The sequence below is a fragment of the Peromyscus leucopus genome, chromosome 20 (assembly GCF_004664715.2).
Source record: "Peromyscus leucopus breed LL Stock chromosome 20, UCI_PerLeu_2.1, whole genome shotgun sequence".
Taxonomy (NCBI): domain Eukaryota; kingdom Metazoa; phylum Chordata; class Mammalia; order Rodentia; family Cricetidae; genus Peromyscus; species Peromyscus leucopus.
In genome coordinates, this window is record NC_051080.1 from 35,403,140 (window position 1) to 35,473,824 (window position 70,685).

Sequence of the window (70,685 nt, forward strand, 5' to 3'; positions counted from 1 at the left end):
CTGGCAGAGCCCGGTCTTCCAGCCTCCAGAAACACAAGCTGAGTTTCTATTGTTTGTAAGTCATTCAGTCTGCAGCACTTTGTCATAGTGACCAAAAAAGACAGATTGAGGACGGAATGGCTCTTTGGCTGACAGGTTGTTTGATTGGTTGATGACTGACTGATTGATTAGTATAGTATAGTGTAGTGTAATCTTATTGTATCGCATCGTATCGTATACTGGTATAGTGCTCAGGCTTACTTTAACGTACACAGTTACTGTAAGGTATGATCAAATAAGAATTATATACACTTACCCAGCCTGTTGGGGTATATGTATGCATTGTGACATGATGAAATCAAACTGATGAACATGCCCATCACCCACATGGTGTTTTATTTTGTTTTGTTTGCAGGGGTGAGAACACTTCGGCTCTTGGCACATTCCAAATACACAGTGCATGCTGTAGAGCACACTCTTCCGCTTCGAAGGCCTCACCCCGCTCACCCTGAGCATCTGTTCCCAGCTCTCAGCTCTGTCTTGGCTGTAGTGAACGGTGCCGTGGCGCCTGGTTCCTGACTGCGGATCTGCGACCAGCTGTCTTTGTGTCCCTTGCGAGCCTATGAAGAAGTGAATATTGCTGGATCACACGGTTCCATTTTTAAGTTTTGAGGAAGCCCCGGGCTGTTTTCCACGATGGCTGCTCATTTGCATTCTCACCAGTGCTTCAGGGCAACCTTCCTCTCATCTTCCGCCACAGATCTTCCTCGGGCTGCCTTCCCAGTCTGATGGTGGGGGCTGCCTTCCCAGTCTGATGGTGGAGTCTCCTTGCAGCTCTCATTTGGATTTCCCTGGTGACTTATGGAAATGAGCTTTGTGTTCACGTGTCTGGGACCACTCTTGTTTTGCTGTGAGACGTGTCTGCTCAAGCCTTTGCCAGCTTTACGATTAGATTCTCCTCCTGCTATTGAGTTGGGTTTGCTCTTTATATATTCTGGATAGCAGCCATCTGACAGATGTGTGCCTTGCGAATCTATCTGGCTGCATGCACTCTCTCCGTTTGGTTGATTGCTGGCTCTGGCACCTTCCAATCTGATGCGTCCTGTATGTCTTTCTTGCCATTGTTTTGCTGTCTCTTTAGGACCACATTTTAAAAAGATCACTGTACAAGGCAATGCCAAGAACTCTCTCTGCTTTTCTCCTATGACATTTACAGTCCCACATTCATGACTTTTATCCATTTTGAGTCCATGATGAGATGTTGTGTGAAATATGGGTTCATTTATATGCTCTTTATTATTATTTTATGTGCACTGGTGTTTCGCACCTGTATCTGTGTCTGTGTGAGGGTGGAACATCGCCTGGAATTGGAATTTAATTACAGACAGTTGTGAGCCACCACGTGGGTGCTGGGAATTGAACCCGGGTCCTCTGGAAGAACAGCCAGTGCTCTTAGCCTCTGAGCCATCTCTCCGGCCCCTACTCTACACATGTGAACATCTAGCATTCCCAGGACTATGTAGTCAAGAGACTGCCCCGACCTCCTCACATGTTCCTGAAAGCTGATTGGCTATAGATGTGTGTACGCTGATTTCTGAGCTCGCTGCTGGGTCCTGTTGGTCTGTACGGCTGCTTTTAAGCCAGCACCATGCTGTTTTGACTACAATAGCTTTGTAGTATATTTTGAAATCAGGTTATTGTGATGTCTCCAGTTCTTGCTGCTCAAGATTGCAGCATGAGGTGCAGGCCTGTAATCCTAACACTGGGGGGCTGAAGCAGGAGGATCACAAATAGAGGGCCATTCTGAGCTACATAGTGGAAATGAAACTCAGTCGTGTGTGTGAGAGAGAGAAGTTGCTTAGATATTCCGCTCTTCAGGCTGTTTCATGATTCTATACATATTTTAACAATTTTCATTCCTGTGAAAGATAACACATAAATTCTGACAGGATCACAACCAATTCTATAGAGTACTTTGGTTAGCGGGGGCACCTTTGTTTGATTGATTTTGAGACAGGGGTCTCACGTAGCCTAGACTGACCTCAAATTCCCTATATAGTCAATGAACTTGACCTTCTGCCTTCCTCGCCAAGTGCTGGGATTGCAGCTATGTGCCACCATGACCGGTTTATGGGTGGTAGGGATGGAACCTAGGTCCTTGAGCATATCCAGAGAATCACTCCAGCAGCTGAGCCACATCCCCAGGTCAGCATGGGCATTTTAACAGCAGGGAAACTGAGTCACAAACTCAGCGGTGATCACAGGCTAGCTCTCTACTTACTGTGTCTTCTTTCCTGACTCCAGAGACTAAGATCTGCAGAGCTCCCAGGTGGCTCCACCTCTTAAAGGTCCCTCATGTGGGCATAGGAAGAATCAAGCTTCCAACACACCTCACACATCTTACAGAGAATCAGCTGAGGCCTCATTTCCAGGTCACTGGCTGGAAGTAGGGGCAGAGGCCAGTAGGGTTGGCCCTGACCCAACTTGACTAGTGTCTTATGAAAGGAGATAGGAACACAGACAAGCACAGAGAGAAAAGTCATGAGATTTGGCCATGGTGGCTCATACCTGTTGTTGCTAGCACTCAGGAGATAGAGGCAGAGGATCCAGAGTTCAAGGCCAGCCTTAGCTAGGTACATGAGACTTGTCTGGGGGGGGGGGTGTAGAGAGACAGAGAGACCAAGTTGTAAGCATGTGAAGATCCAGGGGGAAAAGCTGCCGTGAGCCACAGAGATGCCTGAAACAATCCAGGGCTGGTGAAATGACTTAGCTGGTTAGGAGACTGCCACCAAGCCTGATGACCTGAATTCCATCTCCGGGAACCACGTGGTAGAAGAAGAAAACAGACTTCCATATGTGCACTGTGACACACCTGCACACACACACAAACACACACACACACACACACACACACACACACACACACACACACAATCTGCTTAGGGGAATGCTCCGGGGCAGCCCTCCAGGAAAGCTTCCGGAAAACCATAGGATGGACCAAGGGAACTACTGCCAAGACATAACCAGGAAAGGAAGGAACCAGGGTCAAGCCGTCACTGCAGCTGCCACCAGAGGTTAGACACCTGCCACCACCACTGTTTCTGTCACTCATCCCTCAGAAAGCATGTGCCCAGTGCTGCCACCTACAGACCCCCTGGCCAGCAGCTGCCACCAAGAGCAGCCGGAGCACCCCTGTGTATGGCACATCCTACTGAGAGGATAGCTGCAAGGGATCCAGGACACAGCATTGTGACTGCCTATCAAGGCCTTGGCTACACAAGCCAGGGTGCTCCCCCCACCCCCACCCCCGCCATCACTCTCTGGCTGTTGATTCAGGGAGACTCACAGAACCTCTTTCAGGCTCAGCCCCACTCACAGGCTGGACGGGGTTCCTTCAGGGTCTCAAAGGACTTTGGAGACAAAGGTGTGAAAGCCTTCACCCCAATGAGGATCTGGCCTGTGAGAGGTTTCTCCACAAGGCAGGTCCTTCTTTGTCTGTCAGGGGAAACAAGAGGTGTAGATGGGTCCTAGTGCCTGGCCTCTCAGCCCACTTCCTTTTGAGACTCACCCCCCCCCCCCGCCCCTGAGGCCACAGGCACACACTGACCTACATGCACGTGTACACTGAGGTCACAGCTTCACCACGTGGCTTGCACAGGTTGTTCCCACCCACTCTTCCCCCTTCCCAAAAGGCCCGCAGACCCCCTCCAGCCCACAGCCCCTTCCTAGGTTCTCCCCAGGGAATTGTCCATGTTGTCTCCTGATACTGTCCCATGTGGTAGTGGATTAGCCCAAGGACTGTCTGCTCCCAGGGTGGGGTGGACCTCACTGCACCCCAGGTGAGGTGGGAACACTGTCTCTCATGTGACTCAGATCAGCCTCACTCCCGCAGAACCTGAACACAAAGTTTTGTTCTCTGGTAACAAAGAGAGTCTCTGGCTACAGACATTTGTGAGGACCGGAGAGGAGGAGCGAGCGGGCGGGCTGATGGTTGTCCGTCATGTCCAGGAGCACAGGGACACTGCACAAGTGACTTGTACCCCCATGGGGCATGTTCTCACAGGTGAAGTAAGGGGCAGTTGGCCACAGAGGACAAGCCTAGAGCCACTGTGGCCTGTGGACAGACGGACAGAGAGGCAATGATGGAGGGTTGGGGGGATGGTCAGAGGTGAGGGAGGGAGGGATGAGAGAAGATAGAGGGATGAACAAAGGTGGATCGAAGGAGGGAAAAGGATGGAAGGGAGGAGAGGGAGGAGCTAGGGTGAGCAGATGAGCACACTGGAGGACCATCCCGGGACTCCCTGTGAGAGCTTTGCATGTTGACTATACCCACCATTCCTACCTCCCTCTATGGGGCATGGGGGGCTGGTGAGTGACCCCAAGGGGAAGCTAAAAGTTCACAGTGATAAACAGTGCCATATCATTAACTATCAGAAGTAATGGGGGGCGGGCGGGGGAATGTCAAGATGCATAAAATTCTGAGTAGAGAGAGATAGGATCTGACCCAGAACATCAAAGGCCTACATCATCAGCTCTAGTCAGACCCAGCCTCCACCCCTGCAGCTCCTGACTCCACACAGCCCTGGGGCCCCAAGGCCCTGGCACCCTTCACTCTGAGACCAGCGATGGAGATTCAGGAGGATGCATGGAGAAAGCAAGACAGAGGTGGAGCCCAACCCCAGGGTCCCTTGGGTGAAGGGTGAAGGACCCACGAGGTTAGCTTGAACCTGGAATCCAGCAGTATTTCTGTGTGTGGTCCCCACTTCAGCCACACGAGGGCGCCAGCATGCCAGTGTGCTCAGAGTAGATTGGCTCTGCCTCCCTGGCTTCCTTCCCTGTGGCCTAGCCTCATAGGTGCCCACAGAGCCCAGGCCTAACCCTCCCACTGCAGCTGGCCGTGTTGGCTAGCTGCTAACTCTATTCCATGGACATTGTTCGTAAGATCCTCCGAATGCCCCTTGTTCAAATAATCACCTCCCCTTGGGGGGCTGCTGTCAATCATTACTCTCATCCTCACAGAACAGGAAGGTGAGGAACCTGTCCTCGGAAGCTGGAGGAAGCAAGGGAAGAGCTAGCAAAGGAAAAGGACCCCAGTTCTCAGTTTCCATAGCACCCCCATCCCCACCCCAAGACCACAGAGGACCCTGAACCTGTATAGGGGATAAATGAGTGATTGTTTCCACATTTCAACAGCTCCATTTTTTTTTCCTTTTTTTGGAGGCAGGGTCTCATGTAACCCAGGCTAGCCTCAGACTCACTAGGTAGCCAAGCATGACCTCCGATGATCTTCCTGCTTCCACTTCCCAAATGCTGGGATTACAGGGTGCACCACCACACCCCAGTTTCTGGGGTGCTGGGGATGAAACAAGGGCTTTGTTCATTCAAGATAATCACTCTACCTTGGAGCCATGTCTGCGGCCTGCAGGACCTCCACTTTGTGCAACAAGAATAACAAGCTCGGCTTTCACCTTGTTGCTAAGGAAGAGCCCTGGTCAAGGCCTGGGATGTCTGACCCCAGTCCCCAGGCCTCATGTTCCTATCTGGAGTCCTTGTCCCATACCTGTGAGGCCCATAGTCTCCTGAGGGCCAAGTAAGGATGGCTTCTGTCCACAGATAGGTCCCCCTTGATGCTGAGTGGGCAAGATGTCCCCCATGTCTGTGCCAAGGCTGTGGTGGATCCTGTTAGCCCAGGGAAGTGTTTCTCAACCTGACCCCTTTGGAGGTCACATATTAGATATTTAACATCATGATTCATCACAGCAGCAAAAATGCAGTTATGAAGTAGCAATGAAATAGTTTTATGGTTGGGGGTCACCACAATTCGAGAAACGGTATTAAAGAGTCACAGCGTTAGGAAGGTCGGGAACCACTGGCCTAGGGTGACACTGAACAGCTGGGTAACTGTGGTCCTCGGCGTTCTGACGGTCTGGCAGGCCCAGAGTCAAATGAGTAAAAAAAAAAAAACCTCGAAGTGGTGCAGAACCCGGGGCCACGGAGGAGGACATGAAACTGGCCAGGGCTGGCAGTGCTGGGCCAAGCCCCCACCTCGCTTCCTCTTCTGTAATTATAGAGGAGACACTTGGGCAGCTGGCAGGGCTCCTCCTGTGGGCTGCCCTGCCTTTAGAGGATTACAAACTCATTGCCTGCACACGGCCTTAGTTATTTTCCGGCTGCCGTAATAAAATACAAAAGCAACTAGATCACAGTTTGAGGGCGCAGTCCACGGTCCTGGAGGATCAAAGAGACCAGAGCTTGGTGTATCTGTTCACCCCGAGTGCACAGCTGAGAAGCAGAGAGCAAGGAACGCTTGCACCCTGTTCGTTTTCTCCTTTTTGTACGGTCCAGGATCCCAAGCCAGGGAATGGTGCCACCCACAGTGGGCAGGCCTTCTCCTCACTTTAATTTACCTCATCAAGGCAATCTCCCACAGGCACACCCAGTGGCCATCTCCCCTATGATTCTAGGTCTCATCGAGTTGAACGTAGATATCAACCTTCACAAGCTACCTTCTCGCCACCGCTGAGTGGGACTCCCTCCACCCAGCCCTGGCAAAGGCAGGCTTCTCAGCAAGCAAGAGCTGTGGAACTAGCGTCCTCGGAGTGAGGGCACAGAACCCCACCTCACACCAGGAAGTACGAAACCAGTGGCTTAGCCCAGGGCCTTGTGGGGAGGGAGCGTCACCACCCCCAAGTGGGTAGGGAAGAGATCCCCACCTTTTGAAGTCACTTCTTGCCTTTGGCTGGGGTGGACTGTGGCAGCTGTGGGCTGTGGGAAACCAAGGGCCAAACGGCCTCAGAGCCATGGGCTCATTCAATAGACATTGCACATCCCACAGGCAATGAGCTAGCTAGTAGGTACCGAAGCCTACAGCGAGGAGTGTGGAGAGGGCTGAGAGTCTTGTAGGGGGTGTGGGAGCCACTGAAGGGATTTTGTTCTGTTCCCTTCCAGGAGGCTTGTTGGAGTTTTGTTTGTTTAGGGCCAGCAGGAGGGCTCAGCAGGTAAGGGTGCCTGCTGCCAACCCAGATGGCCTGAGTTCAATCCTCAGGACCCACATGGGAGAAGAAGAGAATTAACTCTTTTTTTTTTTTTTTTTTTTGGTTTTTCGAGACAGCGTTTCTCTACGTAGCTTTGTGCCTTTCCTTGAGCTCACTTGGTAGCCCAGGCTGGCCTCGAACTCACAGAGATCCGCCTGGCTCTGCCTCCCGAGTGCTGGGATTAAAGGCATGTGCCACCACCGCCCGGCGAGAATTAACTCTTACAGTTGTCCTCCGATCACCGCACACACGGCCAGGCATCCACATGTTCCTCAACACACATGCACACAAATAATTTAAAATGTAATAGAGTTGTGTTTGTTTAAATTGTAGTAAAATAGGCATACAGTTTGCCCCCTTTACCAGTTTGAAACGTGTACTTCCTCATCAGGAGCGTTCACACCGGCAACCACCATTTCCAGCCCTCTCTAGAACGTCCTTGTCTTTCAGAACTGGAATTGCATTCATTAAATAGCAACTCCAACCCCTCCCCCGAGACAACCATGGATTCCCGGTCTCTGGATCTGATGCCATAGGGACGTCCCGTAGTGGAACCCTGTCGTTCTGTCCTCTGCACCTGCCTTGCTTCCCCAGCTTGGTGTCCGCATGACTGACTTGTACCATAACCCATGACAGGATGCCTTCCTTTTGAGGGGTGAATAATATTCCACCGAATATGTGCATACCACCTACCACAGTCCATACATGCAACTCATTTACCCATGGACACTTGACTCCACCTTCTAGCTACTGTTACCATCTATGGCCAGATGGCCGTTGGAGTCCTACTCTGGTTTCAAGTCTAAATCATCAGATTTGAGTTTTAGACAAACACTTCAGACACTATTCAAGTGGGTGTGTGTGGGGTGAGGTAGGATTGGAGGGGGCAAGGCTAGGAACCAAAGGGCTGCCACAGCTGGGAAGGTGGCAGTGGCCCCCAGAGGTGGGGTGGCAGAGATGGCAATCAAATTGTGTCCGAGGCCACTCAGCTTTATTTTTGTTTAAGGTTCATGTTTATTTATGTGTGTGTTTGTGCAAATATGGAAATGTGTGTGTGGTGCCTGCAGAGGCCAGAAGGGGGGCATCGCGTCCCCCAAAGCTGGAGTGTCAGAGGGTTGTTAGCTGCCAAGTGGGTTTGGGAATCAAACTCGGGTCCTCTGAGTGCTCTTGAGCACTGAGCCGCTGCTCGGGCTGCGTGGCCAATGCATTCTGCGTACACTGCCCTTGCGTGGTGAATCTTCGTCTTCTCATTTTTCTCTCTGCCCTGTGTCGTCAATTCTGAGGAGAAATGATCTGAACAGCCAAGACGCTAAGCGCTGGGGCTGCTGATTCCAGGGTCAGCAGCCAGTGAGCTCTGCCCCGAGCCTCCCTGCCGGCCATCTGTCCCTGTCGCCTCTCGCAGCCCGGTTCATCCGATGGTCTCCAGAGGACATTGAAGTGTGGCCCAAGGGCTCCCTAATCTTGTTCTTTAATTAAGAGTAGACGGCGCTCATTGCAGAGCGATGGTGTGTGGGTCTGCAGAGTTCTAGGGGATTGGCCTAGGAGCTGAGAGTCGACTGCATCTCAAGGACACTCCAGCTTAAGGACAAAAATGACACCGGCCCTGAATAATAATGACCCGCTCAGACTTGCTGCCCAAGGTCTCCGGCACCCCCTTCTCCCCAAGAGAACCTTCTGCAGACCCAGGCCCTCTTAGATGCTCTTTGTTTCTGGGGCCAGCCTCTTTTGTTCCCATTTTCTGGGGCCATTGAGTAAATGGGATTTCCCCCACACACACCCCGACTTCATAGATATGTGTTGGGTGATCACAGGGCCCAAGAATACACAGTGTGTCGATGCCTAGAATTTAGGTCTGGCTTCCTTTGCCGTCACCGCCATACTTCATCTAGCCAGTTTTTCTTCCTCTTTCCTTCCTTTTGAAAGCGAGAATCTGCCTCCCTAGAACCGCCCTTCCCACATCCACAGAAACCAGCGGCAGGAAACTTGGAGGGAGCCACGCCACACTGTGGGGGGGTGCTGCAGCTGACCTTCAGATTTGCCTGAGCTTCCTGGCAGCTGAGGCAAAAAGGGAAACAGAGCAAGGGCCTCAGTTCTCCTCACTGCAAAAGGAGAAGCACACGCCGGAGCCTTGGTGAAGCCCATCTCCCAGACAGCCTGCTACTCCAAAGAGAGCCCTGGTGTGTGCGGTTCCGGGTGATGTCATACCTCTAACACAGCACAGACAGGGCTCCCTCCTGTCTTCCAGTAAATTCCATTGCTGAAGGCTACAGTCCAGAGTGTGTGTTGGCACCCTCCGCAGGGACAGGAGGACATTTTGTCGCTTGAGTCTCAAGTATCCCAGCATATGGGTGAAGGGGCCCCAGACCACCTCACAGGGTCCCCCATGGGATCCGGCTGCAGCTGTGGAGAGCCCTCTGCCCTGACCAACTTTCCTAAATCCCAGCAAAGGCAAGCAAGACCCTACCCACACCCAGGCTGGAGCAGCCTGGGAGCCCAAGGAGGGTACAGTGGCGGCAAGGAGGCAGCATCGTGTTATCACCACTCTCCCACCCCCAAGCCTCAATGAGATACTGCTGTGTCCCATTTTAGAGAGAGGTATGCTGGGCCTGGAGGCAGTCACCATGGCTGGGAAACAGGGACACTGAGGCTGGAGCATGGAAAAGTCCTCAGGGTCCCATGAGCTGCAGCTGACCTCATAATTGTCCCTCCCGACCAGCCACCACATTCTCGACCCTCCACAGACAAGCTGAGCTTTTGTTCCTCCCAAAAGCAAGTGTTGAGCACCGACTGTATGCAGATCTGTCCTACTGTCGGGGGCATGGTAAACCCATCGAAGTCACCATGTTGCCTGAGGCATCTTCGTCCTGTCTTATGGATGCACAGAAGACACTTGTGTATATAGCGCTGTGCTCCAAGCGGTACGGCCGCCATCTTCTTCGGATCAGCTGCTCCTGAGGACCAAAGACCATGGCCGCTGAGCTTGTTGACTGGCACTCTGTCATGGAAGGAGGCGTGAGGAGGGTCACTCTACCCTCACCTGAGGTTCCAGCCACGCCCCCCAACCACTTGTGGATAATCCCGACTGCACACGGCCCTGGAGTCTAGGCAGGTGCTAGAGTATTCAGAAGGGAGGAGGTAGAGAGGGCTCCTGGTCCAGAGCAGCCATCATCCATGCTGGATGAAGATGTTCAGAGACTTCAGAGGCTTTGGGTCACCTCCACCCCTCAGGCAGCCCCTCCCCCAGGCTCGGTAAGTCAGCCCCAGAGACTCACTGGTTCTCCAGGATGAACGTCAGCCATATTTTGGATTGTCTTTGGGACCGCAGGAGAAGGGGGTAAATGTTTCTGTCTCCCTGGCAGGGTCTCTGGCATTGTTCTCATGTGCAGTGGGACACCCCGGAGCCCGTCGCCTGCCTGGCATTCCTCTGCTCTGCCCGCCCAGGGCGGAGCCCGACAGGGGTCCCTGTGCCATAGCCCAGGCCCAGGATGTCTCCCCACTGGGGCCCTCTGCCCCAGAGCCCTCCCTTACATGGCCTTGGGGGCCCTCCTCTTGGGAACTATGTGACGCTTCATCTTCTTTCTTAAAACAATTCTATGTGTTATTCTGTTTGTGGTGGGGAGGGAGGGATGTGTCCTCACATGTGAAGGTCAGAGGACCACTCTGTGGAGTCGGTTCTTCTCCACTTTTCTGTGGAATCCTGGGGGTTAGTTCTGATCATCCAGCTTGCACGGAGCCATTTGGTGAGCCCCTATTTATTTGATTTTAATATGGTGTGTGTGTGTGTGTGTGTGTGCGTGTGTGTGTGTGTGTGTGTGTGCTCATGTAAGTGAAGGCCAGAGGTGTTTTCCTCAGTCTCTCTCCACCTTATTTTTTTGAGGCAGGATCTCTCTCTCTCTCTCTCTCCCTCCCTCCCCCCCCTCCCTCCCACACACACTCACTGATTCAGCCAGGCTGGCTCATGAGTTCTGTCTCCACTGCCCAGCGCTGGGGTCACAGATGTGCACCACCACATCTAGCTTTCACATGGTGCGATGGATTGGCAAGAACGACCCCCATGGACCCATAGGTTTGAGTATTCGGTCTCCAGTGGAAAACCGGTACTGGTACCATTCCCAGTCTCTCTGTCTCTGTCTCTCTGTCTTGCTCTCTCTTTTTCTCTCTCATCTTGATACTTGGGGATCAAGATGTGAGCTCCCTGCCGCTCCAAAGCCACCCCTGCCTGCCTGCCGCCATATTCTCCACCACGATGGTGATGAACTCGAACCCTATGCCCAATAGATACTTTCTAAGTTACCTTAGTCTTTTCTCCCAGCAATAAAGAAGTAACACAAACACATGGGCTTGAACTTGGGTCCTTTATGCTTGTGTCAAAAGCTCTGTACTGACTGACATGTCTCCTCACATACCTAGTTGTTCACAGGCCATGGTTCCTTCATCTCTGGGCCCAACATGTCTGAAGGAAAGGAAAGTCCTGGGCACATCCTAACCCGACACTGTCCTCAAAGCCTCCAGACCCAGTTGTGTGTGCAGGTGATTTTGAAGCAGAGGTCTTAGAAGCCCAACCCTGCCCTGAGGCAGGGTGGTGGCCCAAAGCAAGGCCCTGAACCCAGGATGGGCGGGTAGGCAGCCCTGGCTTTCCCAAGATTCGGGGGTACAGCAGACACTGAAGCGTGAATCCACGAAGGCTGTGGGCGCAGCGGGGGCGGGCACAGGTGTGAGAACCACTACTTCTGAAGGTTCTACCATAGGGTTTCCCACTGCGGCCCGAGACTCGAGCTGGCAGGTGTCACTGACCAGACCCCACATCTGGACAGGTGGCTCCACGGAGAACAGCAGTTGGAGGGTGGATGTCAACAAGAAGGTCCCTAAACCTCACTCTCTGGGTCCGTGAAATGGGAGCTTCAGGACCTCAGCTCCCAACATTCTGGTCCCATGGTGGTCCTCTGTCTGCCCATCAAAGCCGCCACCTCCTCCAAATCCTGTCTGTGAGAAATGCCCTGGGGACCTGAAATAGCAATGGGATAGCTGTGGCTTCTTTCTAACCACTCCCTCCTTTTTTTTTTTTTTTTCCGAGACAGGACAGCCCAGGCTGCCCTCAAACTCACCGGTATAGGCAAGAATGACTTTGAACTCCTAATCCTCCTGCTTCTACCTCCTAAGTGTTAGGATTCCAGGTGTGGGCCTCACTGCTCCACTCTTCATCTCTGGTACCTGTAGTCCCCTGTCCAAACCCAGCCCTGACCCTCTAGGATTGAGCCAATCCGTTCCCCCTTGAGGCCGGGTTGTGTTTAGTATCAGGGGCGGGAGATGCCCGAGTTGTAGTTCACCACCGTCAATGTCTTAGATGCTGTCCTAGGGTTGGTTTGTCTTCCTGTCGCTGTGACAAAGCACTCTGACCAAAGCAGCTCCAGAGAAAGGGTCCGTTCAGCTCACAGCTCCATGGTCCAGTCCGCCATGACAGGGAAATCGAGGCAGCAGGAGTTTGAAACAGCCAGTCACATCCCACCCACAACCAGGGAGCCGAGGAAGATGAACACATGTGGTCGCTCATCTCCCTTTCTCTGTTTATACACAGTCCAGGATCCCAGCCAGGGAGTGGTGCCACCCACAGTGGGCGGGTCTTCCCACCTCAATGAACAAAATCAAGGTGACTCCCCGCAGGTATAGTCCGGAGGCCTGTCTCCCAGGTAGCTCTGGACTCTGTCAAGTTGACAGTTAACACTAAGCATCCTGATATCACCCTAGGCACAGTCCCTTTAATGTCGGGCACTGACTCCTGCTACACAATGTAATTGATCTGCATCGTCCTGACGACAAACCTTCTGATGTGTCCCACATTAGCTAATGGCCAGTGACGCTGGGAGGAGTCTCGGGGGCAGGGGCAATTTCTAAGAGTTAACTTAGACACAGCAGTGGGACCTTTGACCCCTGACCTCTGCTCCTCCTGCAGCTCCTGAGTCACCCCACCCCCCAGCTCTCAGCTCCCAGCTTCCTATCAACAGTCCTAATCCCGCAAAGTCCTGTGGCCAAATGGGAAGTGGCAGGGGTGGGAGACACGGGGCATCTGGGAAACCGGAGTGCTGCAGAGTCCAGGCTGCCTGCCCTACTCCACAGGCCAGTTGAGTCCAGGCCCCCAGGGCGCCCCCTGTTGTTGATCCACGGGACTGTACCATCCCCGCCACTAGGTTCTGTGGGTTAAGAGCTCAGACTCCAGAAGAGCAGACTCTACCTCCCTACCTCCTTTCATTTCATTTCATTTCATTTATTTGTTTATTTATTTATTTATTTATTTATTTATTTATTTATTTATTTATTGTTTAGTGCAGGGCCTTGGATATGCTAAACAAACTCACTACCCATGAGCTATGTCCCCAACACTCTTTTTGCTTCTCCTTTCAAGATAGGTTTTCCCTAGACATCAAAATACTGAACAGTCCAATTAAAAAATGGGCTAAAGAGCTAAACAGAGAATTCACAAAACAAGAATCACAAATGGCTGAAAGACACTTAAAGAAATGCTCAACATCCTTAATCATCAGAGAAATGCAAATCAAAACGACTCTGAGATACCACCTTACACCTGTCAGAATGGCTACGATCAAAAACACCAATGACAACCAATGTTGGAGAGGATGTGGAGCAAAGGGAACACTCCTCCACTGTTGGTGGGAATGTAAACTTGTACAACCACTGTGGAAATCAGTATGGCGGTTTCTCAGAAAATTAGGAATCGAACTACCTCAAGACCCAGCCATCCCACTCTTGGGCATATACCCAAGGAATGCTGATTCATACCATAAAGATACATGCTCAGCTATGTTCATAGCAGCACTATTTGTAATATCCAGAACCTGGAAACAACCTAGATGCCCGTCAACGGAAGAATGGATGAAAAAAATGTGGTACATATACACAAAGGAGTACTACTCAGCAGAGAAAAACAATGAAAGCATGAAATTTGCAGGCAAATGGATGGAACTAGAAAAAGTCATCCTGAGTGAAGTAACCCAAACCCAGAAAGACAGTCATGGTATGTACTCACTCATAAATGGATTCTAGATATAAAATAAAGAACAATCAGACCACAACCCATAGAACCATGGAGGCTATATATAGAGCATGGAGGTCCCTAGGACGACTGTGGCTTATAATAAATTTCGGTTTTACTCAGTTATTGAAAAAAAAATAGCCAAATGAATGGAAACACATGAACTATGAACCAAAGGCTGAGGGGCTCCCAGCTGGATCAGGTCCTCTGAATAGGTGAGACAGTTGATTGGCTTGATCAGTTTGGGAGGCATCTAGGCAGTGGGACCAAGTCATGTGCTCATTGCATGAGTTGGCTGTTTGAAACCTGGAGCTTATGCAGGGACACTTGGCTCAGTCTGGGAGGAGGGGACTGGACCTGCCTGGACTGAGTCTACCAGGTTGATCGCAGTCCTCGGGGGAGGCTTTGCCCTGGAGGAGATGGGAATGGGGGGTGGGCTGGGGACAAGAGGAGGGGGTGGGAGGGGGGAGAACAGGGGAACCCGTGGCTGATATATAGAACTGAATGGTATTGTAAAATAAAATAAAAGGAAAAGAAAAAGAAAAAAAAGATAGGTTTTCCATTAAACTGCCTGGATTGGCCTTGAATTTTCAGTCCTCTGCCTCAGTCTCCCAGGAAGCCAGGATGACAGACCTATATCACCAGAAATGTCTGCATCACTCGAGGAGGGAACTGCATGTGAGCTCTATATCTTCCACACCATCTCCCCTCAGTTTGTTCATTCATTCATTCATTCATTCATTCATTCATCCTCACTTGAACACTCCCATTCGCCTCACATTTTAAGAGCTACTAGGACACAAAGGTGACCTGGCCCTCAGATCAGTAAGCCAAATTGTGGCCTGAATTCCAAGGAGTAAGCGTTCATCTGATGGACGTTTCTTTGCGCCACCCTGCTTCCTCTGTGGGATTTAAACCAACACACCAGAAAAGATCTAAGCAACAATGTTGTGGCTTCCAACCAACAATGGAAAAAAACAAAACAAAACAAAAACTAAAGCCAGAAAGAAAAGCATTTCTTGAGCATCTACTATGTTCCAAGAATCTCACGCTGCCCTTTCTACGTTTCCAAGATCGAGTGTGGCCACTCCCTTCACAGGCAAGCAAAGTGAGCCTCAATGCCGATGCATGACTAGCCCAGAGTCACATGAGTCCTGAGCGGAGGAGCTGAGAGAGTCAGACCACTGAATCTGGTCCCAAAGTCACACGGAATAATTGAACGGATTTGATGGTGAGTTTCCCAGCAGCCTGGGGAGAAAGGGAAATTAGATACTTCATGAGATGGGTGGGGGAAGCAGGGGGAGGGGTGAAGGGTGGGGGTGCACATTTCTTTGAAGGGAGGAAGCCCTGCCCATCACTGAGTGAATTTGTCTTTTCTCGGGTGAGAATTGATAAAGAGTTCAGGGATGACCCGGGAAGGAGGAAATCCTTTAGCTTGTATATAGGGTGGTGGCTGGGTAAAAACCCACACACTCCCAGAGAAGGTCTGTCCTCAGCACTGTGTGTGTGTGTGTGTGTGTGTGTGTGTGTGTGTGTGTGTCTTTACCAGCTCCCACCCCAGGTCTGTCTTTTTTCCCCACTTCCCCGCCTTCCTAGTACTCAGATGCCAGGGTCCTGGCTAGCCAGCGAAACTCAACTGTCTCTAGGAAGTGTGTGCTGTGTCAGGAGCCTGCGCACAGACCCCTGCGGCCGGGGCTGGCTTCCTCCCACAGGGTCTGGGCGGGGCGGGCAGGAAGGTGCGGTGACCAGCCCTGTCGGCCACCCACCAGAGCAGCAGCTGGGCTAGCAAGACACACAGTTGGACCACCTTCCCCCAGGGCTTCAGAATGGACCTGTGTCGTGCAGGTGAGTGGATGGGGCCCAGCCATGGGCCTCGGCGTTTCCTCCTGCAGAACAGGGAAGCAGTGGGAGCCTTGCAGGGAGGGCCCTGGACAGCACAGAAGTAAAACTGGTTTGAACCAGTCCCAAACATCAAACCTTGTGTGCCGAGGCAGGCACCAGGCTGGGCTACTGGTCCCAGGGTCTCACAGGGATCCGAGTGGCTGCTGACTTCCTGGGTCAGCTACGGGATGGACGGTGATGTAACAAGTGGGCTTAAGAACAAGACAGGACATGGACGAGGGAGGAAGGTATCGAGAGGCCTCCAGGGGACACAGCTTGAGGGCAGAGAGGATCCTTGGGAGTTCTGAGCAAGAGTATTCAGGCAGAGGGAAGAGCAAGGGCCCAGAGGCAGCTGGAAAGAATTGACTTCTGAAGAAGGTGAATGCTGTCGGTGGTGACGCGCGTCTGGATGGTGCAAGGGTCCTCCAGCACTTTTTCTGCTCCTGGGTCTGGTGGCCTTTGATGGGGGCTGGGGACATTGTCTGAAGGGGTAACGTGTACAGTGAGGCCTTGGTGTGGTAGGCGTCATTCACTCGGTGTCCAGGGTGGTGGGTCCGAGGGCCAAAAAAAGGGAGGCTGCCAAGTTGGCACAGGAGGGACAAGCCAGTGTGGTTCTCCAGGGGCAGAGAGCAGGGCTGCGGAAGGAGCCATGTCCCCGTACCCTGGGCCTCAGAAAGTCGCCCTGGAGCTCTGGGCTCTGAGGGACAGTGGCAGCTATCTGAATCCCCAGGTCTATGTAACTCTGAAGTGGTCCAGACTGATGTCTTTCTCCAGATGAAACCTAACCCTGAGCCGCCCGGCCCCACCCACAGGCACCGGGCATCCACAGAGTGTTCAGGATCCCAGAAACACGGAGACCCGTCAGGCTCTTTCACCAGCCATTCGTTTATGGGCCAGACACAGGGGGCTGTGAGGGACATGATATGAGGGGAGGCTGGGGCTTAGGTTACCTTGCTCAAGGATCTCCTTAACCTAGACTCTCTCTGTCTCTCTCCCCAGAGAGAGGGGAGGGGAAGGTGAGTCCAGTCCCTCAGAGACTGAGTGACTAGGCTGAGGCTCAGGGCCACTGAGAAGGCCAAGGGTGACAGATGACAGGTGGGTTGTCCCTCCCCCCCGCCCCGGTCACTCAGGGGCACAAGGGAAAGACAAAGTCCTCTACTCATTGGGGTCCTGACATCATGGGGCTACAGGACAGTCCACACCTGCTGCAGAGAAGGAAACTGAGGCTCTCAGAAGTTAAGGGTGAGACCTGACTAGGCTCAGGTCATAAGGTCAATAAACAAGAGCCTAAAAGGAGGGCCCACCTTAGGCAGGGGCCGCAGAAGGTGGGATGCACCTCAGGCCAGCCTAGGACAGACGGATGGACAAGGGCCAATCTGTGGAAGGTTTGGGGTCTCCACGGACTGGTTTGTCTTTCGGTTCCATTTATTCGTTCGTTTTACAAACAGCTTCAAAATGCAGGGGCTGAACGGGAGCAAACAGTCCAGGGTGTTGGGTAGGAGGAAAGGGGACTCTGACCCACGCCTGACCACACTCGCCTCTGGCACAAACGGGGAGGGGGGGGAGAGGGGGCTGGGGCTTCCTGGAGGAGGCAGCTGGGAAGGGTCCCGCAGAAGTCCACGGTGGCGGGGGACTCCCTGCAGATTCACTGTCTGTGAATGGCTGGCCTTTGGTCCTCCCGGCCTGCCTCTGAGAACGTGGAAGTCTGTCCTGCCATGCCGGACTTCTTCCTTCAGCGGGCCTCAGCCTCCTTGGGATGTTTAAGGATGGGGATGGCGACAAAGACTCTCCCAAGCCGTCCCACCCCACCCCAGCTCCTGCCATGGGCCTGGAAGGCAGGGCAGCAGGTTGGAAGCAGGTCACCCTCTGAAGGTGAGCCCTGAGCACAAGAAAGCCAGGCCTGATGAAGGCCAGCGGTGGACAGAAGGAGGGGGGTGGGCTAAAACCAGGGGCCTCTGGGGGGGGGAGGAAGCTGCTCTCACGGCCCCCACTTGCTGCCCCGTCTCCCTAGTGACCCTCAGGAGAACCCTCCCTGCATGCCCAGCGGCGCCCTGCCACTGAGAAAGGGGAAGTGGAGCCAGCTGTCCTGGAAGCAGGGCGGCAGGCACTAAAAATAAGATGGAAAAGAGGAAGGGCAAGGGGGAAGTGGTGGGGAGCGGGGGCGGGGGCTCCAGGGCACTAGGCACGGGGCACTCACTGGCCGAGACTGGAGCCCGGAAGGTAGAGCGGGCAGGGGTGAAGGGTGACGGGAGGCTGGGAGCACAGAAGGTAGAGTGGGCAGGGGTGAAGGGTGACGGGAGGCTGGGAGCACAGAAGGTAGAGCGGGCAGGGGTGAAGGGTGATGGGAGGCTGGGAGCACAGAAGGTAGAGCGGGCAGGGGTGAAGGGTGACGGGAGGCTGGGAGCACAGAAGGTAGAGCGGGCAGGGGTGAAGGGTGACGGGAGACTGGGAACACAGAGGTAGAGCGGGCAGGGGTGAAGGGTGACGGGAGGCTGGGAGCACAGAAGGCAGAGCGGGCAGGGGTGAAGGGTGACAGGAGGCTGGGAGCACAGAAGGCAGAGCGGGCAGGGGTGAAGGGTGACGGGAGGCTGGGGAGGACGGGATGCTCATGCTATGGTGGTATGCCTGTGTGTTTCCAGTGTTTAAACTGCTTCGAATCAGCCCCTCCCAGGACCCTGACCAGTGGGTCCCGTCAGAGGTGGCCGCTGCCCGGGAGTGTCTGCAACGCCCTCTGATGGGGGGGAGGACACGGGAGGGGGGGCGGAAGACCTCTGCTTTTTGACAAGCAGCTTGACAGACAGTCAGAGGGTCCTTGTGGCCCCCACGACCTGTGGAGATCATGGCCTGCTGTCTTTGGGGTTCAGATGCACTTGTACAGCTGAAACCCACTGACGTCAGGGCTTGGGGAGAAGGGGACAGTTTCCTCTGAGGGCCCCCGAATACTTGACCACCACAGAGCCTGAGAACAGCTGAGCGGGAAAGGTTCAGGCCCGCACCTCACTGCCCCTGCACTGTCCACTCCCCTAGGAACCGTTATTTCCTTGTATCTATTTCCAGCCGCTCCTGTGCCTCAGTTTCCCCAGATGTCCACTGACTTGTAGGACAAAAGGAGGTCCTGCTGCTGGCTACCTTCCTGCAGCTTCATCCTCTTCACGCTGTTGCGGTTGGCACAGGGTCGGAACACCCGGGCTTGTGGGGTTCACAAGGTTACAGAGGGGTTGTAGGCTCCGGCCCCGGGGGTGGGTGGAGTGTGAATCCCAGCTCCGCCACCATCCAGCTGTGCTGGCTGAGGGAGGTCATCGAACCTCTCTGAGCCCCAAGAATATCACATACAGGAGGAAGTTAGAAATCCCTTCTTGAAAGCAGTGGGGATTGAGAGAGAGACGTGCACACCGTGGGTCCTCAGCTGAGGAGGTGGAGGAGGCGGCGGCGGGAGCACTCCGGGCTGGCACACACAGGGAGGCGGGGTGGCACTGGAAAGCCCAGCTTCCACCTTGGTAGTTGGATGACGATCAGGGCCATGGAAATGGAAGAGTGACCGGACCTGGTGATGGCGGGCGGGATCCAAGGGTTAGAGGGAGGTGGCGTCGAGGTGCGTGGGGTCGGGTGCACCCCTAGAGCTTAGGAAGAGGTTGAGTGGAGGGGAATTCCCAGAGTTGTTTGGGACCCAGGTGGGGCTTGCCAGCCAGCCAGTCTGGGTTTGGTGAGAGACGCTGTCTCAACGAAGGAAGATAGTGATAGAAGAACACGCATGCTGTCAGCATCTGGTCTCTACATAGGTGAACATGCGTGTTCACTCTCCCAACGCGCGCACGCACACACACACGCACACGCACATGCACACATGCATGCTCGCACGCACGCATGCACACACGCACGCACGCACGCACGCCACGTTGGAATCCCACACTGCCTCTTCCCAGCTGTGTGACCTGGGATATTGTCACCTCACCTTCCTGAGTCCCTGTGTCTTGAACTGAAAACAATCCCTATCAAAAAGAAATCACAAGGACTAAATGACTTGGTTTCCTCGGGTGTTTGGGGGGCTTGGACCTCAATGAGACTTGTGTCACACCCCTTTCTGGCCCGCCTTGAACAAGACCTCTAACCTCGCCGGGACAAAAAGAAAGTCCCATTGAGTCACCGGGACAGCACTCCTGCTTAAGGAGCCTGCAACCAGCTGCATGTGTAATGCAGAGGAGTAAGAAGTGTCCTGGAGGGGCCATCCAAGCAGGGGACCTTCTCCGCTGCACCTCCCCGTAAGGCTGCTCCGGTCTCCAGCAGGCCTTGGTGGTGACTAGTGCGGGGGACCAGCAGGTCCCACTGCACACAGCCTTTGCTGGGAAAGAAGCCCTTTGGTTTCACGTGGTCCCACGGTGTGTGAAAGCCCTCAGGTAAAGGAGCAGAGCCACCCATGTCTACATGAACTTCTGTAGACTCCAGCCAACATGAATAGCTGGGCCAGGATGGGGCTCAGTGGTCGAGAATCTGTCTGGCATGTTCAAAGCCTCTCGATCTATCCTTAGCAATACAAAAATAAAAATAAAGGACTGGCTAGTCCTTTCGAAAGCAAACGTTCAGGTCCACGGACCTTCCAGAGAAATCATGGCTCAGTGCCAGTGTCTGCAGCTGGCTGGTTGGGCATTGATGAGTGGTAGTCAAGGGGCCCAGGAACGAGTTCAGCTTCTTGCCACACCATGTGGCCACTTCCTTCACTGTGGCAGAGCTGAGGTGGCCCAGGAAGAGGCTGGTGAGTCAGCTGACCAGGTCATTAGTGGTGTTGTTTTCACACTCTTCCTGCATGCCTGCCTGCTGGTGACCCCTGTCCCAACTCTGTGCCCACCCTCCTCCTTAAAGCCACCCACGTCTCCTCCCAACCTGTGCCCACCATCTTTCCACTGTCCTTTTCCTTGGCCTTGGCCTCAGCTAGTCACTACTGCCAGGAACTCAGGGGCACCCTCTCTTCCTGAACCACAGGAAGTGGTGAGCCAGGTACCCTGACCGAGATCTTCAGTGTGGTCTTTCTGGGAAGGTCTGGAGTTCCTTAGCTGCCCACATTGTTGGCCATAGTTGGTTGTATTTGCTTTTGCTATTTTTTTTTAAATGAGTCTCACCCTATAACCCAGGCTGACCTCAAACTTGTAATCCTCCTGCCTCAACCTCCCAGATGTTACAATTACAAGTGTGAGCTGCCATGCCTGGCTCTGTGTGAGTGAGCATTGTCCTGGTGGGGGAGTCAGAGCCACACTAGCTCCAGCACCATGGGTCTCACTTTGTTTCGGGGGCCAGTGGGATGGCACAAGATTGGAAGCCTGTCTGATCCAGGGTCCCAGCAGGCTCAGTGGCTTCACCCCTGTGCAACCTTAGCCAGTTTTACTTCTCTTTTCTGAGCCCCAGTGTCTGAGAGCAGAGACTAATGCTCACCCCCCATTCTGTTTCCCCTTCTTACAAAGTCAGGACAACAGGATAATCTTAGTAAAGCTCATTTGCCAGCCTCCCTTGCAGCTAGGCTTGGCCAGGTGACCCCACAAAAGCCACAGGAAATCTGTCTCCGGGGAACAAAAGGAATTATGATGGAGAAGTGGGGCTACCCTGGACAGGGGTGCCCAAGAATGCCTCTCAGTGGTGGTAGCATTCATCCAGGCCCCAGGGGTAACTGCAAGTGACTCACTAGCTCCAGCACCATGGTTCCCACTTTGTTTCAGGGGCCTCCCCGGAGGAGCCCTGTAATGCAGAACCAAGCAATCTTCCTCTCTCTCCAGATCCAGCTGAGCTCAGCAGTGGGGAGGCCAAGGAGCTACAGCAGATCAAATGGCACCGGAAGCAACTACTGGAGGACATCCAGGTATGTGGACACACGTGTTTCACATTCATAGACCCACACATGCTCACATGCAATAGATTCTCATACATGTTCACACTCAGACCTACATCTTCACACTCACAGACCCATACACGCTCTCTCTCTCTCTCTCTCTCTCTCTCTCTCTCTCTCTCTCACACACACACACACACACACATACACACACACACACACACACACACACACGCACGCACGCACGCACGCATACACACACACATTTATAAATCCAAACATGCTCACACTCACAGACCCATACACACTCATACTAATCGCCAAACTAAACACGCTCACAGGCCACCAAACACTATCATATTGCCTACTCTCCTGACCAAATGCTCAGAAAGCCAGCCAGACCTCGTCTTCTCCCCGACTCAAAGGCCCAGGCACCAGTCCCCACTCCCACCCCCAAGACCCAGACATCAGCCCCCTTGCCCACCAGTCCCAGACCACTGACGTTTCTCATCTCAACCCCAGGTCCCAGAGCCCCTCACCCTAGCCCCAGACCCCAGCCTTCCTCCCACCTTTGGACAAGGTCACTCCCACCCTGGGCTCAGCTTTTGTGAGTTCACCAGTTTCTTAAGATGATCACTCCCATGATTATCAGGGACCTTCAGATTCCTCAACCGTGCCTTGCCCAGTCCAACCTCTGGGCCTTTGCATACATTCCTACCTCCACCTGGGGTCCCCCCTCCCAGTTCTCACACTCCTGCTCTTCTCCTTCCCAGACAAGGTTCTCCCTCCTCCTCCAGGCCGCCCCCACCACCTAGACACACGTGCACACTCGATTCCACACCAAAGCGCCCACTCTGTTAGGATCTTACTGAGCACGTGCATGTGCCAGGCTCCTTCTCTGCCACTGCTGTGGTCACTGGCTGCAAAGTTACTTCCTTCGTCCCTTAGCCACCCGCCCATGATCCCAACATCCCCAAACTCGAACTCCATGAAAACAGAGCCTGGGCATTGCTCACCACCGGATCCCAGGCCCATAGCTGTGGCATATAGGTTCTCAGTTAGCGCCAGTGAGTGTGCCCTCATTATACCTGTGGGTGGAAATCCAGCCAAGATCCCTGGGAACAGGATCTCTGTGACCCTGGAGCAAGGGGTACTGTGCCAGTTCTGATTTCCAGGAACAGCCCAGGAGTGCCACATCCCAGCACCCCTCATCTTGGGGAGAGGGTGGGTGCCTCTTGGGCCACTTGCCCTGTTCATCTACTGCCTGCAGGGGGTACCAGGACATCGACCCTCCTAATGGTCCAGCTAATGTTGGTTGGTGGGCAAACTGGGGCCGTCCTCTGCACTGGGCAGTCCCTGGAGTCAGGCTGAGGCAGGCTGGGGTGGAATTGAGAGCAGCACAGGCCTGGCATCAGCACAGCAGACGTGTGGTTGCTTGATCGGCCGTGGCTGTTTCCTCTTCCCTTGGTTCCATGGAAGTGTACAGCTTCTGAGAGGCCTGTGCTGCCCAGGCCCTGAGGTACCCATAGCACCTGGCTTGTGACAGGCACTTACTGACAAGTGACAGAGAAGATGTGATGCCAGACGGGAAGTGTGTGATCGGTTCCCTAGGTGGCCGTAGAGAGCCACGGAGGGAGGGATTCTGAAACGAGGGAGAGCAGTGCCATGCTTCTATGGGAAGCTGCCAGCCAGGTCGAGCGAGGGCTTTTGGTGGACACAGAGGGTAGTGGCTGGCAGTGAGGGAAGAGAGAGCAGGCTAGAAATAGGGTCAGGTGTGGGTATAAGGACTCCCACCCCTGAGGCAAGGGCCCGTGGAAGGACAAAGGCACACAGGGGCATTGAGCGCCTGCTCTGAGGGTAAAAAGGCATGGGAAGGGAAGGGAGGGTCTGAGAGGGCTGAGGGAAGCACACAGGGAGCGGCCCGAACCACAGGCCGAGTCGGGGCTGTGGGGACATCCTGACCTCCAGGCTGACCCTTGAATGTGTATCCACAGAAACTCAAGGACGAGATCGCAGACGTGTTTGCTCAAATCGACTGCTTTGAGAACACCGAGGAGAGGTGAGGGGCCCGGCCTGTGGGAAGACAATTTCTGGGTACATCTCACTCCCCCTGTGCCACAGGTGGTGGGAGGACCCAAGGAAACACCATAGCCCCATCCAGACTGTGTGGATCACTCCCCACTGACTCCCAAGCGACCCCCATTCTCTCCCTCTCCACCTCACCTCCCCACACAACCACCCTGGTCAGGGGCAGCTGGAACCAGATGAGCAAAGAAACTTGCCCTGCATGAGGGTGAAGAAACTATGGGAACTGGGGACCAGAAGCCTGGCCCGGAGTAGGCTCCACTGGCCCACCTCACCCCACATCCATCATCCCTCACATAGGAAGGCTCCTGCTGATTCTTTGCCTAGGACAGGGCCTTCTCTCTGGGCCTCTATTTCCCCATTAGTATAAGGAGATTAGGTTCTCACACAACCTCCTAGACCACAACCTCTCGACACTGTAAAACCAACAAAATGACATTCCGGCTACAAACTGGAAAAAAAAAAAAAAAAACTCAGGGGTTAAAGTAAGTTTGCCTTTGTGTTGGGTGGCATCCATAGCTCGCCTGGGCCAAATGTAGCCACGTGTGGCCCGTAGGCTGGACGTGCTTGCTAGGACTCTAGGGCCCTGAACTACAGAACTACACATGGTTTGCAGGTTGCCTGCCCCACCTCCAGGACCTCTGCCTCTCCAGCATCTCTTGTGCATGCACACCCATGTACGCACACGAACATACACTTACCCTGGGTGAGGGCAGCAGCTGGTTCTTGCAGAGAAGGAGCAGCCTATGTTCTCACCAGCCCCATTGTGTCCCAGCGTTCTGCATCCTCCCCAGGGAGCTCTGCTGGGCTCCTGCAGTGGGGGGCTCAGAGTTCAGAACTCAGCTTGCAGCCCCGCCCCTCGGCACCTCCCACCCCATTCTTGCTTTCCCAGGTGGTCCAGACACGGGGGCTGGGGATACACGTGGAGTTCCAAAGGCATGTTGACTCTCCTGAGGAGGGCCCCCCCCGCCCCGAGGGCTTGTGGGGGACGGTGGCATCCGGAGCCACCATGTTGATATGCCCCTGTTCACAGCCGGATGGCGCAGAAAGAGAAGGAGATGTGTATCGGGCGGAAGAAATTCAACATGGACCCTGCCAAGGTACATATCCAGGGGAGGGGACATGGATCCCACCACAGTGGGCAGCTGGGTGGCCGCAGGAGGGGGACGTGGGCCTCATCAAGGTGTACAGCTGAGCTAAGGGAGGAGGCTGTCTTCTGGGTACCTCTGTAGCGGATCCCGCAACCCACCCAACGGAGGAGCAAGGTGAGACCCCTCAGGGCCAATCCTTTGGTTCCCAGCTGGGCCTGGCCTTTGTCCACTGCACAGCTTGCAGCCCAAAGATCCCCCCCCCATTCCCTTTCTTCCCTGGCCCTAGGCCCCCCCTCTGGAACAGGGTTGAGGCAGTGAGGTCCTTTGTCCATTCGGTCCCTAGCATGTCTTCCAAGCCCAGGCTGCAGAAACCCAGTCTGAAGCTTGGTTGCCCATGACCTCAGAGCCAGCCTGCAGCCCTTCACTCTGCCAGGTGGCCACAGGCTCCCTCTCCAGCAGGAGCAGCCACAGGAGAGAGCCACACACTGTGCTAGGGCAAGGGTCCAGGAGGCCACAGGGAATGTCGAGCTCTGGCCGAGACTACCCCGGCAGCGTGTGTTCACTTGTCACGGCCGCAGATCCCGGACCACGGCTCCACTTACCTCCTCCCCTCAAACAAACGGGCACATATGTCCCCAGCACTGGCTGCAGGATGCCCCGCATCCTCAGCCTTCCATCTAAGAGGAGCAGGGGCACAAGAACCCAGAACACCAGAGACCAGTCCATGACCCCCACACATCAGAGGGGTGACTCTTTGCGCCTGGGTAGCAATGGGAGGGGGTCATGAGCCTATCAAATGAGCAAAGCCAGCTTCCGGGTGACAGGAGGCGTGGTTTGCCCTCCCATCTCCTGGAGAAGGCAAGTGAAGGTCATTGCCATGGAAGCCGCCGGCTACCTCCCAGGTGGGGTCTGTACCGTCTCCTCCCCCTTTTGAGTTAGCTGGTTTGTGTGACTTTCACACAATGGGCCTAGATTGCTAGTGTGATGAAGTGAAGCTACTGGAAATAATAGGAGTGTGGAGGGAACAAAAGGAGAGGCCGAATCACCAAGGCTCAGCACGGTGACTCCCGGCAGCCATTGGGAGGGTGCAGTCTAGGCATGCCAGGCTGGAGAGACCCCGCCTTGAACGTACTTCACTTAGCTCTTCACCTCCAGACACGGGGAGCTCGCTACCTCCCAAAGGCGGCTCGAGGGCACGACCCCGAACAGGCTGTGTGGAGTCCAAACACCAGCCCCCCTCCCCTCCTCCCCGACCAGGGGCCTATGCTGTGGGGGCTGCACATGGGGCTCTCTGTCACCTCCAGGGCATCCAGTATCTCATTGAACACAAGCTGCTGACTGCTGATGTCCAGGACATCGCCCAGTTCCTGTACAAGGGTGACGGCCTCAACAAGACTGCCATTGGCACCTACTTGGGGGAAAAGTAAGAGGACCCCAGACAGGGAGCGGGAAGCGGGGGTGTGGGGGGGTGGAGGTGTAATTCAGGGTGCTTGGAAAGCCATCATGCTTAAGATGTGAGCCCTGACTCTCAGGCTGGCATATTCATTCATTCATTCATCCACTCACTCACTCACTCATTCATTCATTCACTCATTCATTCAGTATGTTGTATCTACTGTGCTCTGAGCTCTCTTCCAAACGCTAGCTGTATAAGACAAGACGGTCAAACTCCTGTCTTCAGGGACCGGTGCTTTCTGCCCGGGACAGGGACAGAATGAGCTCTGTCCGGTACACAGAAGGTGGCAGAAAGGAGGCCATAGAGCGCGGGGCTCTGAGCTGGAGCTCTGGTTTCAGTTCGTGTGGAAGCGGGGGCAGTGCCCACTGGAGGGTTCCAGGCAGTGAGAACAGTCCATGCCAAAGGCCCGAAGGCAGAAGCAGCTCAGCTCACAGCAGGCTGAAGAGAATGAAGGATCATGAGGGAGGGAGGGAGGGAGGGGGCGAGGCAGGGGGATCCGTGGAGGCTCTAGACAGGAGCGTCTGAGTGGTGGAAGGGATGGGCCACAGCGGAGGAGGCTCAGTGAGTCACCCGCCCTTCTCCCACACTTTCTGAGTGAGGCGGTACACAAGCCCCTGACCTGAGAGCCGGGGAGGAGGAGGAAACAGACAGCCCTGCTTCTCCTGCGGCTGAGGAGGAAACTGGGGTGTGGGGATGTTCAGGAGCTTGAGTAGGGTCACCAGGCAGGAAGTGACCAAGGGAAAACTTGACTCAGGGGTCCAAGAGGTCCAAACCCAGAGCTTATCGCCCAGGGCTGGGGTGTGTGTGTATGCACGCGCGCGTGCGTGCACAAGTTGCCAAGTATTCCCCCTTCTCCTGTCCCTCTCCAGGGACCCCATCAACTTGCAGGTTCTACAGGCCTTTGTGGACTGCCACGAGTTTGCCAACCTCAACCTCGTTCAGGCCCTCAGGTGAGTGGTCCAGGCAGGAGATATGGCGGCCCGTGGGGGTGGGGATCCAACCCAGGGCTGCATGCAGAGGAGGAAGCTTGAGCTGGGAGAGCTGAGGCAGGAGAATCCCAGGCTTGGAAGCCTGCAGCTGCCTCTCATTGCTCCACCACCATTATTAAGGCCTGAGGTATCTGCAGCTGCCCTTCCTCTCGGCCATCTGGGGACTCTAGTGCTGTGTGCTAGCACTTTCTAGACAAGCACGTGCGTACTTCATCCCCGCGCCCAGCTCCAGGTAGAACATGGTTGCTATCGCTTATGATTGCCTGATTCCAATACTGGTCACGATGTGTGTCTTCACATTCATGGGCACAGCGTGGTGCCCGAGTCAGCAGCACGTGACCCCAAACCATAATGTCCTCTCCAAACCCTGGCATTGCCATCCATTCCCCATGTGACCCAGGGCAAGGCACAAACCTAGGGGTTGGGGATTTAGCTCAGTGGTAGAGCAAGGCCCTGGGTTCGGCTCCAGGGGTTGGGGGTGGGGGGAACGGAAAGTCACTGCTGGGTGGCGTTTCACACCTGTTGTTATGACACTTGGAAGCTGAAGGCAGGAAGATTGTTGTGAGCTCCAGCCAGCTTGGAATAGGTAGTAGGTTCCAGGCTAACCTGAAGGAAGGAAGGTTCCCTGAGCCAAGTCAGCACCAACTCCAGCAGGCAGGAGGAGTAAAGAAGGAAGGACTTATAACCAGCCATGGCTGGTCACTCCCACGTGTCATCTCTAAGTCTTATTAAAACTTCATGTCGCTGAGGGAGTCTTAAAGCTGCTGCTGGAAGTCTGCTCCCAAGAGAGGCATTTGAGCTGGGCTTTGAAGGATGAGTAGGAGTTTGCAAGGCAGAGGAGGAAGAGGTCACTGCCATCCATCCAGGGAGTATGGACTTCCTGGGGGAAGAGCCTAGGAATCACTCATCTCCAGTCATTCATTCATTCATTTATTCCTTTACTCCTTCAATAAGCTGTTGCTGAGCAGGTTTTAAGTGACCTGTGGAGACAAGAAAGCTTGGCTGACACCAAGTCACACTCAGTCTCATTCATTCACAAGGACAGAGGCAGAGCACCCCATGTTGGGAGCCTAGAGGAGGTCACGGGTTCCCATTCACAGGGACGGAGGCAGGGCACTGCCCGGTGCCACTGAGGGCCCCACCCGCTTCTCTGACCATGGCCCTGTCCCCCTAGGCAGTTCCTGTGGAGTTTCCGGCTGCCCGGCGAGGCCCAGAAGATTGACCGCATGATGGAGGCCTTCGCTGCTCGCTACTGCCTCTGTAACCCAGGGGTCTTCCGGTCCACAGGTGACACGCTCCTCACGCTCCCCAAACACTCCAACCGCTCGGGCCTTTACTGAACCCTCACCGAGCACCGGCCCCATGCCTGTCTGGAGCACGGTCCTGGGGGGGGGGGAGGGGCAGGGAACATTGGTGCAGCATGCGGGAGTGTGGAGTACAGGAAGGCTTCTGGGGGAAAACATGGTCGAGTGAGGTCTTCAAGGATAACTAGGAGTTCTCCAGGAAGTGATAAGGGGAGATGCTTTAATGTCTCACTTAAAGACCCCAGTGCATCCTTGGAAGGGCAGATACGGGGCAAGGGGCATGGCGGTGATCCACAGGCGCAGTCTCCCATACCTCCGTCTCCAAGGGTCACTAAATATTGGGATAGGGACAGGATGAGGGAGGGGCCACCACGGCCCGCCCGCCATGCCTCTTCTTTGGCTCAAGAGTTACCACACAGCCATCGCCAAGTGTGTGGAGGGGGTTCTCGTGTTCCCCACACTTTATACGCACAGCGCCTTTGGACCTCCTTGTCAGGGTCATTAAATCCCAACGTCACTCCCTAAGCTCAGCAGCAGATTGTCCCCGGTGAAGCAAGAGCCAGCGTCCGACGGGAAGCCACTTGTCCCAGGGCAGACTGCGCCCTCTCTGCCATGCGGAAGACAGCAGAGAGCTTTTGCCACACTTGGCCACGACCTAAGAACTGGCATTTGCTTGCCTGCAGGTTTCACACACCTAAACACTCAACGAGGGAGGGCAGGACATCAGTTCCTCTTGGTCACCTGCGACTTCCAGGGGGTGGTGGCATACACCTATAATGTTAGCATTAGGGGCGCTGAGGCAGGAGAATTGCTGCCAGCTCAAGTCTTAGCCTGGGTTCCAGGTGAGACCCTGTGTCAGGCAGTCCAGTCAAGTCAGGCTAGGTTGAATGGAAGGCATTTTAATCAGCCAATCCGTTTGTCACTGTGTGACCTGGAGCACGTGACTCAACCTCCCTGTGCCTCAGTGTCCCGACTTTAAGATGGAGGTGTAGCCGCCACACAGGATAGGCCTGGAGGTGCCGAGAGCTGAGCACAGGGCGGGGCCCCTGATGCGGAAGGGGGAATCATCACCGCTTCCTATAATATCAGCTTTCGAGAGTCACGTGGGCAGGCTGAAGGTCAGGGGGTTGGAACTGCCCCCTCAGGTTCTGGATCCTCAGAAGACCCCGAATGGCAGCCACACACCCCAAGCCTGCACACACACACACACACACACACACACACACACACACACACACACATACACACACATGCGCGCGCGCACGTCTGCACAATGCAGCAGACTGCTGGCAACGAGACCCACCAGGCAGCTTAGAACAAGCCACTAACTAACGGGGCGGCTGACAATGAGCTCCCGTTCCCAGGAGGCAGAGAACAGAGTGGGCGGGCCTGGAAGGGCTGCTGCTGATGGCAAGCAGGATCTGAAAGGGAAGGAGGGCAGAGCCGCAGGGGGCAGGGCCTCGGAAGCTGCAGCTGAAGTTTGCTGGAGTGGGAGGAGAGGCTGGGCCTTGAACGTCTGCCTGCCACGCTCAGCCAGGGGTGGGGCGGGGCGGGCCACGCTCAGGGCCTTGCTAGGACTGGGACAAGAGGAGGGGGGACGGTGACCTGGACCAGGACTGTGACCAGTGCCAGTTCCCACAGACACCTGCTACGTGCTGTCCTTCTCCGTGATCATGCTCAACACCGGCCTACACAACCCCAACGTCCGGGACAGACCGCCCTTCGAGCGCTTCGTGTCCATGAATCGCGGTATCAACAATGGCAGTGACCTGCCTGAGGAGCAGCTGAGGGTGAGAACGTAGTATCTTACTGGTCCTCTGGGAGTCCCATCCCGGGCGCGAGGGTCTGCCTGGCTAGTCACTACTGGGAGGTGGGCCTCCTCAACATGGCCTCCTCTCGACAAGGATGACTGCAGGTGGACCCCAGGAAGTCCTTCAGATTTAGATTTTGGGGAACCCTGGCCAGCCATTATTTACACTTGCCCCAAATAATACTTCAGGCTGGGAGTGTGGCTCAAAGGCATGCACAGGCCATAGGATCCATCCTGAGCTCCCCCCACCCCACACCAGGAAAAGAGGACCGTGCCTCCTAAGCACAGAATCCCAGCTTCTCTCACAGCCAAGGAGAAAATGCTTGGCTGTGGTCCTCAGAGGGAGGAAGCCAGTCTCCCAAAAGTCCCCACTAGCTCTACAGCAAGGCTAGTCCCAAGTCTCTTGTCCCTTTATCCCAACACCCCACCCCCACTACCCTGCACCAGTGTTCTGGGCACAGGGACCCAGGGATGACTCCATACAGGTCCTGCCTAGACCAAGTCCCAGGGATCTACACATGAATTACACCCACACTCAACCCCCGAAGCCCACTGATGTCACCCATGGTGACCGTGGGAGCTTTACTACAGAAAGGTGTGCTGCTGCCATCTTGGGGGACAGGCAAAAGTGTCAACCAGAAGCCCTGCTGGGGCAGATGACTCCCATACTGGGCTTAGACAACTGGATAAGATTTGTCTTAGGGTTTCTGTTGCTGCAGCTGAACACCATGACCAAAAAGCAAGTTGGGGAGGAAAGGGTTTATCACCAAAGGGAAGCAGGACAGGAACTGATGCAGAGGCCATGGAGGGGATGCTGTTTCCTGGTTTGCTTCCCCTGACTTGCTCAGCCCACCTTCTTAAAGAGCCCAGGACCACCAGCCCAGAGATGGCCACCTTGGGCTGGGCCCTCCCCCATTGATCAACAATTGAGAAAATGCCTAACAGCCGGATCTCATGGAGGCCTTTCCTCAAGGGAGGCTCCTTCCTCTCTGATGACTGGAGCTGTTCCTGGAGAAGCAGGGCAAGGGCAGTCCAGAAGGAGAAAACAGAGTGTAGCTGGGGGAGGAGTCAGCAGCCAGTGTGCTGCCCTGAGGTGGGGTAGACAAGTGAGCAAGGTGTCTGAGTGCTGAAGGCCAGTCTCAGGAGCACACAGAAGCAGGCGGTTACAAACACCAGACGTTTGGCCTGGTGAGAAATAGTCGTACCGCCCAACGACGACGACGACGAGAGATAATGTGGTACTCAGAAAGCCGAAGTCTCCCCAGGATCACGGGCGTCAGAGAGGGGAGCAAAGACACAGCCAGCAGATCAGAGCCTGGCCCCTCAGAGTTGAGCACTGCATCCCCTTAGCCCACAGACCACAGGGTCCCGCAGGAGCCACCTGGAGCTCTGGTCAGCCCCATCCCCCTTATGCACCTGCTGGGTGGCCTTGGGTGGCTCTCTGGGGTTCAGGCCACTGCTTCCTCCTAGAGTGGGGGTGATCAGCCTGAACCATGGCTGCTGTGAGCAGTCTTTTTTTTTTTTTTTTAATGTTAAGGGCAAGGCCTGCCCTACTCACAGCCCAGGCTTAAAGGCAGCCCATGTCATCAGAAAGAATAATTAAGAATGGGCTGGGGATGTGGTTCAGCTGGTCGAGTGTTTGCCATGCCTGCACAAGGCCCCGCGTTCAATCCCCAGCATAGACCAGGCACTGTAGCACGCACCTATAATCCCAGCACTCGGGAGGTGGAGATGGGAGGATCAGGTGTTTAAAGGGGCAGCCTTGGCTACATAGTAAGTTTGAGGCTAGCTACAGAAGATGCCGTCTCAAAACAAAAAAGGAAAAAAGAAGCCAAAAAAAAAGACAAAAAAAACAAAGAACTGGAGCCCTCCGGGCAGACTGGAGCATTAGAGATATGACACTTGGAGGCATCACGCTTGGGGGCGGAACCACCATGCCTCCCACAGATACCCTGGATATACAAGGCTTCCCGCTGACCCATGGTTCCTGCCTTCCTCTGCACCATCCTCTCCTCATGTCCCCAGGCTGGAACTTGCTTGCAGGTGGCCTACTCTGTCATCTCCATGTAACTTCCACCCCGTCCAGGAGGCCTGGGAGGGGTGGGGCGCCCTGGTCGGCAGCCCAGAGCCAGGCAGAGCCTCAGCCAGCTGGCTGCCCATCTTTCAGCCTGCAGCTGGACTCCGGAACCCCTCCAGCAGGGGTTAGCAGAGCTCCTAGGCAGTGGCTGGTGAACAGAGAATCCTCCCCAACTGTGTCACAGAGGGCCCAGGCCTGCTCTGAGAGCCATCCCAGGTTTTCACAGGCAGTCACGTGGACCCAAGATCCTCTCACCTCCTCCCTGGCTTCATTTGAATGTTTTTTAAAAGCCAGAACCCAGTGTCACGTTGTCTCTTTGCAGAAGTGAGTTCTCCATGGACCACTGTTGCTCAACTCCCTAGGAAGCCCCAAAATGCTTTAAAGTACACCAAGAGGAAGAAGTAAATTTACACAGATGTATGCCCCAAGAGAGGTCACCCCAAAGTCACACCGCCCTGGATGGTGTTCTTGTAGCAAAGACTATGAGAGAGATACTGTGATAGGGAACAGGGAGGCTGGGCGGGACACAGAACTTAAAAGGTTCTAGGGGAAGAGTTAGGAGCTGGGGACAGGGATGAATCTCAGCTCCCCCAGGGCCATTCTGGGCTTCCCTGTCAGAGCAGACAGTGTCCTAGGCATGCTGTCATTGTGCTCCCGACACACACCCCAGGGTCCAGCTGAGGTCACAGGGTACCACTGGAGGTAGCTAACCCGGGACTTCATGTGCATGTACTAAGAGAGTCCCAGCTTGAGCTGTGTCTGACTCCAGAGCTCCGCCCCCTGCAGAGACCAGAAGGTAAGATTTTGGAGGACAGAGGGCCTGAGTATGCTACCACGCCCCTGTCACAGATGAGGAACTGAATCCAGAAGGAGTCCACTGAGGTTTCCAGGCTCTTGTGTCCTGGAGCACAGAACTGGGCCAGGGACACATGGATCGTGATAGAAATAGAGTTTATTAAGGAAGAAAAAAAGCATTTCTGGGAATGGAGATGGGCAAGAGAGCTGGGACGGGACTGAGAGTCAAGAGCTACAGGCCACCAAGTCATCCTTGGGGTCCCTCACACCTTCTCCAGCATTTGGAGATGGAGGGTCTTCTCCTACGTGTTCTGTACATGTAGGTCAGAGGACAACTTTCAGGAGTTGGTTCTCTCTCTCCAAACAAACGAACTCAGGTCTTCAGCTAGGCAGCAATCGCCTCTACCCACTGACCCATCTTGCTGGTCCATCATATATACATTTTTTTAATTCTATTTTTTTTTTTAATTTTTTTATATGCATTGGTGTTGACCTGCATCTTTGTGAGGGAGTCGGATCCCCTGGAACCTGAGTTACAGACAGTTGTAAGCTGCCATGTGGGGGCTGGGAATGGAACCCGGGTTCTCTGAAAGTGCTCTTAACCACTGAGTCATCTCTCCGGCCCCATATGTAAATTTCGATGTCTCTTTCTTCATGCCTTTCTGTCCTGCCACACTGGCTGGGAGAATCACAACTAGTATCTCTAAGAAGAACAGGGATCCCTTTGCCTTCAGACTGTTGGCTTGGGGTGTGGCTAGATCCAGGGGCTTGGTGGCCTGAGGAGGCTGCATGTCACAGCAAGCTGGACTTGCACACTGGCTGTCTCTTAGACCCTGGCTACTGCAAAGATGCCCAAGCAGCTCTAGGCTGCTAGCTTCTCCCAGAAAAATTCAACCCCTGGAATTAAGTCCTAGTGACTGGTTGGGGTCACATGTTTCTACCTAAACTAGTCCCTGTAGCACATAAGCTGCAAGGCTCTACACAGCCAAAGGGGAGTCACTGTCCCCTCCCGGGACCTGGGGGTGGAGGAGGGTGCCCAACTCCCTGAACAACCTAGACAGAAAAGAGAGGAGAAGGGATCCTGGGACAGGGCACCAGAGCCCCAGGGAAAGGAAGGCCATGCTGTACCCCCAGGGCCCTGAGAGGTCTCTATGCAGTGGTTTGTTCAGTGACAGGGACTTCAGGGTGTTTTCAAGACACAGGAAGTGTGGGCGTGCTGCTGTTTCTGTGAGGCGGAATACACACACGGTGATACTGTGACCGCAGAAACTTCCAGGTACCCCTGTGGGTTTAGCAGAGGCTGAGGCCCCGTCTGCCACCCTGAAGCCTCCTCGGGCCTCGCTAACACTTGTCTGAGCAGACAGCTCACCTCCTGCCAGGGCCTTCCTGTCTCAGGGGCTTATTCCACCAGCTAGGCCACCCGGGGATTCCCAAGGTAAAGACTGCCACCCCCACATCCATGCACCCCCCACCTCCACCCCAGCCAAAAAGAAGCCGATCCCCACTTTTTTCTCACCCCCACACCCCAGTGAGGCTGAGAGGGGATATTAAAGGCTTGCTCCAGCCGCACCTCCACAGACTCAGGAAAACTAGCTTTAGGCCTGTACCCCATGGGGACCCCTGGACAAAGGACAGGATGGCAGTAAAAAAGGGGAGTCAGGCATCCATTCATCTACCAACCCATCCATCTGAATATCCACCCACCCATATATACACAAAGGTGTTAAATCATCCATTACAATACTGAGAAACACTACTGCAAATCCAGATGCACTCATCCGTAATGGCTGTACACTGCCTTCTGGCTTTAACAAGTGGGAACATGTCAGAATGTTAGAAGTCCAGTCCCAGTGCTGGGGGGAGCCCAGTGCCCCAAGAAGATTCAAAACACTCCGGTGGGTCTGCACCCACTCCCTAGGGTAGGAGCTATCTCATCCCTGGCTCGCATACCTTCCTTCCCCCGACAGAGAGCGCATCGCCCTCCAGGGTCACACCTTGTGTATTTAAGGAGCTTTACCAGACAGTTATCCATGGAGGACTGAAGTCAGCTCTTAGGGGACCCTTTACATCCCAGCCCCTGTAATCAGAGGCCATCCTGGATAGACACTGTGGTCAGCACTCCACTGGGACCTCTGAGCCTGAAGCAGTCAATTCCCTCCTCCCCAGGGCCTCCTCTACGCCCGCCCCAGCATGTGTGATCTAGAAGGGTCTACTGTCCACCGAAGTAGGAGAGGAGCATCATCCCATCATGAGCACCACCTGGAGCAGTCCCTACTCCAGCTGCTGCGCCCGGGGAGGGTGGGGATGTGTGTCTGTGTCCCCACGTGCAAACCTAAGGCACCCACCCTGCTCACTCTGCCCTGAGACAACACAGGAGAAGGCGCACAAGGGTATGGGTGTAGCCAGTGTAAAGGAGAGCATCAGTCACCTGAGGGGACAGGGAAGCTTTCACAAGAATGGCCCAGGAGTAGGTTTACTGGGAGAGGGCTGACCCGCTCAAGGACACACGGGCCAGGTGGTCCAGGGCCCAAACTCAGTGGACTAAATCCATCCTTTCCATCTTCTTGGACAGAACCTCTTTGACAGCATCAAGAGTGAACCCTTCTCCATCCCCGAGGATGATGGCGGTGACCTCACCCATACCTTCTTCAACCCTGACCGTGAAGGTTGGCTACTCAAGCTGGGTAAGACCTCTGTGCATGCACTCTGACAAGCTCACTTGCACACGTGTGGCTGACACACATGCATATATCTCAGGAGTGGACCTGCACAGTGCTTGGTCACCTGGCCCCCAGCCCAGCGTCTACTTACCCTTTCTATCCTTCCTCTCGTTTACCCTCCAAGCCATCCATCTACCCACCCATTACCCTACCCGTTCATCCATCTGCCTACCATCCATCCACCTGGCCACTCATCTGTCCACCCACCCATCTCGTCATCTATCCACCTATCCACTTAAACATCCATCCATTCATCCATCCATCCACCCACCCCTCCCTCCACTCATTTATCCACCCACCCATCTATCTATCCACATACTCCTTTATCCACCCATCCATCCTTCCACCTACCCATCATCCATTCATCCATCTACCCATCCATCAACCCATCCACCCATCCATATATCCACCCACTCATGTATACATAAAAACACCTACCCTTCCATCTACCCATCCATATATCCACCCACCCATGTATACATAAAAGCATCTACCCTTCAACCCATCCATCTGTATGTCCACCCATCCATCTATCCACCCACTAATGTATACATAAAAACACTTAACCTCCAACCCATCCATCTGTACATCTACCCATCCATATATCCACCCACCCAAGTGTACATAAAAAACGCTTACCCTTCAACCCATCCATCTGTACATCCACCCATCCATCTATCCACCCACTAATGTATACATAAAAGCACCTACCCTTCAACCCATCATCTGTCTTGGGGTGCAGGTGGCAGGGGGAGGCTAGATGTAAAGGAACAGTAGGGGACAGAGGATCCGCGGACAGTCCTGTTTCTCTCCCAGAGGACGGAGAGAAGAGTCTAGCAGGGTCCCTCTGTTCAGGACTGTTGGACATGAGGTGCTGGTCCTTGAACAGCCCAATTTTGGGGTAGTTTATTCTCTGGAAGCCAAGACACGGCGGGGTTAGGGCATCTTCTCAAGGTCACACAGCCAGCAAGTGTCACACTTAGGGCAGCTAAGGGCTGGATGTCCCTGAAGCAGGAGGAGGGAGAGAGGGATTGTAGCTCAGACAAAGAGCCATGGTGAGTGCTCCCCGTGGCTGAGGGAGGCAGCCAGCCCTGCCTCCTCCAGGAGCAATCCCAGGAGCCACCCTAGCAGAACCAGCCAGCCAGGGCCTGTGGTCTTCTGAGGTAGGTGAAGAAAAAATGCCTCATCTTGGAGGAAGGGACGCAGCTGGGCAGCCTCCATCACTGACCTAGACTATGACAGACTCACCCAAATCCCAGATGTCCAGCAAGCCTTCTGTCTGTCCCCACACCCCAGCCTCTCCTCCTACAGGCCTCTGGGCCTCCTGTACTGCCCCGGACGCCAGCTCTCAGCCCCCAGAGTATCTCCAAGTCACAAAACCAGCCAGCAGAGGGGCAGCAGAGCCCCATGGCGGAGCTCACAACCCCACTCGTCAGCATCAGTTTCTGCAGTTGGACTGTGGCGACCATGACCCAGAGAGCACTAGCCACATAGCAACATGGCTGAAAGCTTGGGCTCCTGGGTAGCAACGTTGAAGTTTGAATGCACAGGACCATGGACACGTGGTCTAGCTTTTCCCAGCCTTGGCTTCCTCATCTATAAGAATAGGGTCGCCAGTGGCCCTCCTCCTCCTGGGTGGCCACAAGGATTCACTTCCTCATTTTTTTTCCATGCCTGATAAAGCTGGAGTGCTGTGTTAGCTACGGTTCCCAATGCTGCAGCACAATGCCTAACAAACACGCTTGAGGAAGGAAAGTGTGTTTGGCTCTGGGGGAAGAGCTCCTTGTGGCAGGAGCGTGAGGTGGCCGGTCACATCGTGTCCGCAGTCAGGAAGCAGAGAGCCGTGAAGGCTGTTGTTGCTCAGCTCACTCTCTCCCTTTTCATTCTGGGACTCCAGCCCCTGGGACAGGGCTGCCCACCTTTCAAGTGTGGCTTCCCACCTCAGCTGACTCAGTCTGGAAACTTCCTCACGGACATGCCCCGAGGCTCGTTTCCAGAAGACTCTAGATTCCCTCACCTTGACAGTCAATACTAACCACCATAAACACTTAGAGCAAGCCTCGGTCTGAGTGGGCTCTGGTGGCCACTGTCTCCTCTACCTAACTCTGGGAACCCAAATGCAAGGCAATGGGGTGACGGGAGCTGCTACGCTTGGAGTCTAGAAAGGATGGATCTGGAGGCCTGGGGGACAGGGGATGCACACAAGGCTCCACAGCTCGCCTATGGGGGAACATGGTGGCCCGGGAGGAGGAAGGCTGACCTACCACGCTCTGCCGGCTTCTTTCAGGGGGGCGTGTGAAGACGTGGAAGCGACGCTGGTTCATCCTCACGGACAACTGTCTCTACTACTTTGAGTTCACCACTGTGAGTGTGTCGGGGGTGGGACTAGAATACAGCCAGCCATGACAGACAGGTCCCTCCAGCCGCTGCCACCACCAGAGAGTGCCGGGCCCTTTCAAAGTGCTGAGCCCCACTCTACTCCCATTTCACAGAATTAAGGGGCAAAGAGGAGGAGGGGCTGGGCAAGAGGGAGCACTGACTTTAAGTTGTGGGGCTGTAGATCCATGTTAGAGCGTGGGCCTTACATGTGTGAGGCCCTGGTCAATTCCCAGCACTGAAAAAAAAAAAAATTGTTCAACGATGGATGGATCGCCTAAAGGCTAGGCATGGGGGTTCATACCCATAATCCTAGTGCTTAGAAGACAGAGGCAAGAGTGTCCTAACATGTTCAAAGCTAACGTGGGCTATACAACAAGATCCTTCCTCAGAAAATAAATAAATAGACAAACAGATGATAGATAGATAGATAGATAGATAGATAGATAGATAGATAGATAGATAGATAGACAGATAGGCTGGAGAGATGGCCCAGCTGTTAAGAGCACTGACTCCTCTTCCAGAGGACCTGGGTTCAATTCTCAGCACCCACATGGCAGCTCACAACTGCCTGCAATTCCAGTCCCGGGGGGGAATCTGACATCCTTTTCTGGCTGTTGTGAGCACTGCACACATGTGATGCAATTACATACATTCAGGCTAAACACCCATACACATACAATAAAAATGGGGGAAAAAACAGTTTAATATGGTCTCCCAGATCCCAAACAAGGTCTAGTGCTATGTCTGTCTATGACTGGGAGGTCTGGAGAGGTGATCTGGGGAGACCCTGAGCTCCCATTTCCTGTCCTTGACTTCACTTCATCAGGACAAGGAGCCTCGGGGGATCATTCCTCTGGAGAACCTCTCAGTGCAGAAGGTGGATGACCCCAAGAAGCCGGTGAGAGTCAAGCTGGGGTGGGGGGGTTCCCAGCACAGCTGGGCCATTCTGTAGGGTCTCTCCTAGAGCTCTGGACCCAGGCTGCTCAGCGTCATTGAAAAGGGCAAGCCTCAGTTGTCTTGTGGCGCTTGGCTCTGGCACAAACCGGGGGACTTCTAAGTCACAGCTCTTTTCTGAGCCTTGGGTCCCCCACCTGCTACATGGGATTTTAGGGAGCCTGGTACACAGCAGGTGCCTGGTGTCCTCTCCCCCGGAGCTGTGGGGGGAAGGGCATTCTGTGGGAGGGCTGCTCTTGCCTCTGTGTCCCCCCACACCGTGGGGAGGGGGCGGCCTAGCCTGTCCCTCAACCTGGCCCTTCCCACAGTTCTGCCTGGAGCTGTACAACCCCGGCTGCCGGGGCCAGAAGATCAAGGCGTGCAAGACTGACGGGGACGGCAAGGTGGTGGAGGGGAAACACGAGTCCTACCGTATCTCAGCCGCCAATGCCGAGGAGCGCGATCAGTGGATTGAGGCCATCAGGTGAGAGCGGCGGGGACACTGGACGCCTCCTGTCACCTTCCTGCTTCTTTGGGGTCTTCTTTCCTTGTCTGTAAAGACTCGAACTCCAGGTCTCCCTCCTATTGGTGGCCTTTGGTGGCCAGGTTCTTGAGCCAGGCGCCTAGTTAATACAGAAGGAAGAAACCAACTTCACGGGGCTCAGTGGGAGGGCCCGGGAACTCGCAAGGAGCTCAGCCGGAGAGGAGACGTGGGCAAGTGGAAGACCTGTCAGCTAGAAGGCATGTGTGGCCACTGGACAAGGACCATGTCCTAGAAACTTGAAGAATTAGAGAGGCCCAGAGATGGCAGAGCCTCGGCCAGAGCCCCACAGCAGTGAGGGGCCCAGCACGAGTTCTCTTGCTTCCCCTGCTTCTCTAAAGGGGCTGGAAAAGGAATCTGGAGCGGGGGGCGGTCTCTGCTGGGCTCCCACCTGAGGTCTTGTCCTTGCTGGGCCTGCCTATGAGACGAGGCTCACAGAGCAGGATTTCCCTATATCAGTCCTTGGCCTTTTCTGTGCAGTGGGGTGAGCCAACACCTCCCTGGGAGTCACACCCCCCAAATCACAAGTCGGGAAGTCCTACGTTCCCGCAAGCCCTGAAGTCTCATCCCCCCCCCCCGTACCCCGTATCCCCAGGGCCAGCATCACCCGTGTCCCCTTCTATGACCTGCTGTCTGCTCGGAAAAAGAAGATTGCCAGCAAGCAGTGAGCTTCCGGGCTTCCGGGAGGCGGCTCTGGCAACCCCGTAGGACCTGTGGTAGCTGGACAGACACTTCTCACCCACGGCACCCGTTCCTGCTCACAACCCCACCCCTCCCCATCACTGGGACTGGCTATGGGCGATGTGGAACCTTGGAGGGCACAGAGCTCACAGGGAAACCCCTGATACCTGCGCCGCTTGACAAAAAGAACCTGTGGGGCTCCACCCTGGACCGCAGCAGCCGAGGGTGAGGACTGGAAGACGAGACAGCCCAGAGCCCACTACCAGTGTGTCCCACCCTCTCCTTCCCCAGCAGGAGGACCGTGGATTCCCTGGAAGCTTCCAGTTCAGAGGCATCCCCGGCCCTCAGATTGGGCCAGACCCTCCCTGGCAGCACCAGGTACCAGCATACACCCAGCTCCGAGCCTGAAGCTTCGAACACGGCCCTCTGCTGAATCACAGCCCTTCTCTGGGTCTTACAAAATGCCGTGTTTGGACAGGAAACATCTTGGCGCCCCGGCTGCCTTTGGTCAGCTTGGCTTCCGGCGGGGAGCTGGGACACCAGGTGACTGAACCAGACAGACTGTGCTGGGAGGTTCTGAGGGCATTGCTGGCACCATTCTGGAGGGCGTTGACACGTGAAGAGGGGCAGGGAGGACCCTCGAGGCAGCGGCAGCATCTGCGGCTGGCAGATCTGAGCTACAGCTGAGAGAAACGCTCCGGGAACTGCCCACCAGGAGGGCTGCCTGGAGGCCACAGTGAGCCAGCTGGTAGCATAGGAATCATGCTTGGACAGACTCTTGTAAGCCATGGCACCACTACTAGACGCCCGGCCGGCAAAGCTAGGGTAGCGAGGGGCTACAGAATCCAGAACAAAGCCAGCTTTCCATACACGGCACGCCCCTGTGTCCCCAGGGAGGCCTCACCTGGAGGCTTCGCCCCTAGAGAGCGCTTGTACCTTCTCTCCTGCCTGAGGAGCCTCCCCCCACTCACCCACCCCCCGAAAACTCCTCAGCGAGGCTGCAAGAAATGGGGCTCCCTGTGTCCTGGGCCAGCCCGGGCCCTAAGCAGAAGCAGCAGGTGGCCAGGCTGCCTCATCCTCCGCAGGAGTCCACATGTGCATACTTCCTCGAGGTCAGGAAGAGAAGTGTGGTAGAAGGGGGGAGACTCCTGTCTCTGGACGGACGTACAATTGGGAGCCAGGGCACCGACAGACAGAGAGAGCCCTTGCTGGACAGTTGGGGACTTGAGCTGAGCCCACCTCAGCTGCCCCCATTTAGGAGTTAAATGACCCTTAAATGTTCCTCTGCCTCCGGCATGTGTGTGTGCACAGAGGCTGTGGGACCTTTGCCGCCCCCTCCTCTTCTTCCCCAGCACCAAGGTGCAGGGGCGGGGGAGGGGGGGGAAATCAGTTTATTTCCTGTTCTGACACTTTGAAACAATAACATAGCTCATGATCCAACTTGTGGCCAGAAAGCTGTCCTTCTGTGACTGTATCTACCATCCCTAACCCCTCCCTGGCCCTCTCCCCTCATCCAGGAAGAGTGAGCACTCAGTGGTCCCTAGAACGTTATCTTCAGGACACTGGGGGAGGTACCATGCTGGACAGAAGTTCCCCCCAGGAGCTGGGCTTTCTCTGGGCTTCTTTGGGGGCAGGGGTAGGGGCTAGGCTGAGTTGATTCTGCTACACCCAGGGGAAGACAGAATTTTCCAGAAGCCAGCTCTATCTACAGCTAGAGCGGCTGACATGGAAGAGAGGTAGTGATCCCACTGCCTCTGGAGGGATGCAAGCACAGACTGGCTCAGGGACCAGTGGGGAGCAGGATGGTGTAACCTTTGCTGACGGCCCTCCTACAGATGTTTATAAAGTGTCCCTGCTGAACCAGGCCCTGTTCCAGACACCGGCAGGCCAAGCCAGAATCCCTGCCACCTGGGCTCATGGTCCAGTGCTCCTGAGTCCTAAGGCCACTTCCTGCCTCCGTTACCCAGCCCCTGCCTAAAATCCCACCTTTACGGCCTTCCTTGAGGATCCTTGTGGCTGAACCAGCTCAGCTTACCTATACTTTCCTTCTTTTGATCCATGTACTAAGTGCTTACTGTGTACCAAGGTCTCTGTAACAGAGCCAGGAGGCCAAGGAACCCTGTGACCACGGTCACAGCCTTGCCCTCAAAACAAGTTCAAGTCTGGAGGCTGGAGAGATGGCTCAGCAATTGAGAGCACTTGCTGCCCTTCCCGGAGGACCCAAGTCCAGGTTCCAGCACCCACATCAGGCAGCTCACACCACCTGTAACTCGGGGGACCCAACCTCTTCTTCTGACCTCTACAGGTGTACAGTAAACACACACATACACAAGCATGCACACACATGCATGAATGTGCACACACGTACATATAATAAATAATAATAATTTTTTAAAAATAGCATGCTGAGTGTAGTGGTACACACCTTTAGTTCCAGCACTTGGGAGGCAAGGCAGGTGGATTTCTGTGAGTTCAAGGCCAGCCTGATCTACACAGCAAGTTTCAGTCCAGCCAGAACTACATAGTAAGACTGTCAAACAAACAACCAAACAAAAACAACAACAACAACAACAAAACCCTTTCTTTCTAATGGGAGAGACAGGTGAGACCCAGCCCAGACTGGTATGTGCAGGGGACATGCAGAATGGGCTGAGCCAATGAACAGTCCAGGAGGAGGGTGTCTAGGCCAGGCGGCCAGGCCTGTACTACAGTCTTGAGTTCATCCTGCCAGACTGTGAGGTCCATGCAGGTCTGATTATTCACTTGCTGAGCACCTGGCACACACTGGGGTCAAAATAATTGTTAGTTTGACCGAAGTTACCTGACTAAAAAATAAAACAAAACAAAAACAAAAAAACAAATCCCACAAACTCGGGGCCTCAGCATCAATAGGTTTCAGGGTCTGGTGGCCTCTATGACTGTGAGACCAAGAAGACAGATATTTCGAGGGACAGGAGAGGGTCCAGGACCACATCACTCCAGTACTTTGGGAGGTCCCTCTGACTCTGGTCCCGACCTCCCTCGTGGGTGGGTGGCTTCTGCGTCTTTGTAAATCGGGCCAGCAGGGGGCGCTCACCACACACAGATGAGCACTTTCCTCCTCATGGAGGGACAGAGCCTGGCTGGACCCATGACCAGCACAGAACCTGGTGTGGGCATCCGTGAATCCGGGAGACACCTGGTTGACTGGGGCCTGTGGCCGTAAGCAGCCCTGTAAGGGCCTCCTCCTCCTCCCTTACAGGGACCACACGCTCCTGCCTCTCCCACCCTCTATCTGGCTGTGTACCTCAGAACAGGCTGCCGCCTCTTTGGATTAGATGTTCCTCCCTGAGAATGCTTTTAATGGCACTAACCTTTAGTGGCGATGTCTACAGGCAAGGGGGTCTCAGGCATGGACCTGGTGCGGCTCCTGCCCTAGGCTGGAGCAGCAGGAGCAGGGTGACAGCAGGTCTCCAAATGCCACTTACTGTGAGAGGCTGCAAAGGCAGCCACAAGAGCCACTCAGGAGGCCTGGGTTCAAGGGCTGACTCTCTCCGCATCTGAAGTAATTTCTTCAGCATTCAGAGCCTCAGACTGCCCACCTGTAAAATGGGAATAACTAAGTATGTATGAAATGCTTAGGCCCGTGGGGCCAGCAAAGTGGCGTCACCAGTAAAAGCACTTGCCACTGAGCCTGAGGATCTGAGTTAGATCCCGGGGACCCACACTGTGGAAGGACAGAGCCAACTCCTGAAAGTTGTCCTCTGACCGCCGTATCTGTGCTGTGACACACATACATGCGTGCATACATGTGCAAGTACACACACACACATGCGCACACAGACACAGAAAGCTGAAGACAATGGTGTGCAGTTCCTTAGGGCTCTATTACATGTTGTTTATTGCAGTATCCTCACAAGGCACCCTGCCTAGATGCTGTCACAGGGAGACAAAGGGTCCTGGGGGAGGGGAGACTCACCAAGGAAGGGAAGGAGGTCATCAGGAGGCTTCCTGAGAGAGGTGCCATGAAATACAAGCCCAGGAAAGGCCTGGGGTCCTCCAGCCAACCTGGCCTATGAGAGACAGGATGAGGTAAGGTGTTTGGGGGACTTCCCTGGGCCCCAGCACAAGCCCCTGTGGGCCGCCGAGAGGGCGCTGAGGTGGTGGTCAGGGTCAGGGCTGAGCTGCGGCGGATGTTGCTAATCCCAGCTGCCTCCATGCCAGGCGGCTCCTAGCTGCAGGAAGTGCTGAAGGGCTCCAGGGCCGCAGCTGTTGAATGCAGGCCAGCCCAGCACGAGGAGGGAGGCCTCGCCCGGCCCAGAATGCCTGGGGAGAGAGAGGAAATGGCCAGGGGACCACTGCCAGGAACCTGGGGGCTGGAAGTCTCTGCAGTGCCCAGATGTCAGGCGACAGGAGACGGGGGCCAGGCAGCCTGGAGCTGGAGGCAGGTATGAGAGAACTGGAGAAGTTGATTTATTAGGGACGATGAAAGAAGCTAAATGTGTTTGCCGCTCAGCGATGACTCAGGCATTCCCCAGGGGTTCGAGAGAAAGAGCATCAAAGAACCAACGGCAAGGCAAGCCGCCTCCTACCAGGGCAGTGCCAAGTCCCTCCCCCCAAAGCAACACAAAACAGCCACTCTGGCCCACAAGGCCCGGGCACCAGCTGACCTCACCCAGAATGGCTGAAGAAAAGACCTCTCAGAGAGAGACAGGTCCAGTCCTGGATTTTCTCCAAACGTCTATGTGATCTTAGTCCGGTGGCTGACCCTCTCTGTTCCCACACTCACCAGAAAGCACGCATCTGCAACGGACCGGGTCCCACCCCCTTCTCTCATCCCATTGGCTTCTCCCAGAGGCTGAGGGATTTTTCCTTTACCAGAAAAGCTCCCAACAGCTCTCCAGGAGAGAAGCCAGACTCCACAGAACCTGGGAAAGAGGAGGCAGTTTTCGGTGCCAAGCTGCAGGCCTGGCGCTGGGACCCAGGTTGAACTGTGTGCAGCTAGAGGTCACAGAGATGACGGGACAAGAAGGGAGCAGGGAGTGTGTGTGGGGGGGACATCCCCGCCTGCAGGAGTACTCTGGGAGGTGTGGGAACCCCCCAAACAGCAGCTAGACACATGTGAGAAGTGGGGATCAGTTTGGTGGACAGCAGGGACCTACCCTGGAACAACGGGATATGGAAAGCAATGGAGAGGCCCGTCTAGGCAAGCATGCGCAGCCTTAGACTGTGTCCGGAGCCCCTCTGAGGATACTCTACAAGGATGGATTAAGGAAGACATGGGGGAGTGTGGGGAGGAGGGGACTGGCAGGTACGTAAGGAGGATGGCGGCTGGGTGGCAGCAGCCTAAATGTCAGGGGGCCTCCAGTCTCCCCCACTGCCTGGTACAGGGCCAGGCTCAGGATGAACGGGTCACAGTCTGTGGAGGGGGCTGCAGGACCCCCTATTGGGACCGTCATCTAGGCTAGACAGGAAGCTCTCCCCCTCCCCTTCCTTTGCTATAACACCCCCCCCCCCCCGCCGCTTGTCCCTCCAACTAGTCCCCTCCTGATCCTGTCCGGTCTCCCTTTCTTGGCCACCCCGCCCTGGCCCGATGGCATATTGTAAGTAATTGCATACCTGGTCTCCAATCCCGGCTTCCCAATGGCCAACCGTGTGGCTCTGGGCCATGTCAACTCATCTGCTGCCACTGGGAGCCGGGGACTCCCAGCTGCAATCCTAGGACTGAGTGTACAGCTTCACCTGCTGACTCAGGACAGCCCCAAGGAAGAAGTAGAGTTTCCATGGGTCTCAGAAGTCCCTGGGCCCTCCCAAGCCCATTGGCTTCTCTCAACTTAAAGGCTGTGGTGGAGTAGCCTTAACAACCCTGCCACTAATGACTCTAGAAAGGTCCCTTGATTTTCACTTTCTTGAGAGAATTGTTTTGTGGTTCGGGTTGCTTGAAACAGAGTCTAGGCTGGTCTAGAACTCATGGGCAATCCTCCTGCCTCAGCTTCCTGAATATTGAGATCACAGCTTTCTGAGACAGGGTCTCTCACTCTGTGACCCAGGCTAGCCTCAACTCACGGCGATCGCCCTCCTCAGCCTCTGAAATTCTACCGTTCCCGGTAGAACCTCCTCACTCTGCCTCCCCTTCATTTCTAGAAGATCCAGTGTTCCTCCACGTTAGGCACAGACTGCCCAGTCCACCCGACCTTGGCCAGCACTGATGCTGCAGCCCACGATACCAAGCACGTATCAGCCACCCCGCCAGGGTCTCTGCCAGTATGTCCTATTCCTCCTCCTGTGCATCCTCCAATGCAGGGACAGTTACCCTGTGCCATAGAGTGCCAGCCCAGCTTGTCCCAAAGACTCCATCCTTTCTCTTGCCCCAATAATGTAGTCACAGCTCAGCTTCCGGTACAACAGCGTGGAGGTCTGGGACTTCCCTCAGGGAGGGTCAAGTGCTATGCAGCTGGTTCCAAGGTGCTCCAGCCCATCTCTGATTCAACCCCAGCCCCATCCAAGGATGTCTTAGCCAGTAACAACAGCCTGTCTGTCTGCCTTCCTTCCTTCCTTCCTTCCTTCCTTCCTTCCTTCCTTCCTTCCTTCCTTCCATCCTTCCTTCCATCCTTCCTTCCATCCTTCCTTCCAGAGGAAACAAAAGCTGACCATTGCTAAGGCACCAACACACAGGCCCCCTTGAGGAAGCCAAAGGAAGAAGATTCCTTCATCTTGTGAACGTATCGCTTCCTCCCAGCAGCCCCCAGGGAGACAGGACCACTCCCATCCAATAGATGAGTGTCAGGAACAGATTGCTTATCACAATGGTACCAGCAAAGTACGGGCTGGGAGGAAGCTGAAGGTCAGATCCACAACCTCCACAGCCTGCCCATCCTCCGAGGCTAAAGTCTATCCGTCTCGTCTCCCGAAAGCAGTGGTTCTCAACCTTCCTAATGCAGCCCCTCATGTTGTGGTGACCCCCAACCATACAATTATTTTCATTGCTACTTCATAACTATTTTTTTTTTTTTTTTTTTGGTTTTTCGAGACAGGGTTTCTCTGTGTAGCTTTGCGCCTTTCCTGGAACTCACTTGGTAGCCCAGGCTGGCCTCGAACTCACAGAGATCCGCCTGGCTCTGCCTCCCGAGTGCTGGGATTAAAGGCGTGCGCCACCACCGCCCGGCGCTACTTCATAACTATGATTGTGCCGCTGTTATGAATCCTAATGTAAATATCTGTGTTTTTGATGGTCTCACGTGACCCTTGTGAATGGGCTGTTCGACCCCCCAGAGGGGTCGTGACACCGCCATAGAGGCTGTCCCCCAAGAAAAGGCCCAGAAAGGACCCATCTCTGCTGCAAAGAAGTTATTTTTCAAATAAAACATCCACCACCCCCCAAAAAAATTATAAGACATTCTCCATGTAGAAAATTGGATGCTGTAATAGAGAAGAAAATAAAAGTCAGGAGATTTCCTTTACTATACCTGATATTGCCAGCATTTCCCAACCTGTCCAGCACGCCCACACATGCAATGAGTCAGGTCTCTGCTGTAGTACTGTGGATACAATTTGGTGGTCTGCATCTGCCTTCGTCCTGTGGATCCCCACATCCCACAGGACCAACCAGTCAGAGGAAGTGAGGGCATCCTGCAGTAGCAAGTCCCAATCCCTTACTGTTGTGGAGCAATTTCCTGCGAGATAAAATGTTCCATCCTGGAGGGAAGCTCCTTAAGACACAGGCTATTCTAGAGAGAGACGAAAGGTTCCATCCTGCCAGGCAGTCCCCTGGAGTTCAGAAGCAAACTACTCAAAGGAAGTCCCTGAAACTGACTGGATTCCCTAGGCCCCTCCTTTAGTGTCTATTCACGGTAAGACCTGCCCTCCAAGCTGAGCCACCTAAAAGAGGCAGAGACCAGATGAGTGACCTGGAAGAGGCTTGGACCAACTGAGCTACCTGGAAAGGACGCTCTCGAGCCCAACCAGCTGCCTGCAGGCTGCGCAGTGTGCTCCAGGTTTCCAGCTGTGTGAGCTGTCACCAGTGTTGGGGTGGGCTTTGGTGATGCAGCTGTCTTTGGATCATTTCTGCCCCTGTCAGTAACTCTTCACCCACACCCCTGTAAGTAACCCCAATAAATGCATTGGCCCACCAACTAGACTAGACTTTGGTGGCATTCATTCTTTGTCATTGGTTCCCTGTCTGGGATAAGTAGACCTTGGTCCACACCTTCCCGGGAAGAGTGTCGCACAACACTTGTAACGAAGGGCGTGCCTTATGCTACCATGGAGGGAGTTGAATAAGGGTCCCCGTCGCAGGAACTCAGGGACCCAGCCTGACTAGGTGCCATCTTGGCACGGACCACCAGGAGCGCTGTCTGGGAAGGACGGCCATTTCCCCTCAGATTTCAAAGTCACCTAGCTTCAAGAGAAGTGAAGTACCATGCTACTCCCTGCCCAGAGAGAGGACAGAGCAGAACATTTCTGCCTGCAGCATTAACAGCAGTTACACCTCAGGTGGCCATGTGTCCCCATTTGCTCAGGGCTGAGGTGGTTCTAGGATCGGGATGCCTCATGCTAACCCTGGGGAAAGCCTTGGGCGGAACTGAAACCCATTTTTGACCGCCTTTTGACTGCATAGCAGCCACGCTGCATGACCCTGTAGCTCTCACGGCTGGAGGCTCAGGTCGCTTCCAGTTTTACACATTTCTAAGCCCAGTGCCAGGCTGCGGAGATGGCTTGGCAGGTCAAGGTGCCTGCAGGAGAAAGGGAACTAAAGCAGCCAGATGGGCATCTCTTACCCCCCTGAAGCCAGAGGGAGCCGTCCCAACCACACCATCCCAAGGTGAACAAATAGATGTGAGGTCCCCAGGGTGTCCGCTGAGTCTTGGTTGGAACTTACTGATGGGGTTTCCGGCGTGCGCCTAAGCCATGTTGATGGTTCTGGGTCTGAGATCACACTTTCGAGCTCTACCGACCTAGCCATTCTGCGCCACCTGCTTGCCACCTGACAGCCGACGATGAGGTGACTCATCCCTTCTCTGTTTCTTCACCTGTGAGTTGGGGCCTGTACCCACATGGCAGGCTTTGAAGGGACGCCCAGGCTTGTGACGAGCTGTTGAAGACAGTGAGTGTTCTTCAGTGGTAGATTAAATAACTTCATGTTTTAAAATATTTGTTCGTTTGAATGGAATTGCATTTATTAAAATTTCCATGGCTTTCAGAGCTGAGTGGGAATGAATTATCTCTGTGCCGTGGCTAAGCACAAGTGTTTCCTCTCGTGTGTGAATCACCAACTCCTGTCTCTTGCCCGTTATCTGCAGAGCCCCTGCCCTTCCCCACCTGCTCCATCCAGAGCAGACAACCCACCCCCACAGACTTCCTGTTTGCTGAGAAGATGTGCACAGCACAGGAAGCCAAATCCACTCACTCTGTTTCAGTGTTTTTTTGTTTTTTTTTTTCCCTCAGTCAAGGTCAAGCTTAGTGGATGACTGGTCCAGAATGTGACAAACAGAAAGTGGGTTTGAAGGATGGGTGCTGTGGATTCTGTATGCTGTGAAGATATTGCTCTGATTGATTGATAAATAAAATGCGGATTGGCCAGTAGCCAGGCAAGAAGTATAGTGTAGGTGGGATAAGTAGAGAGGAGAATGCTGGGAAGTGGAAGGCTGAGTCAGGAGACGCTGCCAGCCACCGCCGCCGCCGCCGCCATGAGAAACAAGATGTGAAGGCAGAACTGGGAAAAGGTACCGAGCCACGTGGCTAACCATAAATAAGAATTATGGGTTAATTTAAGTGTAAGATCTAGCTAGCAAGAAGCCTGAGCCACAGTCTGGGAGGAAGGGACTGGACATCCCTGGACTGAGTCTACCAGGTTGATCGCAGTCCTCAGGGGAAGACTTGTCCTGGAGGAGGTGGGAATGGGGGGTGGGCTGGGGGTAAGGGGAGGGGGTGGGAGGGGGAAGAATAGGGGAACCCATGGCTGATATGTAGAACTGAATGGTATTGTAAAATTATATATATATAAAGAAGCCTGAGCCATTAGGCCAAACAGTTTTAATTAAAATAAGCGTCTGTGTGTTTATTTGGGTCTGAGCGGCTGCGAGCCGGGTGGGACCAGGAAAACTTCTGGCAACAGATGGAACTTCCTGCCTCATGATGGCTGCAAGAGAAAAGGAGTATGCTCCTGGCTCACTCCAAAGTCTGGTCAGGAACTGGGGTCTCTCTGTCCTGCACCTACCACCACCATGGGCTCTGCCGTATGCTGCCATGTCCTACCTCTCTCTCCCCACCTGCAGGTTCCTTCCAGAAAGGTTCCTGGGAGGTTCCATTGCCCACTACTACCAGCTGGAAGCAGGGGCATGGGTTTTAAGAACCAACCCCATAGCCCTGCATTCAGAAGACAGAAGCAGGTGGATCTCTGGGAGTTCTGGTCAACCTAATGAGTTCCAGAGCAGCCAGAGCTACATAATGAGACTATGTCAAAACAAACAAACAGAAAGAGAAAGGACCTCACAACCCAGCATGGTGCCACACATCCCAGGAGTCAGGAGAGGGTGGAGAATCAGAAGTCCAAGGTCATACTTAGCTATATATCAAGATCCAGGCCAGCCTGGGCTAGAGGAAACCCTATCTCAGAATAAACAAGAAGAGCCCGTTTTAGAGAAGGCAGTTGAGTTCACTGAGTCCCATGAGCCTTGACTCCTGTATATACTATGTATATACTCCAGGTCCCTGTTCTCCTGTATATACTATGTCCAAGGGGCTGGAGAGATGGCTGGCTCAGTGGTGAAGATCACTGGATGCTCTTCCAGAGGACATAGGTCCGATTCCCAGCACTCATGTAACATCTCACAACCATTTTTGTAATTCCAGCTCCAAGGAATGGGATCCAGTACCCTCTCTGGCCTCTGCAGGCACCAGGCAGATAAGCATACAAGAAAATCACCCATACAAATAAAATAAAATAAAATAAAATAAAACAAAACAATACCATGTCAAAGTCAGCAGAAGGAGTTAAATTGATCCACAGCTACCACAGAAGCTAAGTGGGGTTTGTGGTTCTGTCTAGCTCTGTTCCCAGGGTGATGGCCTTTTCCTCTATTTGAACTGATAATGGCCAGCTCTCCAGGCAAGCTCCCCCAGGGGCCCCTGTCACACTGCCACCGAGGGAGTCCTGTGCTTAAAAGCATTTGAAACACCACCCAGAGGCTACAGAGATGGGAGTGTGTCGTTCTTTAGTCATTAAGGAAGATAATTGAAACGATGGGGGACTGAGGCACTTGGGAACCGGGCACCTTCCAAGGCACACCCCTGGTGAGACCTCCCAATGACCCTACAGGTGGAGGAGTCTCGGAGATCTCAGGTCTCCCCACTGGGGAGTGGCTGGGAAAAGATCCTCTTCTAGGTGGTGGGCTCAGGACTGGTTTTCTTCATGCTGCCTCCTAATTGAGCTGGGTGTTTGTTTTGAGACAGGGTGTCACGCTATAGCTCAGGCTGGCCCTGAACTCACTACATAGCCCAGCCTGAGCTCAAATTCAAAGCAATCTCCTATTGCCTCAGCCTCCCAAGTTATTTCTTTCATATTTATTACATCTGTTTGGAGGGGCCCCACAACCCAAGGCCATGCTTTGCTTTGTGTTTTTTTTTTCTTCTTTTCTTTCCCTTTTTCTTTTTAGATGGGATCTCACTATGTAGCCCAGGCTGGCCTCTATTTTTCTGTAATTCTCCTGCCTCAGCCTGTACGTGTTGGGATTACAGGCATGCACTGTTATGTTCGCATGAACATTTGTAAAGGGAAAGAAAATGGACATTTCCTGTCTTGTAAAATTTGTATGAGATTGGACTTTCTGTGTTCATGTTAGTACACAGAGTAATTGCTTTGCGGTGCAGAGGGTGGAGATCAGGGCCTCTGTGGTGCTAGGCTGGCACTGCCCACTGGGCTTCACCCCCACTCCACAGCTGTGTTTAAACACAGCCCTTTTGGTGGTGCTGTTTCCACGACAATAGCCAAGCTGGGTAGTTCTGCCCACAAGGTATAACTCCAAAACCGAGAATAAGGACCGTCCAGTCCTTTCCACTTTCCAGAATCTGGCTGCCATCCCTCACTAATGGGACACATGGCACACTCCCAGCCTCAGTTTCTCATCTGAGCAAATGGGAATGCTGGTCAGTGAGGGGCAAGGGTGACGTCTGGGTAAGCTCCCAAGACTGAGCCCTCTCTGCACCTCCAATGAAAACACCTGTGGTGTGTAACGGGTGCCGGGCACCCACTCTTGGGTGGCCCTCACTCCTGACCACTGCATAGGGGTGAATATCCTTGGGAGGACAAAGCATCTGGCTCCCGTTTGCTCTCTGGATCCCTGCTCCCAGGCTGAGCCTCCATCGGGGCAAACCCAGTCTATGCCCAAGTCTAGCTGGCCTCATCTCCAGCATCCAGAGCACACATTTCCTGGACAGTGGGTTTGTGAGAGGCCTGACTGGCTGCCCTTGTCTCTGCTCTCTGCTCTTCTTTTGCGTGCGTACGTGCGTGCATATGTGTGCGTGCGTGCATGTGTGTGTGTGTGTGTGTGTGTGTGTGTGTGTGTGTGTGTATGTGTGTATGTGTGTATCTTGTTTTGTTGGCGGTGGTTGGTTGGCGTTATTTTGGCTGTTATTGCTTTGGTGGGACGGACAGAGTCCCATGTAACCCAGGCTGGCCTCGACCTCACCGTGTAGCCAAAGATGGCTTTGAACTTCTCAGCCCCCTGCCCCCACCTGCCTAGAGCTGGAATTGCAGGCATTTGCCGCCACGTCTTGTTGATGTGATGCTGAGAATTGAACCCACGGCTTCATGCGTGCTTGGCAAGCGCTCTACCAGCTGAGCCATCCCTCCAGCCGGTTTCTTTTCCATCCCAGACTCTCAAGACAGGTGGCCTGCACCCCTCTGGCTCCTCACTGCCCTCTACCACTGGAGACCACAGCCTCAGTTGGTACCTAAATACTGTGACATACTGTCTTTCTCTGATCTCACCACTACAGCCTGCTCTTCGTGCATCAGTGGCTGGGTCTTTGTCCTGGAATTCTCTTCCTTATCCGTAGTCCAGTGTGGCCCCGCATCCTCTGCTTGCCGCCCCCCCTCCAGTCTCATAGCAAGCCCTAAGTCTAGGACACCTCTATAGATCTGTCCCCAACCTCCGGGCTGCCCCTGGTGAGATCTTGCTGTCCTTATGAATATGCATGAGCATCTCCTGTTGCCTTTATGAATATTCATGAGCATCTCCTGGCGCTCCTGTTAGTCCAGGGGGCACCGGGGACTTGGGTTGGTATTTCTGAACCTTCAGTCCCAGCAAAAGTGTGAACCAGACTTAGCTAAATGTGTATCAGATGAAAGCCAGACGGGGTGGCACGTACTTGTAACGCAGCATTCGGGAGCTGAAGAAAAATTGTGACTTTGGGGCTAGCCTGGGCTACTGAGACAAGGCAAACACTCTCCCAACTGAGCTATATCTCCAGCCACTTTTCTTTTCACCCCAGACTCTCAAGACAGGTGGCCTGCATCTTGTCTCAAAAAGAAAAAAAAAAAAAAAAGAATGAAATAAACCACTAATACAGCTAGGATTCCCAATCCTCTTTTGCTCAACCACTTTCCAAAGCTCCTGGTTCCTGCTCTGAAGGCTTCAAGCTCTCAATGAAAGGGCATGGGTCCCCTCTATGCTTATCTTTCTTGTTCACCCCCCCCCCCATTTTATTTGTGGGGACTCTGGCCATCCTTGAAGGCTTCACAGGACTTCAGGAACCCAGGAACATCAGAAAGTTCAGGGAGCCGGGACCCCGATGCCAGGATGTCTAGCTGGGTGAACCCTGCCCGCTGTCCCTCTGGGGAAGGGCCTCACCTCCCAGAAGAAGACCCGAGGCCTCCCTAGCTGCCGGGGTTTAACGAGTCAAGGTTTGAAGTTCCAGGTCTGCAGTGCCCAGTGGTAAATGTGATTGGCCGTCTGGCCAGACCTGGCCTAACCTGTCCTGCTCAGACCCCAGACTGAGGCTCAGGCAGCCACCCCAGAGCACCCCCACAGTCCCCTCCCAGTCCTCAGCCCCACCTCTCTACCTTGCTCCTTCACCCGAATAGCTCCGGCAGCTAGTGTACAACTGAGGCTGCTACATAGAATGCCAATAAGGCCAGGCCTGAGGAGTCCATCTGGGGACCAGAGACCAGGCAGAGGTTTAGAATGAAGAGGATGAGGAGTGGAGGGAGGGAGAGGAGGGGAGAGCGAAGGACAGAAGACAGGGTTGGGGCGGGAACCACAGTCAAAGAAGCAGGTTGGGACCAACCGGGGCCAGGCTCACTGTAAAACTGTCCCCAAGGGCAGGAAAGGAGACAGGGGAGAGAGGGGGCTGTCCCAGAACCAAGAGGAGGGAATTTTAGGGGTTGAGGAGACAGAGGGATGCACTGCCTGGGGACTCCAGCCTTCTTCGCCTGTGGTTAGGGACGCTAGAGATTCTGCAGGCCTAGGCAGAGAAACCCCCGTGTCCAGACCTAGGGGAAGCAGGGCAGAGGACAGGGTCGTTCAGAAAGCAGGTGTGGATCGCTTCTCGGCCTTTTGGCTAAGATCAAGTGTAGAAAGCAGGTGTGGCCAGAGCTGGCAAATCGGAAAGACCCCAGCCTGCCATGCTTACTGGTGACCTCATCACAGCTTGAGGGCAAGACCCCTGCCCAGAGTCCGGCTGGTCACCCACCCTCCCTTTGCCTACCCGGTGCCCTGCCCTGACCCCCTTCATTCCCACCCCACCCTTCTCTCGGCTAAGCTTTACCCTGCCGGCTCACCCATCGCTCCAGCCTGGCCTCCCTCAGCAGGGACTCTCTCCAGCCCTCAGAGTCCCAGGCTGCGGGACCCCCAACCCTTATGTCCTGCTGGCCGAGGGGTGCAAGCTGTCCCCTCCTAACTGCCCCAAGTCCTCACAGTGCCACAGAGAAGCCTCTGAGCCTGGTGGTTAAGCTCCCAGGCTTGGGGGACGTGGTGCCTGGGCCAGGTTCCGCGCAGGGCCCTGGAACTCCAGTTGCACACAGGAGGTGCTTCTTCACACATGCCAAGGCCTTCCTCCTGCTACGCCATCCCCTGCACACATAGCAGGTGCCAGCGACGGCTCTTGAGCTGAGGTGACTCCACTGGGGAGGCCTAGGTGCCACCGCTGTTGGTGGCCTCCCAGGCAGCCCGGCTTGGCTTGGGAGAAAGCTCATTCTCCTTGAGTCTGCAGCTGGGGCAATCAATCGGTTGCCATGGAAACCAGGCACGAATCAGAGGCCGGGCACTCCTTGGCTGAGCCAGCGCCACCTACCCACCCACTCAGGCCTGGCTGTGAAGGTCCCTCACTTAGAACTGTTGGGGAAGGTACGGGAAGAGGAGGGGGGAGGCTCTGATATGACTAGGAACATCAGTCTGCACCCCCAACCTCTGAGGCCCCCAGTGACTAGGTAGGATCTTGCGGGAGCTGGCCCTCCCAAGTAGTCCCCTCTCCTCAGGTTTTTACAAGGCTCACCCCTTACATTATGGCAGTGGTTCTCAACCTGTGGGGCATGGGGGTTGTCGAATGACCCTTTTCACAGGGGTTGCCTAAGACTATCTGCATATCAGGTGTTTACAATATGATTCATAAAAGCAGCGATAATAAATTTTATGGTCGGGAAGTGGGGGGTCACCACAACATGAGGAACTGTGTTAAGGGGTCGCAGCATTAGGAAGGCTGAGAACCACTGCGTTATAGCCTTACCCCTTGGTACTTAGAGCAAGACCTGAGGGGAGGGGTCATGGGCCCATTGGGCAGAAGGGAAAGCTGAGGCACAGCCCGGGAGTCCCCGGCAATGCAGGTCTAAGCCCCCTCTCCCTGAGCCCCATCTCCCAGTCTCTCCTCCTCAGCCTGAGAGATGAAGGCAGGGGGGGAAGAGTGGACAGAGGAACTCCGCCTTCCCACCAGATGAGAACTCGAACTTAGCACTTCCTGTTCCCATTCATGACAGGCCTGCCAAGGGCCATTAGCCAAGCCTGTGGGCCTGCTCCCTCCTGCCCACCCACGCAGCTGCGGGCTCTGACTCCTGCAGAGCCGCCAGAACTGGACAGAGCCCTGGCTCCACGTCAAGCCAGCCAAGCCCATCACTGGGCTCCTCGCTGGGAGAAGCCTGAGTTTCTCAGTTTGGAAAACGGGAGTGATCGTCTCTGCCTCACCGAGTAGTAATGAGAAGCCGGCCCAAGGGCAGGGAAAACTTAACACAGTACCTGCTACGTCATGTATACTCTGCGGACATTCGCATGAGTCTGGTTCACCCACCCGGAACCCAAAACTGTCTCCGGGAGCTGACCCTCCCCAAGGCACCCACTTTGCTGGGGGAGGGGGGGCAAGAGGATGAACGCTACCAGCGTGCACGGCCAGCCAGGGACAAGGGGGATTGCAGGTGCCATGTAGAGATGCCCCAACAGGACTCCAGGCTAGCAAGGGGTCTGACACCATCCCAGGTCTGCCTGGTTGATGCCAATGCCGAGCTGTGGCACCGGAGGGAAGTTGAGCGGGTGCCAGATGCTGAGGAAGGAAGGGAGAGGCTAGCCGGACACCTAGAGAGCTGCAGAGGTGCCCTGCCACCCGCGGGGCGGGGGCTGTGGCCTTCTGACCCTCAGCTCTGTCTGCTGGCACCCAGACTGTGTGGCCCCAGAGCCATCTGGCACTTTGGGCCAAGCCCTGCTCAGCAGGGTGTACGGGCCCAGCCCCACCCTGGCTAACTCCCCCTTCCTCTCTTCCTCAGCGTGGACCTTCTACAATCCCAAACCTTCAGAGGCACGTTTGCAGAGCACAGCGCAGCCTCGCGCGCGTGGGGTTGTCCCCTTCTTAGACGTGAGACCTGTGGATGTCTCGCGGTCACGTGCCTGGTAAATACATGGCAGGGGCAGGGTCTGGACCCAGGTGTGAGAGGCGTCCAAGCCAACTCGAAGGAAGGTGGAGGGGTCTCCCCCGTGGGGCTTCGCCCTCCCTATTCCTCTCCATGGCTCCCAGAGAGCAGGATGGAGCAACAGGACTCCGCTATCCTCTCTCCCTTCCTTCAGAAAGCAAATGGATGCACCAATTAGATGTTAGTCTTTGGGGGTGTGTATGGGGGGGGTGCTGACTGGCACTCCGGCAGGAAGCAGGTCTGTAATCAGCCAGCCTCAGGGCCAGGTGCCCTCCCCAGCCAGGGCACTTTTGCACATTCTAGAACCTCCCGTGATTAAACACTAATTGCTGCCACGCTCTCAAATTGAAGACTTTAATTTTCCCCCGGAACGAAAAGTACATTTCAATCAGTTCCTCTCCCGAACCGTTCCTCCTCGGGAGCCAGGGTGGAACACAAGCCCCTGGGGACTAAGGAGGAAGCAGCTCACCCCACCGCGCACGCGTGCACACACACACACACACACACACACACACACACACACACACACACACGTCACCCCCCCCCCAGCTCCCCCTCTCCCCTTCCTATAGCAGGATCCCGGGCACTTGGAGTGTGGGAGGGACACTTGAGAGACCTGGGAAGCCGTTTGAGGTAGTGCACACCTGTGACTCCAGCATTCGGGAGGAGGATGCAGGAAGGGTTGCCTCGAGTTCTAGACCAGCCTGGACTACATTGGCAGAATCATCACCCCTGGCCGCCGAGAGTCAAGCTGGGCAAGGGAACCAGGAGAACAGAGAGGCCTGGGCCCAGGGTCCTCATCTGTCAGAGGCCAGAGCTGGACCCTGACTCAGTGGCCAGAGGTCCTTCGGTCTGCACAGGAGCAGTGTCTGGGCCTGCCGATTCCCTCAGGAGAGCAAGGGTTCCGACTCACGTGGGGTGGGAGGGGGCTTCAGGAATGGGCAGGGTACTGACATGCAGCTAGGGTTTGGTTGTGAGCCTAGCCTTTAACGGCTGAGCTATCCCTCCAGCCCGCAGCTAGGGTCTGAAAACTGTTGAGAGACAGCTGTGAGTGAATGTGGGCCCAGAGAGGGTGAGTGTACATCCCAAGGCCACACAGCAAATCACAAGGTCAGTGACAAGGACTAACAATCTCTTCCTTCCTTTGGACATTTTCAGAGACGTGGGTGAGCAGAATGACCGGGCACAATGACATGTGCCCGATCCCAGCTGTTCCAGAGGATGAGGCAGGAGGATGCCTGGAGCCAGGAGTTTGGGAATCCCTCTGGTTTTATATGGTGTGGGAGTCAGGAAATCGAGAGGGAGCTGGGAATTCCTAGTGGTCTCTCAGACAGACTCCGGGTCTCCAGCATCAACCGCAGTAGCTGCTGACTGGGCCCCTGCTAAGGCCAGGAGCCGGGCTGGAGGGCCGTAGGTCAGGGTTACTTCCTCCCAGACACTTCACCTCAGTCCTCATCGGTTCTCCAGCCCCTGCCCAGCTCACAAAGGGGAAAAACAGCCCTGTGTGGGTCCACAGCTGCAGCGACTCTGCCAGACCACACGCTGGGACCCAAGGCGGGTTAGCCCAGGGCCCACCTAGCACCCAGGGTGGGTGTACCCAGGACCCAGCACTCATAAGCTGTGGCCTCAAGCTGCAGTGAAGCCAGACCAAGGTCAGGGGGTCCTGAGACCTTCCCAGGGAAGGACAGAACCTTCATGGCTGGTGGGAAACCACTTTCGTATCCTGACACTGCCTGCCCCTACTGTGCGCCCATTTACCGGATGGCACTTGCCAGCTCCGGTGGCCTGCAGGGGAACTTGAGCAGGGATAGGGGAGGCCGGGTGGGGGGTGTGGTCAGCCCTGCACCCTACTCTTAGGAGGAGAGATGAGAGCCCACCCCGAACCACTGCCCACCCAGCCACCCCTCTCTTTTCCTTTTTCATCCCTTGCCTCTTTCTGGAAAATTATCCCGACTCTGCCAGCCCACCCCCTAGGTGTACTGTGGTGGTTGGACATCCTGCCACCAAGCTGTGTGACTCCAGACCAAAGTCTTAACCTCTCTGGACTTTATTAGTGTTCTTAGCTATTAACTAGTTGCTGGTGGGAAACCGCCACGGAAGCCCCCAGTGGTAGAAGGCTGCTGTCTGAGTTAAGGGGGGAACAGAAGGTCCTGTTTGCTTTTCTGTGCCTGTGTTTGTTCCTTTCTGCAGACACCTTGGAGGGGAAGTCGCTGGCAAAGCAGGCTGCCTCCCGGGAGGGAGTCTGGTCCCTGGGGGAGGGGAGGGGAGGCTTCCGTATGTCACACACTTACCTTTTAAATATTGAAGGCGTAAATGCACCGGTAATTCCAGCGAATAAACAAATAAAGCACACACGTTTACAAAACGAAACTTTAAAAATAACACCGGCGACAGGAGGGTGTGGGGACGAAGCCAGGGAAAGGCGTCCTGTGAAAGGGACGATAGAGACAGGGGTGCGGCCCTCACCACGTCTCCTGGCGCCCCCCCGCCCCGCCGTCGCCGGGGGTGCAGCCCCTGCCACTTCCTGGAGGATGGCAGAATCCATCACAGAGGGCCTTAGTCCCGCCACCGGCCCCAGGACTTGAGAGGGGATTCCCAGTCCAGCTTCAGGGGTCTGCAGGTACAGCCCCCAGAGGACCTGGGGACCCTGTCCATTACCCAGCAGGCCTCTGGTGCACACACAGTATGTCCCAACATCACTGGAATGATCAAGGGACTCTCGAACACTCACCGGCTGCTCCCTCCTGCTCAGGGGTCTCAGTGGCCCCTCCCTCCCTCTCTCCCTTCTTAAGCTTGTCTGGAATTTCCCTCAGAACCCAGTGCCCGCCACCAGCCTCAGAGTGGCAGGCAGGGCAGGCAAGCCCCTGCCTTAAGCATCTCCCAGGGCTCTGGATAGGGAGTTCCAAGGTGGGCCTGGGGCACTCAGGGACCCCAGAAAGCCTGCCCGACCACTAGAGCTAACTGGAACCCCAGCACCTCCAGCCCTCCGTCCAGGCCCTGTCTGTGATGATGATTGTGAGTGGCCCGTTACAAGTTCTCCAGTGCTCATAGGCCTGGCCTTTTAGTCCCAGGGACCGTTCCTCTCAGGCTGGAGAGATGGCTAACAGTTAAGAGTGAACACTGCTCTCCTAGAGGGCCCGAGTTCGATTCCCAGCACCCACGCCTGGGGGCTCACACTCACCTGTAACTTGAGCTCCAGGAGAGAGAAGACAACACTTCTCTCCTCCACAGATGACCCCACTCACACATACACACACATAAAATATTTTTTTTTTATCTCTCTCAAAGTCTTAAGTCTCAAGTCACAGCTTAGGTTGACACTCAGGCCTATTGGCCCTGATGGGCATCTTTGCACTGTGCACAATTCTGTCTACAAGATTCGGTGCCCACAACAGCTCTTAGAACGGGCCCGATGCTTTCTCTGCCTCCCTGGCTTGGAAGGTTCTTGAAGGTCCAGCCTGCTCTCCTCTCCCAGCTGGGGCTGAGTGCCAAGCCTTTGGAAGAGGCTATGCAGTCTGTACCCCCAGTTCAAGCCCCAGTTGGGACCTAAGGGCCAGAGAGATCCATGAAGAGTGAACAGTCAAACCTCAGGCTGAAGAGGGCCTTTGCAGGGGCCAGACCACACTCGGACACTCGGAGCAGTGGACAGCATCCAGCAGAGAACGCCAGCCCTCGGGCTGTCTCTGACAGGACTGGTCTGCCCAGCAGCTGAAGATGCCTGGGCTCAGGAAACAGTTTCTTCGGGCTTCATGTCAATGCTTTCCTGTGGGGTTGGCGTGATGGGCAAGCAGGAGGCCCTGGAATGGGCTCTTGAGGGAAGCTGGGAATCTCCCATGGGTTTGCCCCAGATGAAGCTTGGCCCAGGATTACTGCGGCTGCTCCCTCCAATTGCGCCATGAGGTTCCATGGTCTTAGACTGTAGTGACGCCACCTGTTCCTTCCCAGGACCTCGGCTCCCAACTCTCCCGTGTCGTCAGGTCCCTCAGCTTTTTCCGGTGGTCTCCGTCTCCTAGGACGACCCCAAATGCTGCTCCTGTGGAGAAGGGTCTTCCTGAAGCACGGCGTGGTGGCACTGTCCGACCACACCTCTCGTCTGCGGCTTCCTAAGACAGCTCCCTTGAGGGCCCTCTGCAAGTGGTGACCTGTCCTTCGGAGAGCCCTGCGTGTGGCTGGCGCACTCAGCCTGCCACTCTGCCCACTGGTCTGTGTGGCGTCCCAGAAAGAGCAGCTGGGGGAGCTGGCCTGCCTTGGAGCTTGGCAAACCTGTCCGGCACTGTTCCTGGGTACAGCTACCCTTGGCCTTCAGTCAGTCCTCGCTGAAGGGACAGATCTGCAGAGGTGTCACTCTGGCAGGACCTGCTTGTGAGTGGACAGACAGACAGACAGACACACACACACACACACACACACTCCTGTGTCCGGGGAAGAAACCTTTCCCCTCCTTCCCTGGTCAGATCTCTCAGCTCACACTGCTGGCACAATGAACGCTCTGTCATGTCCTGAATGATCCCAACCCCCTACACACACACACACACATACACACACACACACACACACACACACACACACACACACGCACGCACACACGCACACGCGCACACGCGCACACGCACGCACGCACGCTTGCACTCCCACATGCACACAGACACAGACACACATGCACAAACCATGCACACACACTCTGAGCCTCAGAGGCCCAGACATGGGAGTGGGGGTGGGGTGGAGGGTGTCAGGCAGTGGAGGTCACCTGGAGGCCAGGGCCATATCAGACTCTTTTGTGCCCGAGGTGTCCCCTCGGGCCATGCTGCTGACTACCAGCCTGTCCCCTCCCTTAACCACACAGCCCAGGAGAGATGATGTCAGCACAGCCCGGGGCAACCCGCAGGGCCTGATCTCAGGGTCGGCCTCAGGGAAAGAGACACTGGGACTAGCAAAGGGGCCAGGCCGTCCTCGTACCTGTCATGCTCCACCTGGGGAGGAGAGCTGAGCAACTAACTCCTCCAGCATCTAGTCAGCCCCGGGCTCAGAGCACGCCCCTCCTCACGGGTTCCTCTCTTTTCTCAGCAAGATGCGGCATGGCCGGCACACACGGGAGCAGAAGGAAAGGTACGGGAGAGACATGCAGCTTGAGCACCAGAGCCTCTCTGTGCCTCGGTTTACCTATCTGTTAAAAGAGGTCATCGGAACATTCACCGAAGGACAGAGTCTGTGATTCTGCTTTTGGGGGTCGGGTTGCTGGAGAGGAGTGTTGTTTCGGGGGGAGTACAGGGCTTGGCTGGTAGTCAAGGAGGTCTCCAGGAACATGGCAGATGGCTGCCCAATACAGTGATGCATGCCATGCTGCTGAAAAAGCTCAAGGGGCACTTTTATGATCTCTCTCTTACACACACACACACACACACACACACACACACACACACACACACACGCCACGCACGCGCACGCACATGCACACGCACACACACACACACACGCACACACGCACGCGCACGCGCACGCACACACACGCACACACACACTCCTCTTCTGCCCTTGTCACATCAGGGAAGAATGGATGAGTTGGAGGGCTGGCTGGAGTAGAAAGGTCTCTCAACCTTGGCCTTCCTTGACAAATGCCTGGGCACAGGTGGGGCATTAAGGAGGAGCCGGGACCCAGTGTGGCACCAGGGGAGTGTTGGGAGCCCTTGCCCCTCCCTCCTCTCACTTCCCCCATACCTCCTCCCGAAGCCAGCCAGCAAAGCTCCCCTCCCTAAGGATCCTGTCCCCCTGTGAGGTCCTGTGGTCACATGGCCACCCCATGGAGGAATCAAGCCGCCTGGCCCCTGGAACTGTCCTGGGAAGCACACTGCCCCATCCCTAGGTGCCTGCCATTAGAAGATGCCTCTGTCCCTCTCTGTCACAACCACACAACCACATCCAGACAGAGGTGACTTCTAAAAAGCCAGACATCCAGGTGAGACACTATTAACCCGGGGATCTCAAACAGGAGAATAGCATGGGCAGGAGGGGGGCTGAGCCTCCCAGCCTGCAGAAGGCGGAGTCAGGGTGGCGGCAGGATGAAGAGCGCTGGGGTCCCAGGGGTCCCAGGACTGCCACCTGTCTGCAAGGCGTCAACACCTGCAGGCTCTCGGCACGTGCACGAGACCCCGAGGTTCAGAACCATGGGTGTGAACTCAACTGAGATATGGCAAGGGATCATGGGCAAGGTCACTAGGCTGAATAGGGCTGGGGAGGGGGGCTTGAAATGTCCGTGTGAAGCTAGTCTACAAGCAGAGGGAGAGACAGAGGCCGAGACGCAAAGGGGGAATGACAAGGATAGACCCCTCAGCCATGCTGGGCAGCGTCGGTAGTGGGGGATGGAGAGCCCCAAGAGCTTAAGGGGGCTCAGCCCCTCCTTCCCCACGGACATCCATTTTGTACTGCTGTCCAGGACAGTGGCAGGTTGTCACCGTACTGGGCTTCTATCCCTGCCCGTCTGGGTCCTGCCATGTAGCCGTGGAGTCAGGGAGACTTCAGCCCAGCTGGCCACTCTGCTCTGCTCACACTCTGCGTCCATGGGACCCAACTAAGCCAAACAGTCCAGAGGTTTGGTACTGACGCCTAAAGCAGGACAGCCATGCAGCCTTGGTCCAGGCTGTTTCCCACACCTGAGCTGTGTTTCCAAAGTGGATGATTCCGTCTCTGAGGATTTTGCTGTTTAGCCAGGAAAACCTCAACCACTCACCCCCACCCCTTCACTGACCGCTGCCCGGTGCCCAGCGCTGACTCAGAGGCCAGGGACGCTGATTTCTTGGTGGCTTCCTCATCTGAAAAATGCACCAGTGCAGACAGGTCCCCTGCCCCCAGAATAAGGAAGAGGCACAAAATGAGACCATTAGGGGAAATTCTGCCCACCCCTACCCCCGACCCCCAGGTCAGAGTTCCTGCCAGGCTCGGGCTCTCCCACTCATCTGTGAGATTGCCTATCCAGAGAGTGGCACACCGCTCCCACTTCTAGCCCTCTTCACATCCTTCACCCACGACGGGCTGAGGGCTTGGGACCCCAGAGGCCGGCCAGACCTGCCCTGGAAGCCCCATGCTGCGGAGCCAGAGAGACAAGGAGGGAAATTGGATTTCCTCCCATTTTGGGGAGGCTCCTTGTTGTCCCAGGCCTTTCAGGATCCCCTTCAGGATAGGTCCCTCTTCCTGGCACTGCAGCCAGACCTGTCACCCTGCTTCTTCAGAGCACCCTGAAGAATGAGGAGGGAGGGGATTTCTGGGCAGACTACGAGGGTGACCGAGAAGGTGGGCCCCTCCCGATGCACCTGCTGGGTGTGGCGGTCCCTCCAGGACCCACCCCCAGAGCCCCTGGGTTTTTTCCACTTCGATCTACTTGGATTCCGCCAGGGCCCGGGAGCCACTGGACTTCAGTGTTGATTTGTCACAGGAGATTATTGGCAGCAGGGTCTGTCACCTGCACAATGAAAGGAAAATGAACCTCTCAGCAGAGCAGCCCTCCGGGGTTCTGGGAGCCAGGGTGGGGGAGTGGGGGAACAGAGTACAGGGAGGAGAGAAGTGGGGAGGCACAGCACCCCGCTACCCTGTGCCAGCATGGCCCGGGAAGACTTGGGATCCCCATGCAGGAGGGAAAATGAGGCACAGACTGAGAGTAACCTGAGGTCCAAAAGCTAAAAGGTAGTTTTCCTGGGGCCCCTCCATTTCTTCTGAGTGCTGGAACCTCGGGGTTCATCACCAAAGATGAAAGCCCGAGGCTGTCTCCATTTCACTGAGAAGTAGACTGAGGCCCCGGGGCAGTAGAGACTAAGCGTGTTCTCCTGCTCCTCGGGTATCCTCCCTTCCTGTCCGAGGATTCTCTGGGGATGGGGCAGATGGGGGTCCCCAGCCTCAAGGATCTGTCATATTATCCCCTGCTGCCCTCTTCCAATGCTGGGCTCTGGAACCCCAGCTCTGACTAGCTAGCTTCTGGACAGCCTGCTCTCCTGAGCCTCAGTTTCCCCATATGGGTGGGCAGCCCGCCAGCCCAATTTCTTGGTGTCCTATGACGATGGCCTGCACAGAGAAGGGACGGGCGACCTATCCCTGCCCCAGGCCACCTCTAATATGCTGCTCTGCCTCTCTCAACTGGGCCCCCAGGCCCTGTTTCCAAAGCTGCCTCCTCTGCCCCCACCTCATCCCCTGCCACCTCCTGCTGCCATCACTGCTGACACCCCTGCGCCACCCCTGCACTGCGCGCCCATCCACGCATCGAGCTCTCTTGCTCCCTCCCCAGTGCTCGATGCTCAGCTGAGCCGTATTCAACACCCACGGCTGCCAGCCAGAGCTGAGCCAGACAGGGAGCAGGAGGGGCCTCTACAACTGCTCCCCCGCCCCCTTCCCCAGCTCAAAAGCCACCAGCCACAGCCCACCACCTCCCCTAGGGTCACCCTCTCCAGCCCAGGCCCCTCTACGCCCCTACTCCCAGCTGCCGCAGCCTCCAAGTCTTCCCCAACCTGCTCTGGCCTTTTCCTCTCCAGCCTATTTCTTGGGCTGTCCAGTATCAGCAAGGGCAGCAGGCAGCGTTGGGCGGTGAGGGAGGGGCCAGCAGAATGGACCTCCCACCCGGCAGGGCTGAAAGTGACATTCAACTCCTATAACACAGCAACGCATCAGTGACAAGGCCAAACCCGCACAGCCCTGCCCCCAGAGCCTGTGTGACACCCGCCCAGGACAGACACCTTTCCACACTGGGCTGGCTGCCCCACATCCAACACACACACACACACACACACACACACACACACACACACACACACACCCTGTTCAGGACCGGCTGCCCCACATCCATCACACACACACACACACACACACACACACCCTGTTCAGGACCAGCTGCCCCACATTCACCACCACACACACACACACACACCCTGTTCAGGACCGGCTGCCCCACATCCACCACACACACACACACACACACACACACACACACACACACCCTGTTCAGGACCAGCTGCCCCACATCCATCACACACACACACACACACACACACACACACACACACTCTGTTCAGTACCTGCTGCCCTACATCCATCACACACACACACACTCACACACACACACACACTCACACACACACACACACTCACACAAACACACACCCTGTTCAGGACCTGCTGCCCCACATCACACACACACACACACACACACACACACACACACACACACTGTTCAGGACCTGCTGCCCTACATCCATCTCACACACAAACACACACACACACACACACACACTCACACACACAAGAGATGCTGAAAGCAGACAGGAAGGAGAGGAGGCTGTGCACACTCAAGGTGCTGGGAAGTCCTTTCTGAGAGCTCACTTCCAACAGCCCTCAATCACCTCTGCACCCACTGTGGCCACAGGTCACTGTGACTCTTCAGAGGACTCCTGATGCCTCCTACCATCCAGGAAAGACCAGCACCAGCCCACCCCAGGCCCTCCCCTCCCCTTCCCCCCAGGCCCTTCGTTCCCCTCCCCCCAACCGCCCCCAGGCCCTCCGCGGCCCCCCCATCCCTCCCCTCCCCCCTTCCTCCTCTCATTTCTCTTTGGAATCGCTTCACCAAAAGTTCATTTTGAAAGAAATCGATTTCCAAGCTCTCGGAGATGCAATTTGGTTTTTCATTTTGAAGATATGATGGTTAAGGAAAAGTTTGGAGACTTAATCACCGTGGAAGGCTTGGGAGATAAAGGATCCTCTGCCCCCAGCCAGGGTGATTGGCGGCAGACATCTTTTGCTATGACAGCAGAACACAAGTATGCCAGGCAACTGCCGCCATGTGATACAGATGGTTACACTGTACGCTCATACAACTACAAACATACACATACCTATCACACATGTCTACCCATGCTCTCACACAACCATGTATAACATGCACATACATACACGTATGCACACTCATGCTCTCACAGCCACACATGCACACATGAGATGCACACATAGGCATACACACATGCATGCATACCCACAATGACAAACGTGTCACACAGGCTCGCATATGTACATACATGTGCACCCATGCACTCCCACAAACACAACACACATCTACCCACATATTCATACATACGTATGTGTATACCACACAGAAATGTACATGCGATACATTTATGTGCGCGCACGCGCGCGCGCGCGCACACACACACACACACACACACACACACACACACACAGAGCCCTTCCTCAGCACAGTACCCTTTGGCAGCCCTTTCCCTCATAGCCCAGACAGGGGACTGTGAAAAAATTGCCCTCATCGCCCTAGTCAACTCCGCCTCCTGTCTCCACTCAGTCTTGCTCTTGAGCCAATCACAATTGTTTCTAGGCCGGTTATTCCAACAGTCCTTTGTAGATCTGACCCTGCAAGGACTCAAGACTCAGAATTGTCACCTCACTTAAGAACATTCATAGGCCAGGCAGTGGTGGCGCACGCCTTTAATCCCAGCACTCTGGAGGCAGAGCCAGGGGGATCGCTGTGAGTTCGAGGCCAGCCTGGTCTACAGAGTGAGTTCCAGGAAAGGCACCAAAACTACACAGAGAAACCTTGTCTCAAAAAAAACCAAAAACAAAACAAATATTCATTGGCTCCCTGCGGCTGGCTAGCTGACAATCACATGCAAACCATGGCCGCAGTAACCCACGCACACGTGTGCATGCACACACCCCACCCCCACCCATCACTCTCACTTACTCCTTGGCATCAGGAAGGTTGCAGGTGTTCATGTGAAGGTAGGTATGCCCTTGGGAAACTCCGATCAGACACTCTAAGTCGGGAGCCCACACTTCCTGGACCATGGAGCCACAAGAGGCCCTAAACCCCACTCAGCCCCAACCTCTAGCCCACTCTTGCACACCCCCAGGCCTGGGGAGCTCACCTCCGCCCACCTACCTACCTGGTCTCCTGTGAAGTTGGAGTCCCGCTCTGTGCTGAGTGCAGCGCTGGCCCCAGGACTTCTGCGCTGAGGTCATGACCTGGGTCCCCTCTGCCAGCCACTCAGCCACTCACGAGTCCTGTCGGGCGCTGTCCCCACCCCAGGCTTCTTGACCATGTCCCTAGAATTGTGTCAGGCTTGGTAAGCGGCAGACATTCACGCGTGAGACACGTAGCCTCAGACGAAGGATGGGGGCTGAGGGTGAGAGGTACGGGCACCATAGTCCCTTCCACGAATGTCCTTCTGAACGCAGGGAATCTTGGGGAGATGGGCGTGGTAACAGGAGTCATCAGATCCGACATTTTCTTGGTGGGGTGGCATCAGAAGGTTTCGTGGGGGAGGTGGGGTGTGAAACGGAGCCCAGAGGGGCAAGGGAGGCCAGCCAGGTCATGGATATGGATATGGCTCCTGGAGACTTGGGTCACCCTCAGCTACCTCTTTTCTTTTTCTGGGCATGTGACCCGAGCTGGAAGAGTGTCACAGCATAGTACTTCGGGGTCATCCAGCTGTTCTGGCCCTGCAGCTTCCACACACAAGGAAGAGCCTGAACTCTGGTATCAGGGAGGCTGGGCACAGACCCCAGCCCGGCTCTTTGCTCTTTAACCAGAATCCAGTAAAGGGCCGTGTACGGTGAGGATCAGGACAGACTGGCAGTGGTGGACTTCCGGCCTGCCCAACTCTCCTCCCGGGGGGGGGGGGGGCGCGGAAGAGAGATGCGGGAACACGTGGTGTTACCCCAGGGGCCAGTCAGGTCCTCGGCCCAGATTCCTCACTCCTGCCCCAGTTTGGGGCCACTGCATTGGCAGGGCCGCATCCAGCCTACTTCTCCAGGAGGCCTGGGGATTCCTGGGAGGTCCTGGGCCTCGCCCACCACCACTTTTAGCCTCCATTCCACACTCAACTCATATAAGGGCACAGGATGAGTTCAGCACAAGGACCCTGCTCCCTCCCCGGGCAATGCCATCCCTTTGATATCTAGGATGGACTACCTCCGAGGGCACAGAAGCCAACCATACTGTTTCTCAGATTCCACTCTCAACACCAACCTGCAGCCCACTCCCTCCAGCCCAGAACATTCCAACTCGTTGCCTTCAGGTCCAGCAGTGGCCAGGGAGGTGGAGTCTCAACTATTTGTCGGGGGTTTGTCTGGATCTCGATCTGTAGACCAGGCTGGCCTCGAACTCACAGACATCCGCCGGCCTCTTTCTCTTAAGTGCTGGGATTAAAGGCGTGCGCCACCACCGCCGGCTATTTGTCTGTTTTGAAACAGTCTCCCGAGATAGGCCAGGCTGGCTTTGAACTTCCTTCCCATGGTCCTCTTCCCTCTATCTCCTAAAGGCTGGGTTTACAGGTACATACCACCGAGCCCAGGGAAATACAACCCTTGAGATTTTTGTTTGTCTCAATGCTGGGGATGGAGTCCCAGGCTGTGGGCATGTTTGGCCAGTGCTCTGCTGCCCAAGCCGCACCCCCAACCCCAGTCCAGATCTTGAGATTTTTGTTTCCCCCACCTTTTCTCTTTCTTAAGTGAGGGATGTGAGGGGGCCAGGAACAAGGTCTCACATTGTATTTGAGGAACTTAGGCTGGCCCTGAACTCCCAGCAATCCTCCTGCCTCAACCCTCCAGAGGGCTGGGATCATACGTATGAGGCATCACACAAGCATGCTGCAACACTCATTCAAAACTCGAATCAGAGCGTGCAGCTCCTAGCAGTGGTGCCCAGCTTCAATCTCAGCACTCAGGAGGCTGAGGCAGGAGGATCACGACCATAAAGCCAACCTGAGCTACATAGCAAGACCCTGCCAGGGGCAGGGTACTTCAAAGAGCAAGGAAACTGCCACAGGGGTGTGTGTGCATTTCCTGGAAACAGCAGGTTTGGTGGGTGCATCTCTGGAGCCCTGGGAGACACCAGAGAGTCCTTGAGCTCAAGGACAGTGCCCACCCACCACAGGCGCAGAGGCAGCATCTGGGGGGTCGGGGGGGGGGGACAAACGTGGAGGCTGCCTGGGCTGTGGACTGAGGATGCTGCTCTCGGGACAGATGCAGCATCTAGAGGCACCCTTGCTAGTGAAGGGACACCCAAACCCTAGCAGATAGAAACAGGGGCCTCGGGAGCAGCGGCAGAAGGATCTCTATGTGAGCAAAAGCAGGACTAAGTCTATGGAGCTTGGTTCCTCGGCACTAGTTAGATCTCTGCCACCTGAGTTCCCAGTCTGGATGAGGTCCCTCTTG

The 70,685-nt window shown here is 55.1% G+C and overlaps 1 protein-coding gene across 4 annotated transcripts; it reads left to right on the forward strand.

The window, feature by feature from the left end:
- Window positions 1–15,188: 15,188 nt before the first annotated feature.
- On the forward strand, window positions 15,189–42,058 carry Cyth4 (cytohesin 4). Of its 4 annotated transcripts, none has more exons than XM_028871086.2 (13): window positions 15,189–15,292; window positions 21,705–21,787; window positions 23,752–23,816; window positions 24,876–24,942; window positions 26,238–26,356; window positions 27,259–27,339; window positions 28,553–28,665; window positions 30,324–30,472; window positions 35,937–36,048; window positions 38,372–38,448; window positions 39,290–39,361; window positions 39,726–39,880; window positions 40,533–42,058. In XM_028871086.2, the coding sequence occupies exons 4-13, from the start codon at window positions 24,880–24,882 to the stop codon at window positions 40,603–40,605; spliced, it is 1,014 nt and encodes a 337-aa protein (XP_028726919.1). In that variant the 5' UTR covers window positions 15,189–15,292; window positions 21,705–21,787; window positions 23,752–23,816; window positions 24,876–24,879; the 3' UTR covers window positions 40,606–42,058. The 4 variants fall into 4 exon arrangements, with proteins under 4 accessions (XP_028726919.1, XP_028726918.1, XP_037053547.1 ...); XM_028871085.2 differs by lacking the exon at window positions 15,189–15,292 and adding an exon at window positions 15,469–15,906; XM_037197652.1 differs by lacking the exon at window positions 15,189–15,292 and adding an exon at window positions 16,214–16,320.
- The last annotated feature ends 28,627 nt before the right edge of the window (window positions 42,059–70,685 follow it).

What these genes read in the sequence shown, in the direction of transcription:
- Cyth4 (XM_028871085.2), top strand. An exon ending in TCAACATGGACCCTGCCAAG is followed by an intron (nt 24,943 to 26,237) that starts GTACATATCCAG and finishes TGTCACCTCCAG; the next exon opens with GGCATCCAGTATCTCATTGA. An exon ending in AGGTTGGCTACTCAAGCTGG is followed by an intron (nt 36,049 to 38,371) that starts GTAAGACCTCTG and finishes GGCTTCTTTCAG; the next exon opens with GGGGGCGTGTGAAGACGTGG.